The sequence below is a fragment of the Giraffa tippelskirchi genome, chromosome 7 (genome assembly GCF_054371585.1).
Source record: "Giraffa tippelskirchi isolate mGirTip1 chromosome 7, T2T-mGirTip1v1.2.pri, whole genome shotgun sequence".
Classification (NCBI taxonomy): Eukaryota; Metazoa; Chordata; class Mammalia; order Artiodactyla; family Giraffidae; genus Giraffa; species Giraffa tippelskirchi.
Genome location: NC_137281.1, coordinates 62,275,027 through 62,343,200, shown reverse-complemented (window position 1 = coordinate 62,343,200; position 68,174 = coordinate 62,275,027).

Below are 68,174 nucleotides of genomic sequence, written 5' to 3'. Positions count from 1 at the left end.
TCCTGCAGAGCTAACGTGACGGAAGAGCTGCGTGGAGGGAACCTTGATGTTCTCGGCAGTGTGGGAGCACTAGGCATACACGTGCACCCAGCGGCCATTACCCCTGAAAACAGTCTTCCCAAATAGCACTTCCAAGCCCGATGTGACTTTCAGCCAGAAGGCGGCCGGGTAGGCTCTGTTCCTTGGAGGGAGGAAAGGCAGCCCCAGAGAGAGCGTTTTCATTCCTCCTGTGCGCAGGCAACGTGGGGCTCTTGAGAGGCCCGACCCATAGGGCTGCGAGCAGGTCCTCGCTTCCCGAGTCAAGAAAGGCCTAGTCTCGCGAGCTCTCTCCTGCAGAGCAAACGTGACGGAAGAGTTGTGTGGAGGCAGCCTTGATGTTCCCGGGCAGTGAGGGAGGCCTAGCTGTAAACGTGCAGCCAGCGGCCATGGCCTCTGAAAACTGACTTCGCAACTAGCACTTCCCAGCCCAAGGTGACTGTCAGCTTGAAGGCGGCCAAGCAGGCGGTCTTCCTGGGAGGGAGGAAAGGCAGCCCCCAAAGACTGGGTTTTTAGGCCACTCTCGCAAAGCAAGTGTGGGGCTCTGCAGACGCCAGTACAAGAGGCCTGCAAACAGGTCCTCACTTCCCGAGCCAAGAAAGGCCTAGTTTCGCGATCTCTCTCCTGCAGAGCTAACGTGAAGGAAGAGCTGTGTGGAGGGAACCTTGATGTTCTGGGCAGTGTGGGAGCCCTAGGCATACACGTGCAGCCAGCGGCCATTGGCCCTGCAAACTGACTTCCCAACTAGCACTTCTCAGCCCAATGGGACTGTCAGCTTGAAGGCGGCCGAGCAGGCTGTCTTCCTTGGAGGAAGGAAAGGCAGCCCCAGAGACTGTGTTTTTAGGCCTCCCTGGCACAGCAAACGTGGGGCTCTGCAGACGCCGGTACAAGAGGCCTGCAAACAGGTCCTCACTTCCCGAGGCAGGAAAGGCCTAGTCTCGCGAGCTATCTCCTGCAGAGCTAACGTGACGGAAGAGCTGTGTGGCGGGAACCTTGATGTTCCCGGGCAGTGTGGGAAGCCTAGCTGTAAAAGTGCAGCCAGCGGCGATGGCCCCTGCAAACTGACTTCCCAGGTAGCACTTCCCAGCCCAATGTGACTGTCAGCTTCAAGGTCGCCGAGCAGGCTGTCTTCCTTGGAGGGAGGAAAGGCAGCCCCCAAAGACTGGGTTTTTAGGCCTCTCTCGCACAGCAAGTGTGGGGCTCTGCAGACGCCAGTACAAGAGGCCTGCAAACAGGTCCTCACTTCCCGAGCCAAGAAAGGCCTAGTTTCGCGATCTCTCTCCTGCAGAGCTAACGTGAAGGAAGAGCAGTGTGGAGGGAACCTTGATGTTCTGGGCAGTGTGGGAGCCCTAGGCATACACGTGCAGCCAGCGGCCATTGGCCCTGAAAACTGACTTCCCAACTAGCACTTCTCAGCCCAATGCGACTGTCAGCTTGAAGGCGGCCGAGCAGGCGGTCTTCCTTGGAGGGAGAAAAGGCAGCCCCAGAGACTGTGTTTTTAGGCCTCCCTCGCACAGCAAGTGTGGGGCTCTGCAGACGCCAGTACAAGAGGCCTGCAAACAGGTCCTCACTTCCCGAGCCAAGAAAGGCCTAGTTAAGTGAGCTCTCTCCTGCAGAGCTAACGTGACGGAAGAGCTGCGTGGAGGGAACCTTGATGTTCTCAGCAGTGTGGGAGCACTAGGCATACACGTGCACCCAGCGGCCATTGCCCCTGAAAACAGTCTTCCCAAATAGCACTTCCAAGCCCGATGTGACTTTCAGCCAGAAGGCGGCCGGGTAGGCTCTGTTCCTTGGAGGGAGGAAAGGCAGCCCCAGAGAGAGCGTTTTCATGCCTCCTGTGCGCAGGCAACGTGGGGCTCTTGAGAGGCCCGACCCATAGGGCTGCGAGCAGGTCCTCGCTTCCCGAGTCAAGAAAGGCCTAGTCTCGCGAGCTCTCTCCTGCAGAGCAAACGTGACGGAAGAGTTGTGTGGAGGCAGCCTTGATGTTCCCGGGCAGTGAGGGAGGCCTAGCTGTAAACGTGCAGCCAGCGGCCATGGCCTCTGAAAACTGACTTCGCAACTAGCACTTCCCAGCCCAAGGTGACTGTCAGCTTGAAGGCGGCCAAGCAGGCGGTCTTCCTGGGAGGGAGGAAAGGCAGCCCCCAAAGACTGGGTTTTTAGGCCTCTCTCGCACAGCAAGTGTGGGGCTCTGCAGACGCCAGTACAAGAGGCCTGCAAACAGGTCCTCACTTCCCGAGCCAAGAAAGGCCTAGTTTCGCGATCTCTCCTGCAGAGCTAACGTGAAGGAAGAGCTGTGTGGAGGGAACCTTGATGTTCTGGGCAGTGTGGGAGCCCTAGGCATACACGTGCAGCCAGCGGCCATTGGCCCTGCAAACTGACTTCCCAACTAGCACTTCTCAGACCAATGCGACTGTCAGCTTGAAGGCGGCCGAGCAGGCGGTCTTCCTTGGAGGGAGAAAAGGCAGCCCCAGAGACTGTGTTTTTAGGCCTCCCTCGCACAGCGAGTGTGGGGCTCTGCAGACGCCAGTACAAGAGGCCTGCAAACAGGTCCTCACTTCCCGAGCCAAGAAAGGCCTAGTTACGTGAGCTCTCTCCTGCAGAGCTAACGTGACGGAAGAGCTGCGTGGAGGGAACCTTGATGTTCTCGGCAGTGTGGGAGCACTAGGCATACACGTGCACCCAGCGGCCATTGCCCCTGAAAACAGTCTTCCCAAATAGCACTTCCAAGCCCGATGTGACTTTCAGCCAGAAGGCGGCCGCGTAGGCTCTGTTCCTTGGAGGGAGGAAAGGCAGCCCCAGAGAGAGCGTTTTCATGCCTCCTGTGCGCAGGCAACGTGGGGCTCTTGAGAGGCCCGACCCATAGGGCTGCGAGCAGGTCCTCGCTTCCCGAGTCAAGAAAGGCCTAGTCTCGCGAGCTCTCTCCTGCAGAGCAAACGTGACGGAAGAGTTGTGTGGAGGCAGCCTTGATGTTCCCGGGCAGTGTGGGAAGCCTAGCTGTAAACGTGCAGCCAGCGGCCATGGCCTCTGAAAACTGACTTCGCAACTAGCACTTCCCAGCCCAAGGTGACTGTCAGCTTGAAGGCGGCCAAGCAGGCGGTCTTCCTGGGAGGGAGGAAAGGCAGCCCCAGAGGTTGGGTTTTTAGGCCTCACTCGCACAGCAAGTGTGGGGCTCTGCAGACGCCAGATCAAGAGGCCTGCAAACAGGTCCTCACATCCCGAGCCAGGAAAGGCCTAGTTTCGCGATCTCTCTCCTGCAGAGCTAACGTCAAGGAAGAGCAGTGTGGAGGGAACCTTGATGTTCTGGGCAGTGTGGGAGCCCTAGGCATACACGTGCAGCCAGCGGCCATTGGCCCTGAAAACTGACTTCCCAACTAGCACTTCTCAGCCCAATGCGACTGTCAGCTTGAAGGCGGCCGAGCAGGCTGTCTTCCTTGGAGGGAGGAAAGGCAGCCCCAGAGACTGTGTTTTTAGGCCTCCCTCGCACAGCAAACGTGGGGCTCTGCAGCCGCCGGTAGAAGAGGCCTGCAAACAGGTCCTCACTTCCCGAGGCAGGAAAGGCCTAGTCTCGCGAGCTCTCTCCTGCAGAGCTAACGTGACGGAAGAGCTGTGTGGAGGGAACCTTGATGTTCCCGGGCAGTGTGGGAAGCCTAGCTGTAAAAGTGCAGCCAGCGGCGATGGCCCCTGCAAACTGACTTCCCAACTAGCACTTCCCAGCCCAATGTGACTGTCAGCTTGAAGGTCGCCGAGCAGGCTGTCTTCCTTGGAGGGAGGAAAGGCAGCCCCCAAAGACTGGGTTTTTAGGCCTCTCTCGCACAGCAAGTGTGGGGCTCTGCAGACGCCAGTACAAGAGGCCTGCAAACAGGTCCTCACTTCCCGAGCCAAGAAAGGCCTAGTTTCGCGATCTCTCTCCTGCAGAGCTAACGTGAAGGAAGAACTGTGTGGAGGGAACCTTGATGTTCTGGGCAGTGTGGGAGCCCTAGGCATACATGTGCACCCAGCGGCCATTGACCCTGAAAACTGACTTCCCAACTAGCACTTCTCAGACCAATGCGACTGTCAGCTTGAAGGCGGCCGAGCAGGCGGTCTTCCTTGGAGGGAGAAAAGGCAGCCCCAGAGACTGTGTTTTTAGGCCTCCCTCGCACAGCGAGTGTGGGGCTCTGCAGACGCCAGTACAAGAGGCCTGCAAACAGGTCCTCACTTCCCGAGCCAAGAAAGGCCTAGTTACGTGAGCTCTCTCCTGCAGAGCTAACGTGACGGAAGAGCTGCGTGGAGGGAACCTTGATGTTCTCGGCAGTGTGGGAGCACTAGGCATACACGTGCACCCAGCGGCCATTGCCCCTGAAAACAGTCTTCCCAAATAGCACTTCCAAGCCCGATGTGACTTTCAGCCAGAAGGCGGCCGGGTAGGCTCTGTTCCTTGGAGGGAGGAAAGGCAGCCCCAGAGAGAGCGTTTTCATGCCTCCTGTGCGCAGGCAACGTGGGGCTCTTGAGAGGCCCGACCCATAGGGCTGCGAGCAGGTCCTCGCTTCCCGAGTCAAGAAAGGCCTAGTCTCGCGAGCTCTCTCCTGCAGAGCAAACGTGACGGAAGAGTTGTGTGGAGGCAGCCTTGATGTTCCCGGGCAGTGAGGGAGGCCTAGCTGTAAACGTGCAGCCAGCGGCCATGGCCTCTGAAAACTGACTTCGCAACTAGCACTTCCCAGCCCAAGGTGACTGTCAGCTTGAAGGCGGCCAAGCAGGCGGTCTTCCTGGGAGGGAGGAAAGGCAGCCCCCAAAGACTGGGTTTTTAGGCCTCTCTCGCACAGCAAGTGTGGGGCTCTGCAGACGCCAGTACAAGAGGCCTGCAAACAGGTACTCACTTCCCGAGCCAAGAAAGGCCTAGTTTCGCGATCTCTCTCCTGCAGAGCTAACGTGAAGGAAGAGCTGTGTGGAGGGAACCTTGATGTTCTGGGCAGTGTGGGAGCCCTAGGCATACACGTGCAGCCAGCGGCCATTGGCCCTGCAAACTGACTTCCCAACTAGCACTTCTCAGCCCAATGGGACTGTCAGCTTGAAGGCGGCCGAGCAGGCTGTCTTCCTTGGAGGAAGGAAAGGCAGCCCCAGAGACTGTGTTTTTAGGCCTCCCTCGCACAGCAAACGTGGGGCTCTGCAGACGCCGGTACAAGAGGCCTGCAAACAGGTCCTCACTTCCCGAGGCAGGAAAGGCCTAGTCTCGCGAGCTATCTCCTGCAGAGCTAACGTGACGGAAGAGCTGTGTGGCGGGAACCTTGATGTTCCCGGGCAGTGTGGGAAGCCTAGCTGTAAAAGTGCAGCCAGCGGCGATGGCCCCTGCAAACTGACTTCCCAGGTAGCACTTCCCAGCCCAATGTGACTGTCAGCTTGAAGGTCGCCGAGCAGGCTGTCTTCCTTGGAGGGAGGAAAGGCAGCCCCCAAAGACTGGGTTTTTAGGCCTCTCTCGGACAGCAAGTGTGGGGCTCTGCAGACGCCAGTACAAGAGGCCTGCAAACAGGTCCTCACTTCCCGAGCCAAGAAAGGCCTAGTTTCGCGATCTCTCTCCTGCAGAGCTAACGTGAAGGAAGAGCTGTGTGGAGGGAACCTTGATGTTCTGGGCAGTGTGGGAGCCCTAGGCATACATGTGCACCCAGCGGCCATTGGCCCTGAAAACTGACTTCCCAACTAGCACTTCTCAGACCAATGTGACTGTCAGCTTGAAGGCGGCCGAGCAGGCGGTCTTCCTTGGAGGGAGAAAAGGCAGCCCCAGAGACTGTGTTTTTAGGCCTCCCTCGCACAGCAAACGTGGGGCTCTGCAGACGCCGGTACAAGAGGCCTGCAAACAGGTCCTCACTTCCCGAGGCAGGAAAGGCCTAGTCTCGCGAGCTCTCTCCTGCAGAGCTAACGTGACGGAAGAGCTGTGTGGAGGGAACCTTGATGTTCCCGGGCAGTGTGGGAAGCCTAGCTGTAAAAGTGCAGCCAGCGGCGATGGCCCCTGCAAACTGACTTCCCAACTAGCACTTCTCAGCCCAATGCGACTGTCAGCTTGAAGGCGGCCGAGCAGGCGGTCTTCCTTGGAGGGAGAAAAGGCAGCCCCAGAGACTGTGTTTTTAGGCCTCCCTCGCACAGCAAGTGTGGGGCTCTGCAGACGCCAGTACAAGAGGCCTGCAAACAGGTCCTCACTTCCCGAGCCAAGAAAGGCCTAGTTAAGTGAGCTCTCTCCTGCAGAGCTAACGTGACGGAAGAGCTGCGTGGAGGGAACCTTGATGTTCTCGGCAGTGTGGGAGCACTAGGCATACACGTGCACCCAGCGGCCATTACCCCTGAAAACAGTCTTCCCAAATAGCACTTCCAAGCCCGATGTGACTTTCAGCCAGAAGGCGGCCGGGTAGGCTCTGTTCCTTGGAGGGAGGAAAGGCAGCCCCAGAGAGAGCGTTTTCATTCCTCCTGTGCGCAGGCAACGTGGGGCTCTTGAGAGGCCCGACCCATAGGGCTGCGAGCAGGTCCTCGCTTCCCGAGTCAAGAAAGGCCTAGTCTCGCGAGCTCTCTCCTGCAGAGCAAACGTGACGGAAGAGTTGTGTGGAGGCAGCCTTGATGTTCCCGGGCAGTGAGGGAGGCCTAGCTGTAAACGTGCAGCCAGCGGCCATGGCCTCTGAAAACTGACTTCGCAACTAGCACTTCCCAGCCCAAGGTGACTGTCAGCTTGAAGGCGGCCAAGCAGGCGGTCTTCCTGGGAGGGAGGAAAGGCAGCCCCCAAAGACTGGGTTTTTAGGCCTCTCTCGCACAGCAAGTGTGGGGCTCTGCAGACGCCAGTACAAGAGGCCTGCAAACAGGTCCTCACTTCCCGAGCCAAGAAAGGCCTAGTTTCGCGATCTCTCTCCTGCAGAGCTAACGTGAAGGAAGAGCTGTGTGGAGGGAACCTTGATGTTCTGGGCAGTGTGGGAGCCCTAGGCATACACGTGCAGCCAGCGGCCATTGGCCCTGCAAACTGACTTCCCAACTAGCACTTCTCAGCCCAATGGGACTGTCAGCTTGAAGGCGGCCGAGCAGGCTGTCTTCCTTGGAGGAAGGAAAGGCAGCCCCAGAGACTGTGTTTTTAGGCCTCCCTGGCACAGCAAACGTGGGGCTCTGCAGACGCCGGTACAAGAGGCCTGCAAACAGGTCCTCACTTCCCGAGGCAGGAAAGGCCTAGTCTCGCGAGCTATCTCCTGCAGAGCTAACGTGACGGAAGAGCTGTGTGGCGGGAACCTTGATGTTCCCGGGCAGTGTGGGAAGCCTAGCTGTAAAAGTGCAGCCAGCGGCGATGGCCCCTGCAAACTGACTTCCCAGGTAGCACTTCCCAGCCCAATGTGACTGTCAGCTTCAAGGTCGCCGAGCAGGCTGTCTTCCTTGGAGGGAGGAAAGGCAGCCCCCAAAGACTGGGTTTTTAGGCCTCTCTCGCACAGCAAGTGTGGGGCTCTGCAGACGCCAGTACAAGAGGCCTGCAAACAGGTCCTCACTTCCCGAGCCAAGAAAGGCCTAGTTTCGCGATCTCTCTCCTGCAGAGCTAACGTGAAGGAAGAGCTGTGTGGAGGGAACCTTGATGTTCTGGGCAGTGTGGGAGCCCTAGGCATACATGTGCACCCAGCGGCCATTGGCCCTGAAAACTGACTTCCCAACTAGCACTTCTCAGACCAATGTGACTGTCAGCTTGAAGGCGGCCGAGCAGGCGGTCTTCCTTGGAGGGAGAAAAGGCAGACCCAGAGACTGTGTTTTTAGGCCTCCCTCGCACAGCGAGTGTGGGGCTCTGCAGACGCCAGTACAAGAGGCCTGCAAACAGGTCCACACTTCCCGAGCGAAGAAAGGCCTAGTTTCGCGATCTCTCTTCTGCAGAGCTAACGTCAAGGAAGAGCAGTGTGGAGGGAACCTTGATGTTCTGGGCAGTGTGGGAGCCCTAGGCATACACGTGCAGCCAGCGGCCATTGGCCCTGAAAACTGACTTCCCAACTAGCACTTCTCAGCCCAATGCGACTGTCAGCTTGAAGGCGGCCGAGCAGGCGGTCTTCCTTGGAGGGAGAAAAGGCAGCCCCAGAGACTGTGTTTTTAGGCCTCCCTCGCACAGCAAGTGTGGGGCTCTGCAGACGCCAGTACAAGAGGCCTGCAAACAGGTCCTCACTTCCCGAGCCAAGAAAGGCCTAGTTAAGTGAGCTCTCTCCTGCAGAGCTAACGTGACGGAAGAGCTGCGTGGAGGGAACCTTGATGTTCTCAGCAGTGTGGGAACACTAGGCATACACGTGCACCCAGCGGCCATTGCCCCTGAAAACAGTCTTCCCAAATAGCACTTCCAAGCCCGATGTGACTTTCAGCCAGAAGGCGGCCGGGTAGGCTCTGTTCCTTGGAGGGAGGAAAGGCAGCCCCAGAGAGAGCGTTTTCATGCCTCCTGTGCGCAGGCAACGTGGGGCTCTTGAGAGGCCCGACCCATAGGGCTGCGAGCAGGTCCTCGCTTCCCGAGTCAAGAAAGGCCTAGTCTCGCGAGCTCTCTCCTGCAGAGCAAACGTGACGGAAGAGTTGTGTGGAGGCAGCCTTGATGTTCCCGGGCAGTGAGGGAGGCCTAGCTGTAAACGTGCAGCCAGCGGCCATGGCCTCTGAAAACTGACTTCGCAACTAGCACTTCCCAGCCCAAGGTGACTGTCAGCTTGAAGGCGGCCAAGCAGGCGGTCTTCCTGGGAGGGAGGAAAGGCAGCCCCAGAGGTTGGGTTTTTAGGCCTCGCTCGCACAGCAAGTGTGGGGCTCTGCAGACGCCAGATCAAGAGGCCTGCAAACAGGTCCTCACTTCCCGAGCCAGGAAAGGCCTAGTTTCGCGATCTCTCTCCTGCAGAGCTAACGTCAAGGAAGAGCAGTGTGGAGGGAACCTTGATGTTCTGGGCAGTGTGGGAGCCCTAGGCATACACGTGCAGCCAGCGGCCATTGGCCCTGAAAACTGACTTCCCAACTAGCACTTCTCAGCCCAATGCGACTGTCAGCTTGAAGGCGGCCGAGCAGGCTGTCTTCCTTGGAGGGAGGAAAGGCAGCCCCAGAGACTGTGTTTTTAGGCCTCCCTCGCACAGCAAACGTGGGGCTCTGCAGCCGCCGGTAGAAGAGGCCTGCAAACAGGTCCTCACTTCCCGAGGCAGGAAAGGCCTAGTCTCGCGAGCTCTCTCCTGCAGAGCTAACGTGACGGAAGAGCTGTGTGGAGGGAACCTTGATGTTCCCGGGCAGTGTGGGAAGCCTAGCTGTAAAAGTGCAGCCAGCGGCGATGGCCCCTGCAAACTGACTTCCCAACTAGCACTTCCCAGCCCAATGTGACTGTCAGCTTGAAGGTCGCCGAGCAGGCTGTCTTCCTTGGAGGGAGGAAAGGCAGCCCCCAAAGACTGGGTTTTTAGGCCTCTCTCGCACAGCAAGTGTGGGGCTCTGCAGACGCCAGTACAAGAGGCCTGCAAACAGGTCCTCACTTCCCGAGCCAAGAAAGGCCTAGTTTCGCGATCTCTCTCCTGCAGAGCTAACGTGAAGGAAGAGCTGTGTGGAGGGAACCTTGATGTTCTGGGCAGTGTGGGAGCCCTAGGCATACATGTGCACCCAGCGGCCATTGGCCCTGAAAACTGACTTCCCAACTAGCACTTCTCAGACCAATGCGACTGTCAGCTTGAAGGCGGCCGAGCAGGCGGTCTTCCTTGGAGGGAGAAAAGGCAGCCCCAGAGACTGTGTTTTTAGGCCTCCCTCGCACAGCGAGTGTGGGGCTCTGCAGACGCCAGTACAAGAGGCCTGCAAACAGGTCCTCACTTCCCGAGCCAAGAAAGGCCTAGTTACGTGAGCTCTCTCCTGCAGAGCTAACGTGACGGAAGAGCTGCGTGGAGGGAACCTTGATGTTCTCGGCAGTGTGGGAGCACTAGGCATACACGTGCACCCAGCGGCCATTGCCCCTGAAAACAGTCTTCCCAAATAGCACTTCCAAGCCCGATGTGACTTTCAGCCAGAAGGCGGCCGGGTAGGCTCTGTTCCTTGGAGGGAGGAAAGGCAGCCCCAGAGAGAGCGTTTTCATGCCTCCTGTGCGCAGGCAACGTGGGGCTCTTGAGAGGCCCGACCCATAGGGCTGCGAGCAGGTCCTCGCTTCCCGAGTCAAGAAAGGCCTAGTCTCGCGAGCTCTCTCCTGCAGAGCAAACGTGACGGAAGAGTTGTGTGGAGGCAGCCTTGATGTTCCCGGGCAGTGAGGGAGGCCTAGCTGTAAACGTGCAGCCAGCGGCCATGGCCTCTGAAAACTGACTTCGCAACTAGCACTTCCCAGCCCAAGGTGACTGTCAGCTTGAAGGCGGCCAAGCAGGCGGTCTTCCTGGGAGGGAGGAAAGGCAGCCCCCAAAGACTGGGTTTTTAGGCCTCTCTCGCACAGCAAGTGTGGGGCTCTGCAGACGCCAGTACAAGAGGCCTGCAAACAGGTCCTCACTTCCCGAGCCAAGAAAGGCCTAGTTTCGCGATCTCTCTCCTGCAGAGCTAACGTGAAGGAAGAGCTGTGTGGAGGGAACCTTGATGTTCTGGGCAGTGTGGGAGCCCTAGGCATACACGTGCAGCCAGCGGCCATTGGCCCTGCAAACTGACTTCCCAACTAGCACTTCTCAGCCCAATGGGACTGTCAGCTTGAAGGCGGCCGAGCAGGCTGTCTTCCTTGGAGGAAGGAAAGGCAGCCCCAGAGACTGTGTTTTTAGGCCTCCCTCGCACAGCAAACGTGGGGCTCTGCAGACGCCGGTACAAGAGGCCTGCAAACAGGTCCTCACTTCCCGAGGCAGGAAAGGCCTAGTCTCGCGAGCTATCTCCTGCAGAGCTAACGTGACGGAAGAGCTGTGTGGCGGGAACCTTGATGTTCCCGGGCAGTGTGGGAAGCCTAGCTGTAAAAGTGCAGCCAGCGGCGATGGCCCCTGCAAACTGACTTCCCAGGTAGCACTTCCCAGCCCAATGTGACTGTCAGCTTGAAGGTCGCCGAGCAGGCTGTCTTCCTTGGAGGGAGGAAAGGCAGCCCCCAAAGACTGGGTTTTTAGGCCTCTCTCGGACAGCAAGTGTGGGGCTCTGCAGACGCCAGTACAAGAGGCCTGCAAACAGGTCCTCACTTCCCGAGCCAAGAAAGGCCTAGTTTCGCGATCTCTCTCCTGCAGAGCTAACGTGAAGGAAGAGCTGTGTGGAGGGAACCTTGATGTTCTGGGCAGTGTGGGAGCCCTAGGCATACATGTGCACCCAGCGGCCATTGGCCCTGAAAACTGACTTCCCAACTAGCACTTCTCAGACCAATGTGACTGTCAGCTTGAAGGCGGCCGAGCAGGCGGTCTTCCTTGGAGGGAGAAAAGGCAGCCCCAGAGACTGTGTTTTTAGGCCTCCCTCGCACAGCAAACGTGGGGCTCTGCAGACGCCGGTACAAGAGGCCTGCAAACAGGTCCTCACTTCCCGAGGCAGGAAAGGCCTAGTCTCGCGAGCTCTCTCCTGCAGAGCTAACGTGACGGAAGAGCTGTGTGGAGGGAACCTTGATGTTCCCGGGCAGTGTGGGAAGCCTAGCTGTAAAAGTGCAGCCAGCGGCGATGGCCCCTGCAAACTGACTTCCCAACTAGCACTTCTCAGACCAATGCGACTGTCAGCTTGAAGGCGGCCGAGCAGGCGGTCTTCCTTGGAGGGAGAAAAGGCAGCCCCAGAGACTGTGTTTTTAGGCCTCCCTCGCACAGCGAGTGTGGGGCTCTGCAGACGCCAGTACAAGAGGCCTGCAAACAGGTCCTCACTTCCCGAGCCAAGAAAGGCCTAGTTACGTGAGCTCTCTCCTGCAGAGCTAACGTGACGGAAGAGCTGCGTGGAGGGAACCTTGATGTTCTCGGCAGTGTGGGAGCACTAGGCATACACGTGCACCCAGCGGCCATTGCCCCTGAAAACAGTCTTCCCAAATAGCACTTCCAAGCCCGATGTGACTTTCAGCCAGAAGGCGGCCGGGTAGGCTCTGTTCCTTGGAGGGAGGAAAGGCAGCCCCAGAGAGAGCGTTTTCATGCCTCCTGTGCGCAGGCAACGTGGGGCTCTTGAGAGGCCCGACCCATAGGGCTGCGAGCAGGTCCTCGCTTCCCGAGTCAAGAAAGGCCTAGTCTCGCGAGCACTCTCCTGCAGAGCAAACGTGACGGAAGAGTTGTGTGGAGGCAGCCTTGATGTTCCCGGGCAGTGAGGGAGGCCTAGCTGTAAACGTGCAGCCAGCGGCCATGGCCTCTGAAAACTGACTTCGCAACTAGCACTTCCCAGCCCAAGGTGACTGTCAGCTTGAAGGCGGCCAAGCAGGCGGTCTTCCTGGGAGGGAGGAAAGGCAGCCCCAGAGGTTGGGTTTTTAGGCCTCGCTCGCACAGCAAGTGTGGGGCTCTGCAGACGCCAGATCAAGAGGCCTGCAAACAGGTCCTCACTTCCCGAGCCAGGAAAGGCCTAGTTTCGCGATCTCTCTCCTGCAGAGCTAACGTCAAGGAAGAGCAGTGTGGAGGGAACCTTGATGTTCTGGGCAGTGTGGGAGCCCTAGGCATACACGTGCAGCCAGCGGCCATTGGCCCTGAAAACTGACTTCCCAACTAGCACTTCTCAGCCCAATGCGACTGTCAGCTTGAAGGCGGCCGAGCAGGCTGTCTTCCTTGGAGGGAGGAAAGGCAGCCCCAGAGACTGTGTTTTTAGGCCTCCCTCGCACAGCAAACGTGGGGCTCTGCAGCCGCCGGTAGAAGAGGCCTGCAAACAGGTCCTCACTTCCCGAGGCAGGAAAGGCCTAGTCTCGCGAGCTCTCTCCTGCAGAGCTAACGTGACGGAAGAGCTGTGTGGAGGGAACCTTGATGTTCCCGGGCAGTGTGGGAAGCCTAGCTGTAAAAGTGCAGCCAGCGGCGATGGCCCCTGCAAACTGACTTCCCAACTAGCACTTCCCAGCCCAATGTGACTGTCAGCTTGAAGGTCGCCGAGCAGGCTGTCTTCCTTGGAGGGAGGAAAGGCAGCCCCCAAAGACTGGGTTTTTAGGCCTCTCTCGCACAGCAAGTGTGGGGCTCTGCAGACGCCAGTACAAGAGGCCTGCAAACAGGTCCTCACTTCCCGAGCCAAGAAAGGCCTAGTTTCGCGATCTCTCTCCTGCAGAGCTAACGTGAAGGAAGAGCTGTGTGGAGGGAACCTTGATGTTCTGGGCAGTGTGGGAGCCCTAGGCATACATGTGCACCCAGCGGCCATTGGCCCTGAAAACTGACTTCCCAACTAGCACTTCTCAGACCAATGCGACTGTCAGCTTGAAGGCGGCCGAGCAGGCGGTCTTCCTTGGAGGGAGAAAAGGCAGCCCCAGAGACTGTGTTTTTAGGCCTCCCTCGCACAGCGAGTGTGGGGCTCTGCAGACGCCAGTACAAGAGGCCTGCAAACAGGTCCTCACTTCCCGAGCCAAGAAAGGCCTAGTTACGTGAGCTCTCTCCTGCAGAGCTAACGTGACGGAAGAGCTGCGTGGAGGGAACCTTGATGTTCTCGGCAGTGTGGGAGCACTAGGCATACACGTGCACCCAGCGGCCATTGCCCCTGAAAACAGTCTTCCCAAATAGCACTTCCAAGCCCGATGTGACTTTCAGCCAGAAGGCGGCCGGGTAGGCTCTGTTCCTTGGAGGGAGGAAAGGCAGCCCCAGAGAGAGCGTTTTCATGCCTCCTGTGCGCAGGCAACGTGGGGCTCTTGAGAGGCCCGACCCATAGGGCTGCGAGCAGATCCTCGCTTCCCGAGTCAAGAAAGGCCTAGTCTCGCGAGCTCTCTCCTGCAGAGCAAACGTGACGGAAGAGTTGTGTGGAGGCAGCCTTGATGTTCCCGGGCAGTGAGGGAGGCCTAGCTGTAAACGTGCAGCCAGCGGCCATGGCCTCTGAAAACTGACTTCGCAACTAGCACTTCCCAGCCCAAGGTGACTGTCAGCTTGAAGGCGGCCAAGCAGGCGGTCTTCCTGGGAGGGAGGAAAGGCAGCCCCCAAAGACTGGGTTTTTAGGCCTCTCTCGCACAGCAAGTGTGGGGCTCTGCAGACGCCAGTACAAGAGGCCTGCAAACAGGTCCTCACTTCCCGAGCCAAGAAAGGCCTAGTTTCGCGATCTCTCTCCTGCAGAGCTAACGTGAAGGAAGAGCTGTGTGGAGGGAACCTTGATGTTCTGGGCAGTGTGGGAGCCCTAGGCATACACGTGCAGCCAGCGGCCATTGGCCTTGCAAACTGACTTCCCAACTAGCACTTCTCAGCCCAATGGGACTGTCAGCTTGAAGGCGGCCGAGCAGGCTGTCTTCCTTGGAGGAAGGAAAGGCAGCCCCAGAGACTGTGTTTTTAGGCCTCCCTCGCACAGCAAACGTGGGGCTCTGCAGACGCCGGTACAAGAGGCCTGCAAACAGGTCCTCACTTCCCGAGGCAGGAAAGGCCTAGTCTCGCGAGCTATCTCCTGCAGAGCTAACGTGACGGACGATCTGTGTGGAGGGAACCTTGATGTTCCCGGGCAGTGTGGGAAGCCTAGCTGTAAAACTGCAGCCAGCGGCGATGGCCCCTGCAAACTGACTTCCCAGGTAGCACTTCCCAGCCCAATGTGACTGTCAGCTTGAAGGTCGCCGAGCAGGCTGTCTTCCTTGGAGGGAGGAAAGGCAGCCCCCAAAGACTGGGTTTTTAGGCCTCTCTCGGACAGCAAGTGTGGGGCTCTGCAGACGCCAGTACAAGAGGCCTGCAAACAGGTCCTCACTTCCCGAGCCAAGAAAGGCCTAGTTTCGCGATCTCTCTCCTGCAGAGCTAACGTGAAGGAAGAGCTGTGTGGAGGGAACCTTGATGTTCTGGGCAGTGTGGGAGCCCTAGGCATACATGTGCACCCAGCGGCCATTGGCCCTGAAAACTGACTTCCCAACTAGCACTTCTCAGACCAATGTGACTGTCAGCTTGAAGGCGGCCGAGCAGGCGGTCTTCCTTGGAGGGAGAAAAGGCAGCCCCAGAGACTGTGTTTTTAGGCCTCCCTCGCACAGCAAACGTGGGGCTCTGCAGACGCCGGTACAAGAGGCCTGCAAACAGGTCCTCACTTCCCGAGGCAGGAAAGGCCTAGTCTCGCGAGCTCTCTCCTGCAGAGCTAACGTGACGGAAGAGCTGTGTGGAGGGAACCTTGATGTTCCCGGGCAGTGTGGGAAGCCTAGCTGTAAAAGTGCAGCCAGCGGCGATGGCCCCTGCAAACTGACTTCCCAACTAGCACTTCTCAGCCCAATGCGACTGTCAGCTTGAAGGCGGCCGAGCAGGCGGTCTTCCTTGGAGGGAGAAAAGGCAGCCCCAGAGACTGTGTTTTTAGGCCTCCCTCGCACAGCAAGTGTGGGGCTCTGCAGACGCCAGTACAAGAGGCCTGCAAACAGGTCCTCACTTCCCGAGCCAAGAAAGGCCTAGTTAAGTGAGCTCTCTCCTGCAGAGCTAACGTGACGGAAGAGCTGCGTGGAGGGAACCTTGATGTTCTCGGCAGTGTGGGAGCACTAGGCATACACGTGCACCCAGCGGCCATTGCCCCTGAAAACAGTCTTCCCAAATAGCACTTCCAAGCCCGATGTGACTTTCAGCCAGAAGGCGGCCGGGTAGGCTCTGTTCCTTGGAGGGAGGAAAGGCAGCCCCAGAGAGAGCGTTTTCATGCCTCCTGTGCGCAGGCAACGTGGGGCTCTTGAGAGGCCCGACCCATAGGGCTGCGAGCAGGTCCTCGCTTCCCGAGTCAAGAAAGGCCTAGTCTCGCGAGCTCTCTCCTGCAGAGCAAACGTGACGGAAGAGTTGTGTGGAGGCAGCCTTGATGTTCCCGGGCAGTGAGGGAGGCCTAGCTGTAAACGTGCAGCCAGCGGCCATGGCCTCTGAAAACTGACTTCGCAACTAGCACTTCCCAGCCCAAGGTGACTGTCAGCTTGAAGGCGGCCAAGCAGGCGGTCTTCCTGGGAGGGAGGAAAGGCAGCCCCCAAAGACTGGGTTTTTAGGCCTCTCTCGCACAGCAAGTGTGGGGCTCTGCAGACGCCAGTACAAGAGGCCTGCAAACAGGTCCTCACTTCCCGAGCCAAGAAAGGCCTAGTTTCGCGATCTCTCCTGCAGAGCTAACGTGAAGGAAGAGCTGTGTGGAGGGAACCTTGATGTTCTGGGCAGTGTGGGAGCCCTAGGCATACACGTGCAGCCAGCGGCCATTGGCCCTGCAAACTGACTTCCCAACTAGCACTTCTCAGACCAATGCGACTGTCAGCTTGAAGGCGGCCGAGCAGGCGGTCTTCCTTGGAGGGAGAAAAGGCAGCCCCAGAGACTGTGTTTTTAGGCCTCCCTCGCACAGCGAGTGTGGGGCTCTGCAGACGCCAGTACAAGAGGCCTGCAAACAGGTCCTCACTTCCCGAGCCAAGAAAGGCCTAGTTACGTGAGCTCTTTCCTGCAGAGCTAACGTGACGGAAGAGCTGCGTGGAGGGAACCTTGATGTTCTCGGCAGTGTGGGAGCACTAGGCATACACGTGCACCCAGCGGCCATTGCCCCTGAAAACAGTCTTCCCAAATAGCACTTCCAAGCCCGATGTGACTTTCAGCCAGAAGGCGGCCGCGTAGGCTCTGTTCCTTGGAGGGAGGAAAGGCAGCCCCAGAGAGAGCGTTTTCATGCCTCCTGTGCGCAGGCAACGTGGGGCTCTTGAGAGGCCCGACCCATAGGGCTGCGAGCAGGTCCTCGCTTCCCGAGTCAAGAAAGGCCTAGTCTCGCGAGCTCTCTCCTGCAGAGCAAACGTGACGGAAGAGTTGTGTGGAGGCAGCCTTGATGTTCCCGGGCAGTGTGGGAAGCCTAGCTGTAAACGTGCAGCCAGCGGCCATGGCCTCTGAAAACTGACTTCGCAACTAGCACTTCCCAGCCCAAGGTGACTGTCAGCTTGAAGGCGGCCGAGCAGGCTGTCTTCCTTGGAGGGAGGAAAGGCAGCCCCAGAGACTGTGTTTTTAGGCCTCCCTCGCACAGCAAACGTGGGGCTCTGCAGCCGCCGGTAGAAGAGGCCTGCAAACAGGTCCTCACTTCCCGAGGCAGGAAAGGCCTAGTCTCGCGAGCTCTCTCCTGCAGAGCTAACGTGACGGAAGAGCTGTGTGGAGGGAACCTTGATGTTCCCGGGCAGTGTGGGAAGCCTAGCTGTAAAAGTGCAGCCAGCGGCGATGGCCCCTGCAAACTGACTTCCCAACTAGCACTTCCCAGCCCAATGTGACTGTCAGCTTGAAGGTCGCCGAGCAGGCTGTCTTCCTTGGAGGGAGGAAAGGCAGCCCCCAAAGACTGGGTTTTTAGGCCTCCCTCGCACAGCGAGTGTGGGGCTCTGCAGACGCCAGTACAAGAGGCCTGCAAACAGGTCCTCACTTCCCGAGCCAAGAAAGGCCTAGTTACGTGAGCTCTCTCCTGCAGAGCTAACGTGACGGAAGAGCTGCGTGGAGGGAACCTTGATGTTCTCGGCAGTGTGGGAGCACTAGGCATACACGTGCACCCAGCGGCCATTGCCCCTGAAAACAGTCTTCCCAAATAGCACTTCCAAGCCAGATGTGACTTTCAGCCAGAAGGCGGCCGGGTAGGCTCTGTTCCTTGGAGGGAGGAAAGGCAGCCCCAGAGAGAGCGTTTTCATGCCTCCTGTGCGCAGGCAACGTGGGGCTCTTGAGAGGCCCGACCCATAGGGCTGCGAGCAGGTCCTCGCTTCCCGAGTCAAGAAAGGCCTAGTCTCGCGAGCTCTCTCCTGCAGAGCAAACGTGACGGAAGAGTTGTGTGGAGGCAGCCTTGATGTTCCCGGGCAGTGAGGGAGGCCTAGCTGTAAACGTGCAGCCAGCGGCCATGGCCTCTGAAAACTGACTTCGCAACTAGCACTTCCCAGCCCAAGGTGACTGTCAGCTTGAAGGCGGCCAAGCAGGCGGTCTTCCTGGGAGGGAGGAAAGGCAGCCCCCAAAGACTGGGTTTTTAGGCCTCTCTCGCACAGCAAGTGTGGGGCTCTGCAGACGCCAGTACAAGAGGCCTGCAAACAGGTCCTCACTTCCCGAGCCAAGAAAGGCCTAGTTTCGCGATCTCTCTCCTGCAGAGCTAACGTGAAGGAAGAGCTGTGTGGAGGGAACCTTGATGTTCTGGGCAGTGTGGGAGCCCTAGGCATACACGTGCAGCCAGCGGCCATTGGCCCTGCAAACTGACTTCCCAACTAGCACTTCTCAGCCCAATGGGACTGTCAGCTTGAAGGCGGCCGAGCAGGCTGTCTTCCTTGGAGGAAGGAAAGGCAGCCCCAGAGACTGTGTTTTTAGGCCTCCCTCGCACAGCAAACGTGTGGCTCTGCAGACGCCGGTACAAGAGGCCTGCAAACAGGTCCTCACTTCCCGAGGCAGGAAAGGCCTAGTCTCGCGAGCTATCTCCTGCAGAGCTAACGTGACGGAAGAGCTGTGTGGCGGGAACCTTGATGTTCCCGGGCAGTGTGGGAAGCCTAGCTGTAAAAGTGCAGCCAGCGGCGATGGCCCCTGCAAACTGACTTCCCAGGTAGCACTTCCCAGCCCAATGTGACTGTCAGCTTGAAGGTCGCCGAGCAGGCTGTCTTCCTTGGAGGGAGGAAAGGCAGCCCCCAAAGACTGGGTTTTTAGGCCTCTCTCGGACAGCAAGTGTGGGGCTCTGCAGACGCCAGTACAAGAGGCCTGCAAACAGGTCCTCACTTCCCGAGCCAAGAAAGGCCTAGTTTCGCGATCTCTCTCCTGCAGAGCTAACGTGAAGGAAGAGCTGTGTGGAGGGAACCTTGATGTTCTGGGCAGTGTGGGAGCCCTAGGCATACATGTGCACCCAGCGGCCATTGGCCCTGAAAACTGACTTCCCAACTAGCACTTCTCAGACCAATGTGACTGTCAGCTTGAAGGCGGCCGAGCAGGCGGTCTTCCTTGGAGGGAGAAAAGGCAGCCCCAGAGACTGTGTTTTTAGGCCTCCCTCGCACAGCAAACGTGGGGCTCTGCAGACGCCGGTACAAGAGGCCTGCAAACAGGTCCTCACTTCCCGAGGCAGGAAAGGCCTAGTCTCGCGAGCTCTCTCCTGCAGAGCTAACGTGACGGAAGAGCTGTGTGGAGGGAACCTTGATGTTCCCGGGCAGTGTGGGAAGCCTAGCTGTAAAAGTGCAGCCAGCGGCGATGGCCCCTGCAAACTGACTTCCCAACTAGCACTTCTCAGCCCAATGCGACTGTCAGCTTGAAGGCGGCCGAGCAGGCGGTCTTCCTTGGAGGGAGAAAAGGCAGCCCCAGAGACTGTGTTTTTAGGCCTCCCTCGCACAGCGAGTGTGGGGCTCTGCAGACGCCAGTACAAGAGGCCTGCAAACAGGTCCTCACTTCCCGAGCCAAGAAAGGCCTAGTTACGTGAGCTCTCTCCTGCAGAGCAAACGTGACGGAAGAGCTGCGTGGAGGGAACCTTGATGTTCTCGGCAGTGTGGGAGCACTAGGCATACACGTGCACCCAGCGGCCATTGCCCCTGAAAACAGTCTTCCCAAATAGCACTTCCAAGCCCGATGTGACTTTCAGCCAGAAGGCGGCCGGGTAGGCTCTGTTCCTTGGAGGGAGGAAAGGCAGCCCCAGAGAGAGCGTTTTCATGCCTCCTGTGCGCAGGCAACGTGCGGCTCTTGAGAGGCCCGACCCATAGGGCTGCGAGCAGGTCCTCGCTTCCCGAGTCAAGAAAGGCCTAGTCTCGCGAGCTCTCTCCTGCAGAGCAAACGTGTCGGAAGAGTTGTGTGGAGGCAGCCTTGATGTTCCCGGGCAGTGTGGGAAGCCTAGCTGTAAACGTGCAGCCAGCGGCCATGGCCTCTGAAAACTGACTTCGCAACTAGCACTTCCCAGCCCAAGGTGACTGTCAGCTTGAAGGCGGCCAAGCAGGCGGTCTTCCTGGGAGGGAGGAAAGGCAGCCCCAGAGGTTGGGTTTTTAGGCCTCGCTCGCACAGCAAGTGTGGGGCTCTGCAGACGCCAGATCAAGAGGCCTGCAAACAGGTCCTCACTTCCCGAGCCAGGAAAGGCCTAGTTTCGCGATCTCTCTCCTGCAGAGCTAACGTCAAGGAAGAGCAGTGTGGAGGGAACCTTGATGTTCTGGGCAGTGTGGGAGCCCTAGGCATACACGTGCAGCCAGCGGCCATTGGCCCTGAAAACTGACTTCCCAACTAGCACTTCTCAGCCCAATGCGACTGTCAGCTTGAAGGCGGCCGAGCAGGCTGTCTTCCTTGGAGGGAGGAAAGGCAGCCCCAGAGACTGTGTTTTTAGGCCTCCCTCGCACAGCAAACGTGGGGCTCTGCAGCCGCCGGTACAAGAGGCCTGCAAACAGGTTCTCACTTCCCGAGGCAGGAAAGGCCTAGTCTCGCGAGCTCTCTCCGGCAGAGCTAACGTGATGGAAGAGCTGTGTGGAGGGAACCTTGATGTTCCCGGGCAGTGTGGCAAGCCTAGCTGTAAAAGTGCAGCCAGCGGCGATGGCCCCTGCAAACTGACTTCCCAACTAGCACTTCTCAGCCCAATGCGACTGTCAGCTTGAAGGCGGCCGAGCAGATTGTCTTCCTTGGAGGGAGGAAAGGCAGCCCCAGAGACTGTGTTTTTAGGCCTCCCTCGCACAGCAAACGTGGGGCTCTGCAGACGCCGGTACAAGAGGCCTGCAAACAGGTCCTCACTTCCCGAGCCAAGAAAGGCCTAGTTACGTGAGCTCTCTCCTGCAGAGCTAACGTGACGGAAGAGCTGCGTGGAGGGAACCTTGATGTTCTCGGCAGTGTGGGAGCACTAGGCATACATGTGCACCCAGCGGCCATTGCCCCTGAAAACAGTCTTCCCAAATAGCACTTCCAAGCCCGATGTGACTTTCAGCCAGAAGGCGGCCGGGTAGGCTCTGTTCCTTGGAGGGAGGAAAGGCAGCCCCAGAGAGAGCGTTTTCATGCCTCCTGTGCGCAGGCAACGTGGGGCTCTTGAGAGGCCCGACCCATACGGCTGCGAGCAGGTCCTCGCTTCCCGAGTCAAGAAAGGCCTAGTCTCGCGAGCTCTCTCCTGCAGAGCAAACGTGACGGAAGAGTTGTGTGGAGGCAGCCTTGATGTTCCCGGGCAGTGTGGGAAGCCTAGCTGTAAAAGTGCAGCCAGCGGCGATGGCCCCTGCAAACTGACTTCCCAGGTAGCACTTCCCAGCCCAATGTGACTGTCAGCTTGAAGGTCGCCGAGCAGGCTGTCTTCCTTGGAGGGAGGAAAGGCAGCCCCCAAAGACTGGGTTTTTAGGCCTCTCTCGGACAGCAAGTGTGGGGCTCTGCAGACGCCAGTACAAGAGGCCTGCAAACAGGTCCTCACTTCCCGAGCCAAGAAAGGCCTAGTTTCGCGATCTCTCTCCTGCAGAGCTAACGTGAAGGAAGAGCTGTGTGGAGGGAACCTTGATGTTCCCGGGCAGTGTGGGAGCCCTAGGCATACATGTGCACCCAGCGGCCATTGGCCCTGAAAACTGACTTCCCAACTAGCACTTCTCAGACCAATGCGACTGTCAGCTTGAAGGCGGCCGAGCAGGCGGTCTTCCTTGGAGTGAGAAAAGGAAGCCTCAGAGACTGTGTTTTTAGGCCTCCCTCGCACAGCAAGTGTGGGGCTCTGCAGACGCCAGTACAAGAAGCCTGCAAACAGGTCCTCACTTCCCGAGCCAAGAAAGGCCTAGTTACGTGAGCTCTCTCCTGCAGAGCTAACGTGACGGAAGAGCTGCGTGGAGGGAACCTTGATGTTCTCAGCAGTGTGGGAGCACTAGGCATACACGTGCACCCAGCGGCCATTACCCCTGAAAACAGTCTTCCCAAATAGCACTTCCAAGCCCGATGTGACTTTCAGCCAGAAGGCGGCCGGGTAGGCTCTGTTCCTTGGAGGGAGGAAAGGCAGCCCCAGAGAGAGCGTTTTCATGCCTCCTGTGCGCAGGCAACGTGGGGCTCTTGAGAGGCCCGACCCATAGGGCTGCGAGCAGGTCCTCGCTTCCCGAGTCAAGAAAGGCCTAGTCTCGCGAGCTCTCTCCTGCAGAGCAAACGTGACGGAAGAGTTGTGTGGAGGCAGCCTTGATGTTCCCGGGCAGTGAGGGAGGCCTAGCTGTAAACGTGCAGCCAGCGGCCATGGCCTCTGAAAACTGACTTCGCAACTAGCACTTCCCAGCCCAAGGTGACTGTCAGCTTGAAGGCGGCCAAGCAGGCGGTCTTCCTGGGAGGGAGGAAAGGCAGCCCCAGAGGTTGGGTTTTTAGGCCTCGCTCGCACAGCAAGTGTGGGGCTCTGCAGACGCCAGTTCAAGAGGCCTGCAAACAGGTCCTCACTTCCCGAGCCAGGAAAGGCCTAGTTTCGCGATCTCTCTCCTGCAGAGCTAACGTCAAGGAAGAGCAGTGTGGAGGGAACCTTGATGTTCTGGGCAGTGTGGGAGCCCTAGGCATACACGTGCAGCCAGCGGCCATTGGCCCTGCAAACTGACTTCCCAACTAGCACTTCTCAGCCCAATGCGACTGTCAGCTTGAAGGCGGCCGAGCAGGTTGTCTTCCTTGAAGGGAGGAAAGGCAGCCCCAGAGACTGTGTTTTTAGGCCTCCCTCGCACAGCAAACGTGGGGCTCTGCAGACGCCGGTACAAGAGGCCTGCAAACAGGTCCTCACTTCCCGAGGCAGGAAAGGCCTAGTCTCGCGAGCTCTCTCCTGCAGAGCTAACGTGACGGAAGAGCTGTGTGGAGGGAACCTTGATGTTCCCGGGCAGTGTGGGAAGCCTAGCTGTAAAAGTGCAGCCAGCGGCGATGGCCCCTGCAAACTGACTTCCCAGGTAGCACTTCCCAGCCCAATGTGACTGTCAGCTTGAAGGTCGCCGAGCAGGCTGTCTTCCTTGGAGGGAGGAAAGGCAGCCCCCAAAGACTGGGTTTTTAGGCCTCCCTCGCACAGCAAGTGTGGGGCTCTGCAGACGCCAGTACAAGAGGCCTGCAAACAGGTCCTCACTTCCCGAGCCAAGAAAGGCCTAGTTACGTGAGCTCTCTCCTGCAGAGCTAACGTGACGGAAGAGCTGCGTGGAGGGAACCTTGATGTTCTCGGCAGTGTGGGAGCACTAGGCATACACGTGCACCCAGCGGCCATTGCCCCTGAAAACAGTCTTCCCAAATAGCACTTCCAAGCCCGATGTGACTTTCAGCCAGAAGGCGGCCGGGTAGGCTCTGTTCCTTGGAGGGAGGAAAGGCAGCCCCAGAGAGAGCGTTTTCATGCCTCCTGTGCGCAGGCAACGTGGGGCTCTTGAGAGGCCCGACCCATAGGGCTGCGAGCAGGTCCTCGCTTCCCGAGTCAAGAAAGGCCTAGTCTCGCGAGCTCTCTCCTGCAGAGCAAACGTGACGGAAGAGTTGTGTGGAGGCAGCCTTGATGTTCCCGGGCAGTGAGGGAGGCCTAGCTGTAAACGTGCAGCCAGCGGCCATGGCCTCTGAAAACTGACTTCGCAACTAGCACTTCCCAGCCCAAGGTGACTGTCAGCTTGAAGGCGGCCAAGCAGGCGGTCTTCCTGGGAGGGAGGAAAGGCAGCCCCAGAGGTTGGGTTTTTAGGCCTCGCTCGCACAGCAAGTGTGGGGTTCTGCAGACGCCAGTTCAAGAGGCCTGCAAACAGGTCCTCACTTCCCGAGCCAGGAAAGGCCTAGTTTCGCGATCTCTCTCCTGCAGAGCTAACGTCAAGGAAGAGCAGTGTGGAGGGAACCTTGATGTTCTGGGCAGTGTGGGAGCCCTAGGCATACACGTGCAGCCAGCGGCCATTGGCCCTGCAAACTGACTTCCCAACTAGCACTTCTCAGCCCAATGCGACTGTCAGCTTGAAGGCGGCCGAGCAGGCTGTCTTCCTTGGAGGAAGGAAAGGCAGCTCCAGAGACTGTGTTTTTAGGCCTCCCTCGCACAGCAAACGTGGGGCTCTGCAGACGCCGGTACAAGAGGCCTGCAAACAGGTCCTCACTTCCCGAGGCAGGAAAGGCCTAGTCTCGCGAGCTCTCTCCTGCAGAGCTAACGTGACGGAAGAGCTGTGTGGAGGGAACCTTGATGTTCCCGGGCAGTGTGGGAAGCCTAGGTGTAAAAGTACAGCCAGCGGCGATGGCCCCTGCAAACTGACTTCCCAGGTAGCACTTCCCAGCCCAATGTGACTGTCAGCTTGAAGGTCGCCGAGCAGGCTGTCTTCCTTGGAGGGAGGAAAGGCAGCCCCCAAAGACTGGGTTTTTAGGCCTCCCTCGCACAGCAAGTGTGGGGCTCTGCAGACGCCAGTACAAGAGGCCTGCAAACAGGTCCTCACTTCCCGAGGCAGGAAAGGCCTAGTCTCGCGAGCTGTCTCCTGCAGAGCTAACGTGACGGAAGAGCTGCGTGGAGGGAACCTTGATGTTCTCGGCAGTGTGGGAGCACTAGGCATACACGTGCACCCAGCGGCCATTGCCCCTGAAAACAGTCTTCCCAAATAGCACTTCTAAGCCCGCTGTGACTTTCAGCCAGAAGGCGGCCGGGTAGGCTCTGTTCCTTGGAGGGAGGAAAGGCAGCCCCAGAGAGAGCGTTTTCATGCCTCCTGCGCGCAGGCAACGTGGGGCTCTTGAGAGGCCCGACCCATAGGGCTGCGAGCAGGTCCTCGCTTCCCGAGTCAAGAAAGGCCTAGTCTCGCGAGCTCTCTCCTGCAGAGCAAACGTGACGGAAGAGTTGTGTGGAGGGAGCCTTGATGTTCCCGGCAGTGAGGGAGGCCTAGCTGTAAACGTGCAGCCAGCGGCCATGGCCTCTGAAAACTGACTTCGCAACTAGCACTTCCCAGCCCAAGGTGACTGTCAGCTTGAAGGCGGCCAAGCAGGCGGTCTTCCTGGGAGGGAGGAAAGGCAGCCCCAGAGGTTGGGTTTTTAGGCCTCGCTCGCACAGCAAGTGTGGGGCTCTGCAGACGCCAGATCAAGAGGCCTGCAAACAGGTCCTCACTTCCCGAGCCAGGAAAGGCCTAGTTTCGCGATCTCTCTCCTGCAGAGCTAACGTCAAGGAAGAGCAGTGTGGAGGGAACCTTGATGTTCTGGGCAGTGTGGGAGCCCTAGGCATACACGTGCAGCCAGCGGCCATTGGCCCTGAAAACTGACTTCCCAACTAGCACTTCTCAGCCCAATGCGACTGTCAGCTTGAAGGCGGCCGAGCAGGCTGTCTTCCTTGGAGGGAGGAAAGGCAGCCCCAGAGACTGTGTTTTTAGGCCTCCCTCGCACAGCAAACGTGGGGCTCTGCAGCCGCCGGTACAAGAGGCCTGCAAACAGGTCCTCACTTCCCGAGGCAGGAAAGGCCTAGTCTCGCGAGCTCTCTCCTGCAGAGCTAACGTGACGGAAGACCTGTGTGGAGGGAACCTTGATGTTCCCGGGCAGTGTGGGAAGCCTAGCTGTAAAAGTGCAGCCAGCGGCGATGGCCCCTGCAAACTGACTTCCCAACTAGCACTTCCCAGCCCAATGTGACTGTCAGCTTGAAGGTCGCCGAGCAGGCTGTCTTCCTTGGAGGGAGGAAAGGCAGCCCCCAAAGACTGGGTTTTTAGGCCTCTCTCGCACAGCAAGTGTGGGGCTCTGCAGACGCCAGTACAAGAGGCCTGCAAACAGGTCCTCACTTCCCGAGCCAAGAAAGGCCTAGTTTCGCGATCTCTCTCCTGCAGAGCTAACGTGAAGGAAGAGCTGTGTGGAGGGAACCTTGATGTTCTGGGCAGTGTGGGAGCCCTAGGCATACATGTGCACCCAGCGGCCATTGGCCCTGAAAACTGACTTCCCAAATAGCACTTCCAAGCCCGATGAGACTTTCAGCCAGAAGGCGGCCGGGTAGGCTCTGTTCCTTGGAGGGAGGAAATGCAGCCCCAGAGAGAGCGTTTTCATGCCTCCTGTGCGCAGGCAACGTGGGGCTCTTGAGAGGCCCGACCCATAGGGCTGCGAGCAGGTCCTCGCTTCCCGAGTCAAGAAAGGCCTAGTCTCGCGAGCTCTCTCCTGCAGAGCAAACGTGACGGAAGAGTTGTTTGGAGGCAGCCTTGATGTTCCCGGGCAGTGTGGGAAGCCTAGCTGTAAACGTGCAGCCAGCGGCCATGGCCTCTGAAAACTGACTTCGCAACTAGCACTTCCCAGCCCAAGGTGACTGTCAGCTTGAAGGCGGCCAAGCAGGCGGTCTTCCTGGGAGGGAGGAAAGGCAGCCCCAGAGGTTGGGTTTTTAGGCCTCGCTCGCACAGCAAGTGTGGGGCTCTGCAGACGCCAGCTCAAGAGGCCTGCAAACAGGTCCTCACTTCCCGAGCCAGGAAAGGCCTAGTTTCGCGATCTCTCTCCTGCAGAGCTAACGTCAAGGAAGAGCAGTGTGGAGGGAACCTTGATGTTCTGGGCAGTGTGGGAGCCCTAGGCATACACGTGCAGCCAGCGGCCATTGGCCCTGAAAACTGACTTCCCAACTAGCACTTCTCAGCCCAATGCGACTGTCAGCTTGAAGGCGGCCGAGCAGGCTGTCTTCCTTGGAGGGAGGAAAGGCAGCCCCAGAGACTGTGTTTTTAGGCCTCCCTCGCACAGCAAACGTGGGGCTCTGCAGCCGCCGGTACAAGAGGCCTGCAAACAGGACCTCACTTCCCGAGGCAGGAAAGGCCTAGTCTCGCGAGCTCTCTCCGGCAGAGCTAACGTGATGGAAGAGCTGTGTGGAGGGAACCTTGATGTTCCCGGGCAGTGTGGGAAGCCTAGCTGTAAAAGTGCAGCCAGCGGCGATGGCCCCTGCAAACTGACTTCCCAACTAGCACTTCTCAGCCCAATGCGACTGTCAGCTTGAAGGCGGCCGAGCAGGTTGTCTTCCTTGGAGGGAGGAAAGGCAGCCCCAGAGACTGTGTTTTTAGGCCTCCCTCGCACAGCAAACGTGGGGCTCTGCAGACGCCGGTACAAGAGGCCTGCAAACAGGTCCTCACTTCCCGAGGCAGGAAAGGCCTAGTCTCGCGAGCTCTCTCCTGCAGAGCTAACGTGACGGAAGAGCTGTGTGGAGGGAACCTTGATGTTCCCGGGCAGTGTGGGAAGCCTAGCTGTAAAAGTGCAGCCAGCGGCGATGGCCCCTGCAAACTGACTTCCCAACTAGCACTTCCCAGCCCAATGTGACTGTCAGCTTGAAGGTCGCCGAGCAGGCTGTCTTCCTTGGAGGGAGGAAAGGCAGCCCCCAAAGACTGGGTTTTTAGGCCTCTCTCGCACAGCAAGTGTGGGGCTCTGCAGACGCCAGTACAAGAGGCCTGCAAACAGGTCCTCACTTCCCGAGCCAAGAAAGGCCTAGTTTCGCGATCTCTCTCCTGCAGAGCTAACGTGAAGGAAGAGCTGTGTGGAGGGAACCTTGATGTTCTGGGCAGTGTGGGAGCCCTAGGCATACATGTGCACCCAGCGGCCATTGGCCCTGAAAACTGACTTCCCAACTAGCACTTCTCAGACCAATGCGACTGTCAGCTTGAAGGCGGCCGAGCAGGCGGTCTTCCTTGGAGGGAGAAAAGGCAGCCCCAGAGACTGTGTTTTTAGGCCTCCCTCGCACAGCGAGTGTGGGGCTCTGCAGACGCCAGTACAAGAGGCCTGCAAACAGGTCCTCACTTCCCGAGCCAAGAAAGGCCTAGTTACGTGAGCTCTCTCCTGCAGAGCTAACGTGACGGAAGAGCTGCGTGGAGGGAACCTTGATGTTCTCGGCAGTGTGGGAGCACTAGGCATACACGTGCACCCAGCGGCCATTGCCCCTGAAAACAGTCTTCCCAAATAGCACTTCCAAGCCCGATGTGACTTTCAGCCAGAAGGCGGCCGGGTAGGCTCTGTTCCTTGGAGGGAGGAAAGGCAGCCCCAGAGAGAGCGTTTTCATGCCTCCTGTGCGCAGGCAACGTGGGGCTCTTGAGAGGCCCGACCCATAGGGCTGCGAGCAGGTCCTCGCTTCCCGAGTCAAGAAAGGCCTAGTCTCGCGAGCTCTCTCCTGCAGAGCAAACGTGACGGAAGAGTTGTGTGGAGGCAGCCTTGATGTTCCCGGGCAGTGAGGGAGGCCTAGCTGTAAACGTGCAGCCAGCGGCCATGGCCTCTGAAAACTGACTTCGCAACTAGCACTTCCCAGCCCAAGGTGACTGTCAGCTTGAAGGCGGCCAAGCAGGCGGTCTTCCTGGGAGGGAGGAAAGGCAGCCCCAGAGGTTGGGTTTTTAGGCCTCGCTCGCACAGCAGGTGTGGGGCTCTGCAGACGCCAGTTCAAGAGGCCTGCAAACAGGTCCTCACTTCCCGAGCCAGGAAAGGCCTAGTTTCGCGATCTCTCTCCTGCAGAGCTAACGTCAAGGAAGAGCAGTGTGGAGGGAACCTTGATGTTCTGGGCAGTGTGGGAGCCCTAGGCATACACGTGCAGCCAGCGGCCATTGGCCCTGCAAACTGACTTCCCAACTAGCACTTCTCAGCCCAATGCGACTGTCAGCTTGAAGGCGGCCGAGCAGGTTGTCTTCCTTGAAGGGAGGAAAGGCAGCCCCAGAGACTGTGTTTTTAGGCCTCCCTCGCACAGCAAACGTGGGGCTCTGCAGACGCCGGTACAAGAGGCCTGCAAACAGGTCCTCACTTCCCGAGGCAGGAAAGGCCTAGTCTCGCGAGCTCTCTCCTGCAGAGCTAACGTGACGGAAGAGCTGTGTGGAGGGAACCTTGATGTTCCCGGGCAGTGTGGGAAGCCTAGCTGTAAAAGTGCAGCCAGCGGCGATGGCCCCTGCAAACTGACTTCCCAGGTAGCACTTCCCAGCCCAATGTGACTGTCAGCTTGAAGGTCGCCGAGCAGGCTGTCTTCCTTGGAGGGAGGAAAGGCAGCCCCCAAAGACTGGGTTTTTAGGCCTCCCTCGCACAGCAAGTGTGGGGCTCTGCAGACGCCAGTACAAGAGGCCTGCAAACAGGTCCTCACTTCCCGAGCCAAGAAAGGCCTAGTTACGTGAGCTCTCTCCTGCAGAGCTAACGTGACGGAAGAGCTGCGTGGAGGGAACCTTGATGTTCTCGGCAGTGTGGGAGCACTAGGCATACACGTGCACCCAGCGGCCATTGCCCCTGAAAACAGTCTTCCCAAATAGCACTTCCAAGCCCGATGTGACTTTCAGCCAGAAGGCGGCCGGGTAGGCTCTGTTCCTTGGAGGGAGGAAAGGCAGCCCCAGAGAGAGCGTTTTCATGCCTCCTGTGTGCAGGCAACGTGGGGCTCTTGAGAGGCCCGACCCATAGGGCTGCGAGCAGGTCCTCGCTTCCCGAGTCAAGAAAGGCCTAGTCTCGCGAGCTCTCTCCTGCAGAGCAAACGTGACGGAAGAGTTGTGTGGAGGCAGCCTTGATGTTCCCGGGCAGTGAGGGAGGCCTAGCTGTAAACGTGCAGCCAGCGGCCATGGCCTCTGAAAACTGACTTCGCAACTAGCACTTCCCAGCCCAAGGTGACTGTCAGCTTGAAGGCGGCCAAGCAGGCGGTCTTCCTGGGAGGGAGGAAAGGCAGCCCCAGAGGTTGGGTTTTTAGGCCTCGCTCGCACAGCAAGTGTGGGGTTCTGCAGACGCCAGTTCAAGAGGCCTGCAAACAGGTCCTCACTTCCCGAGCCAGGAAAGGCCTAGTTTCGCGATCTCTCTCCTGCAGAGCTAACGTCAAGGAAGAGCAGTGTGGAGGGAACCTTGATGTTCTGGGCAGTGTGGGAGCCCTAGGCATACACGTGCAGCCAGCGGCCATTGGCCCTGCAAACTGACTTCCCAACTAGCACTTCTCAGCCCAATGCGACTGTCAGCTTGAAGGCGGCCGAGCAGGCTGTCTTCCTTGGAGGAAGGAAAGGCAGCTCCAGAGACTGTGTTTTTAGGCCTCCCTCGCACAGCAAACGTGGGGCTCTGCAGACGCCGGTACAAGAGGCCTGCAAACAGGTCCTCACTTCCCGAGGCAGGAAAGGCCTAGTCTCGCGAGCTCTCTCCTGCAGAGCTAACGTGACGGAAGAGCTGTGTGGAGGGAACCTTGATGTTCCCGGGCAGTGTGGGAAGCCTAGGTGTAAAAGTACAGCCAGCGGCGATGGCCCCTGCAAACTGACTTCCCAGGTAGCACTTCCCAGCCCAATGTGACTGTCAGCTTGAAGGTCGCCGAGCAGGCTGTCTTCCTTGGAGGGAGGAAAGGCAGCCCCCAAAGACTGGGTTTTTAGGCCTCCCTCGCACAGCAAGTGTGGGGCTCTGCAGACGCCAGTACAAGAGGCCTGCAAACAGGTCCTCACTTCCCGAGGCAGGAAAGGCCTAGTCTCGCGAGCTGTCTCCTGCAGAGCTAACGTGACGGAAGAGCTGCGTGGAGGGAACCTTGATGTTCTCGGCAGTGTGGGAGCACTAGGCATACACGTGCACCCAGCGGCCATTGCCCCTGAAAACAGTCTTCCCAAATAGCACTTCTAAGCCCGCTGTGACTTTCAGCCAGAAGGCGGCCGGGTAGGCTCTGTTCCTTGGAGGGAGGAAAGGCAGCCCCAGAGAGAGCGTTTTCATGCCTCCTGCGCGCAGGCAACGTGGGGCTCTTGAGAGGCCCGACCCATAGGGCTGCGAGCAGGTCCTCGCTTCCCGAGTCAAGAAAGGCCTAGTCTCGCGAGCTCTCTCCTGCAGAGCAAACGTGACGGAAGAGTTGTGTGGAGGGAGCCTTGATGTTCCCGGCAGTGAGGGAGGCCTAGCTGTAAACGTGCAGCCAGCGGCCATGGCCTCTGAAAACTGACTTCGCAACTAGCACTTCCCAGCCCAAGGTGACTGTCAGCTTGAAGGCGGCCAAGCAGGCGGTCTTCCTGGGAGGGAGGAAAGGCAGCCCCAGAGGTTGGGTTTTTAGGCCTCGCTCGCACAGCAAGTGTGGGGCTCTGCAGACGCCAGATCAAGAGGCCTGCAAACAGGTCCTCACTTCCCGAGCCAGGAAAGGCCTAGTTTCGCGATCTCTCTCCTGCAGAGCTAACGTCAAGGAAGAGCAGTGTGGAGGGAACCTTGATGTTCTGGGCAGTGTGGGAGCCCTAGGCATACACGTGCAGCCAGCGGCCATTGGCCCTGAAAACTGACTTCCCAACTAGCACTTCTCAGCCCAATGCGACTGTCAGCTTGAAGGCGGCCGAGCAGGCTGTCTTCCTTGGAGGGAGGAAAGGCAGCCCCAGAGACTGTGTTTTTAGGCCTCCCTCGCACAGCAAACGTGGGGCTCTGCAGCCGCCGGTACAAGAGGCCTGCAAACAGGTCCTCACTTCCCGAGGCAGGAAAGGCCTAGTCTCGCGAGCTCTCTCCTGCAGAGCTAACGTGACGGAAGACCTGTGTGGAGGGAACCTTGATGTTCCCGGGCAGTGTGGGAAGCCTAGCTGTAAAAGTGCAGCCAGCGGCGATGGCCCCTGCAAACTGACTTCCCAACTAGCACTTCCCAGCCCAATGTGACTGTCAGCTTGAAGGTCGCCGAGCAGGCTGTCTTCCTTGGAGGGAGGAAAGGCAGCCCCCAAAGACTGGGTTTTTAGGCCTCTCTCGCACAGCAAGTGTGGGGCTCTGCAGACGCCAGTACAAGAGGCCTGCAAACAGGTCCTCACTTCCCGAGCCAAGAAAGGCCTAGTTTCGCGATCTCTCTCCTGCAGAGCTAACGTGAAGGAAGAGCTGTGTGGAGGGAACCTTGATGTTCTGGGCAGTGTGGGAGCCCTAGGCATACATGTGCACCCAGCGGCCATTGGCCCTGAAAACTGACTTCCCAAATAGCACTTCCAAGCCCGATGAGACTTTCAGCCAGAAGGCGGCCGGGTAGGCTCTGTTCCTTGGAGGGAGGAAATGCAGCCCCAGAGAGAGCGTTTTCATGCCTCCTGTGCGCAGGCAACGTGGGGCTCTTGAGAGGCCCGACCCATAGGGCTGCGAGCAGGTCCTCGCTTCCCGAGTCAAGAAAGGCCTAGTCTCGCGAGCTCTCTCCTGCAGAGCAAACGTGACGGAAGAGTTGTTTGGAGGCAGCCTTGATGTTCCCGGGCAGTGTGGGAAGCCTAGCTGTAAACGTGCAGCCAGCGGCCATGGCCTCTGAAAACTGACTTCGCAACTAGCACTTCCCAGCCCAAGGTGACTGTCAGCTTGAAGGCGGCCAAGCAGGCGGTCTTCCTGGGAGGGAGGAAAGGCAGCCCCAGAGGTTGGGTTTTTAGGCCTCGCTCGCACAGCAAGTGTGGGGCTCTGCAGACGCCAGCTCAAGAGGCCTGCAAACAGGTCCTCACTTCCCGAGCCAGGAAAGGCCTAGTTTCGCGATCTCTCTCCTGCAGAGCTAACGTCAAGGAAGAGCAGTGTGGAGGGAACCTTGAAGTTCTGGGCAGTGTGGGAGCCCTAGGCATACACGTGCAGCCAGCGGCCATTGGCCCTGAAAACTGACTTCCCAACTAGCACTTCTCAGCCCAATGCGACTGTCAGCTTGAAGGCGGCCGAGCAGGCTGTCTTCCTTGGAGGGAGGAAAGGCAGCCCCAGAGACTGTGTTTTTAGGCCTCCCTCGCACAGCAAACGTGGGGCTCTGCAGCCGCCGGTACAAGAGGCCTGCAAACAGGACCTCACTTCCCGAGGCAGGAAAGGCCTAGTCTCGCGAGCTCTCTCCGGCAGAGCTAACGTGATGGAAGAGCTGTGTGGAGGGAACCTTGATGTTCCCGGGCAGTGTGGGAAGCCTAGCTGTAAAAGTGCAGCCAGCGGCGATGGCCCCTGCAAACTGACTTCCCAACTAGCACTTCTCAGCCCAATGCGACTGTCAGCTTGAAGGCGGCCGAGCAGGTTGTCTTCCTTGGAGGGAGGAAAGGCAGCCCCAGAGACTGTGTTTTTAGGCCTCCCTCGCACAGCAAACGTGGGGCTCTGCAGACGCCGGTACAAGAGGCCTGCAAACAGGTCCTCACTTCCCGAGGCAGGAAAGGCCTAGTCTCGCGAGCTCTCTCCTGCAGAGCTAACGTGACGGAAGAGCTGTGTGGAGGGAACCTTGATGTTCCCGGGCAGTGTGGGAAGCCTAGCTGTAAAAGTGCAGCCAGCGGCGATGGCCCCTGCAAACTGACTTCCCAACTAGCACTTCCCAGCCCAATGTGACTGTCAGCTTGAAGGTCGCCGAGCAGGCTGTCTTCCTTGGAGGGAGGAAAGGCAGCCCCCAAAGACTGGGTTTTTAGGCCTCTCTCGCACAGCAAGTGTGGGGCTCTGCAGACGCCAGTACAAGAGGCCTGCAAACAGGTCCTCACTTCCCGAGCCAAGAAAGGCCTAGTTTCGCGATCTCTCTCCTGCAGAGCTAACGTGAAGGAAGAGCTGTGTGGAGGGAACCTTGATGTTCTGGGCAGTGTGGGAGCCCTAGGCATACATGTGCACCCAGCGGCCATTGGCCCTGAAAACTGACTTCCCAACTAGCACTTCTCAGACCAATGCGACTGTCAGCTTGAAGGCGGCCGAGCAGGCGGTCTTCCTTGGAGGGAGAAAAGGCAGCCCCAGAGACTGTGTTTTTAGGCCTCCCTCGCACAGCGAGTGTGGGGCTCTGCAGACGCCAGTACAAGAGGCCTGCAAACAGGTCCTCACTTCCCGAGCCAAGAAAGGCCTAGTTACGTGAGCTCTCTCCTGCAGAGCTAACGTGACGGAAGAGCTGCGTGGAGGGAACCTTGATGTTCTCGGCAGTGTGGGAGCACTAGGCATACACGTGCACCCAGCGGCCATTGCCCCTGAAAACAGTCTTCCCAAATAGCACTTCCAAGCCCGATGTGACTTTCAGCCAGAAGGCGGCCGGGTAGGCTCTGTTCCTTGGAGGGAGGAAAGGCAGCCCCAGAGAGAGCGTTTTCATGCCTCCTGTGCGCAGGCAACGTGGGGCTCTTGAGAGGCCCGACCCATAGGGCTGCGAGCAGGTCCTCGCTTCCCGAGTCAAGAAAGGCCTAGTCTCGCGAGCTCTCTCCTGCAGAGCAAACGTGACGGAAGAGTTGTGTGGAGGCAGCCTTGATGTTCCCGGGCAGTGAGGGAGGCCTAGCTGTAAACGTGCAGCCAGCGGCCATGGCCTCTGAAAACTGACTTCGCAACTAGCACTTCCCAGCCCAAGGTGACTGTCAGCTTGAAGGCGGCCAAGCAGGCGGTCTTCCTGGGAGGGAGGAAAGGCAGCCCCAGAGGTTGGGTTTTTAGGCCTCGCTCGCACAGCAGGTGTGGGGCTCTGCAGACGCCAGTTCAAGAGGCCTGCAAACAGGTCCTCACTTCCCGAGCCAGGAAAGGCCTAGTTTCGCGATCTCTCTCCTGCAGAGCTAACGTCAAGGAAGAGCAGTGTGGAGGGAACCTTGATGTTCTGGGCAGTGTGGGAGCCCTAGGCATACACGTGCAGCCAGCGGCCATTGGCCCTGCAAACTGACTTCCCAACTAGCACTTCTCAGCCCAATGCGACTGTCAGCTTGAAGGCGGCCGAGCAGGCTGTCTTCCTTGGAGGAAGGAAAGGCAGCTCCAGAGACTGTGTTTTTAGGCCTCCCTCGCACAGCAAACGTGGGGCTCTGCAGACGCCGGTACAAGAGGCCTGCAAACAGGTCCTCACTTCCCGAGGCAGGAAAGGCCTAGTCTCGCGAGCTCTCTCCTGCAGAGCTAACGTGACGGAAGAGCTGTGTGGAGGGAACCTTGATGTTCCCGGGCAGTGTGGGAAGCCTAGCTGTAAAAGTGCAGCCAGCGGCGATGGCCCCTGCAAACTGACTTCCCAGGTAGCACTTCCCAGCCCAATGTGACTGTCAGCTTGAAGGTCGCCGAGCAGGCTGTCTTCCTTGGAGGGAGGAAAGGCAGCCCCCAAAGACTGGGTTTTTAGGCCTCTCTCGCACAGCAAGTGTGGGGCTCTGCAGACGCCAGTACAAGAGGCCTGCAAACAGGTCCTCACTTCCCGAGGCAGGAAAGGCCTAGTCTCGCGAGCTGTCTCCTGCAGAGCTAACGTGACGGAAGAGCTGCGTGGAGGGAACCTTGATGTTCTCGGCAGTGTGGGAGCACTAGGCATACACGTGCACCCAGCGGCCATTGCCCCTGAAAACAGTCTTCCCAAATAGCACTTCCAAGCCCGCTGTGACTTTCAGCCAGAAGGCGGCCGGGTAGGCTCTGTTCCTTGGAGGGAGGAAAGGCAGCCCCAGAGAGAGCGTTTTCATGCCTCCTGCGCGCAGGCAACGTGGGGCTCTTGAGAGGCCCGACCCATAGGGCTGCGAGCAGGTCCTCGCTTCCCGAGTCAAGAAAGGCCTAGTCTCGCGAGCTCTCTCCTGCAGAGCAAACGTGACGGAAGAGTTGTGTGGAGGGAGCCTTGATGTTCCCGGCAGTGAGGGAGGCCTAGCTGTAAACGTGCAGCCAGCGGCCATGGCCTCTGAAAACTGACTTCGCAACTAGCACTTCCCAGCCCAAGGTGACTGTCAGCTTGAAGGCGGCCAAGCAGGCGGTCTTCCTGGGAGGGAGGAAAGGCAGCCCCAGAGGTTGGGTTTTTAGGCCTCGCTCGCACAGCAAGTGTGGGGCTCTGCAGACGCCAGTTCAAGAGGCCTGCAAACAGGTCCTCACTTCCCGAGCCAAGAAAGGCCTAGTTTCGCGATCTCTCTCCTGCAGAGCTAACGTGAAGGAAGAGCTGTGTGGAGGGAACCTTGATGTTCTGGGCAGTGTGGGAGCCCTAGGCATACATGTGCACCCAGCGGCCATTGGCCCTGAAAACTGACTTCCCAACTAGCACTTCTCAGACCAATGTGACTGTCAGCTTGAAGGCGGCCGAGCAGGCGGTCTTCCTTGGAGGGAGAAAAGGCAGCCCCAGAGACTGTGTTTTTAGGCCTCCCTCGCACAGCGAGTGTGGGGCTCTGCAGACGCCAGTACAAGAGGCCTGCAAACAGGTCCTCACTTCCCGAGCCAAGAAAGGCCTAGTTTCGCGATCTCTCTCCTGCAGAGCTAACGTCAAGGAAGAGCAGTGTGGAGGGAACCTTGATGTTCTGGGCAGTGTGGGAGCCCTAGGCATACCCGTGCAGCCAGCGGCCATTGGCCCTGAAAACTAACTTCCCAACTAGCACTTCTCAGCCCAATGCGACTGTCAGCTTGAAGGCGGCCGAGCAGGCTGTCTTCCTTGGAGGGAGGAAAGGCAGCCCCAGAGACTGTGTTTTTAGGCCTCCCTCGCACAGCAAACGTGGGGCTCTGCAGACGCCGGTACAAGAGGCCTGCAAACAGGTCCTCACTTCCCGAGGCAGGAAAGGCCTAGTCTCGCGAGCTCCCTCCTGCAGAGCTAACGTGACGGAAGAGCTGTGTGGAGGGAACCTTGATGTTCCCGGGCAGTGTGGGAAGCCTAGCTGTAAAAGTGCAGCCAGCGGCGATGGCCCCTGCAAACTGACTTCCCAACTAGCACTTCTCAGCCCAATGCGACTGTCAGCTTGAAGGCGGCCGAGCAGGCGGTCTTCCTTGGAGGGAGAAAAGGCAGCCCCAGAGACTGTGTTTTTAGGCCTCCCTCGCACAGCGAGTGTGGGGCTCTGCAGACGCCAGTACAAGAGGCCTGCAAACAGGTCCTCACTTCCCGAGCCAAGAAAGGCCTAGTTTCGCGATCTCTCTCCTGCAGAGCTAACGTGAAGGAAGAGCTGTGTGGAGGGAACCTTGATGTTCTGGGCAGTGTGGGAGCACTAGGCATACACGTGCACCCAGCGGCCATTGCCCCTGAAAACAGTCTTCCCAAATAGCACTTCCAAGCCCGATGTGACTTTCAGCCAGAAGGCGGCCGGGTAGGCTCTGTTCCTTGGAGGGAGGAAAGGCAGCCCCAGAGAGAGCGTTTTCATGCCTCCTGTGCGCAGGCAACGTGGGGCTCTTGAGAGGCCCGACCCATAGGGCTGCGAGCAGGTCCTCGCTTCCCGAGTCAAGAAAGGCCTAGTCTCGCGAGCTCTCTCCTGCAGAGCAAACGTGACGGAAGAGTTATGTCGAGGGAGCCTTGATGTTCCCGGGCAGTGTGGGAAGCCTAGCTGTAAAAGTGCAGCCAGCGGCGATGGCCCCTGCAAACTGACTTCCCAACTAGCACTTCCCAGCCCAATGTGACTGTCAGCTTGAAGGTCGCCGAGCAGGCTGTCTTCCTTGGAGGGAGGAAAGGCAGCCCCCAAAAACTGGGTTTTTAGGCCTCTCTCGCACAGCAAGTGTGGGGCTCTGCAGACGCCAGTACAAGAGGCCTGCAAACAGGTCCTCACTTCCCGAGCCAAGAAAGGCCTAGTTTCTCGATCTCTCTCCTGCAGAGCTAACGTCAAGGAAGAGCAGTGTGGAGGGAACCTTGATGTTCTGGGCAGTGTGGGAGCCCTAGGCATACACGTGCAGCCAGCGGCCATTGGCCCTGCAAACTGACTTCCCAACTAGCACTTCTCAGACCAATGCGACTGTCAGCTTGAAGGCGGCCGAGCAGGCGGTCTTCCTTGGAGAGAGAAAAGGCAGCCCCAGAGACTGTGTTTTTAGGCCTCCCTCGCACAGCGAGTGTGGGGCTCTGCAGACGCCAGTACAAGAGGCCTGCAAACAGGTCCTCACTTCCCGAGCCAAGAAAGGCCTAGTTACGTGAGCTCTCTCCTGCAGAGCTAACGTGACGGAAGAGCTGCGTGGAGGGAACCTTGATGTTCTCGGCAGTGTGGGAGCACTAGGCATACACGTGCACCCAGCGGCCATTGCCCCTGAAAACTGTCTTCCCAAATAGCACTTCCAAGCCCGATGTGACTTTCAGCCAGAAGGCGGCCGGGTAGGCTCTGTTCCTTGGAGGGATGAAAGGCAGCCCCAGAGAGAGCGTTTTCATGCCTCCTGTGCGCAGGCAACGTGGGGCTCTTGAGAGGCCCGACCCATAGGGCTGCGAGCAGGTCCTCGCTTCCCGAGTCAAGAAAGGCCTAGTCTCGCGAGCTCTCTCCTGCAGAGCAAACGTGACGGAAGAGTTGTGTGGAGGCAGCCTTGATGTTCCCGGGCAGTGTGGGAAGCCTAGCTGTAAACGTGCAGCCAGCGGCCATGGCCTCTGAAAACTGACTTCGCAACTAGCACTTCCCAGCCCAAGGTGACTGTCAGCTTGAAGGCGGCCAAGCAGGCGGTCTTCCTGGGAGGGAAGAAAGGCAGCCCCAGAGGTTGGGTTTTTAGGCCTCGCTCGCACAGCAAGTGTGGGGCTCTGCAGACGCCAGATCAAGAGGCCTGCAAACAGGTCCTCACTTCCCGAGCCAGGAAAGGCCTAGTTTCGCGATCTCTCTCCTGCAGAGCTAACGTCAAGGAAGAGCAGTGTGGAGGGAACCTTGATGTTCTGGGCAGTGTGGGAGCCCTAGGCATACACGTGCAGCCAGCGGCCATTGGCCCTGAAAACTGACTTCCCAACTAGCACTTCTCAGCCCAATGCGACTGTCAGCTTGAAGGCGGCCGAGCAGGCTGTCTTCCTTGGAGGGAGGAAAGGCAGCCCCAGAGACTGTGTTTTTAGGCCTCCCTCGCACAGCAAACGTGGGGCTCTGCAGCCGCCGGTACAAGAGGCCTGCAAACAGGTCCTCACTTCCCGAGGCAGGAAAGGCCTAGTCTCGCGAGCTCTCTCCTGCAGAGCTAACGTGACGGAAGAGCTGTGTGGAGGGAACCTTGATGTTCCCGGGCAGTGTGGGAAGCCTAGCTGTAAAAGTGCAGCCAGCGGCGATGGCCCCTGCAAACTGACTTCCCAACTAGCACGTCCCAGCCCAATGTGACTGTCAGCTTGAAGGTCGCCGAGCAGGCTGTCTTCCTTGGAGGGAGGAAAGGCAGCCCCCAAAGACTGGGTTTTTAGGCCTCTCTCGCACAGCAAGTGTGGGGCTCTGCAGACGCCAGTACAAGAGGCCTGCAAACAGGTCCTCACTTCCCGAGCCAAGAAAGGCCTAGTTTCGCGATCTCTCTCCTGCAGAGCTAACGTGAAGGAAGAGCTGTGTGGAGGGAACCTTGATGTTCTGGGCAGTGTGGGAGCCCTAGGCATACATGTGCACCCAGCGGCCATTGGCCCTGAAAACTGACTTCCCAACTAGCACTTCTCAGCCCAATGCGACTGTCAGCTTGAAGGCGGCCGAGCAGGCGGTCTTCCTTGGAGGGAGAAAAGGCAGCCCCAGAGACTGTGTTTTTAGGCCTCCCTCGCACAGCGAGTGTGGGGCTCTGCAGACGCCAGTACAAGAGGCCTGCAAACAGGTCCTCACTTCCCGAGCCAAGAAAGGCCTAGTTACGTGAGCTCTCTCCTGCAGAGCTAACGTGACGGAAGAGCTGCGTGGAGGGAACCTTGATGTTCTCGGCAGTGTGGGAGCACTAGGCATACACGTGCACCCAGCGGCCATTGCCCCTGAAAACAGTCTTCCCAAATAGCACTTCCAAGCCCGATGTGACTTTCAGCCAGAAGGCGGCCGGGTAGGCTCTGTTCCTTGGAGGGAGGAAAGGCAGCCCCAGAGAGAGCGTTTTCATGCCTCCTGTGCGCAGGCAACGTGGGGCTCTTGAGAGGCCCGACCCATAGGGCTGCGAGCAGGTCCTCGCTTCCCGAGTCAAGAAAGGCCTAGTCTCGCGAGCTCTCTCCTGCAGAGCAAACGTGACGGAAGAGTTGTGTGGAGGCAGCCTTGATGTTCCCGGGCAGTGAGGGAGGCCTAGCTGTAAACGTGCAGCCAGCGGCCATGGCCTCTGAAAACTGACTTCGCAACTAGCACTTCCCAGCCCAAGGTGACTGTCAGCTTGAAGGCGGCCAAGCAGGCGGTCTTCCTGGGAGGGAGGAAAGGCAGCCCCCAAAGACTGGGTTTTTAGGCCTCTCTCGCACAGCAAGTGTGGGGCTCTGCAGACGCCAGTACAAGAGGCCTGCAAACAGGTCCTCACTTCCCGAGCCAAGAAAGGCCTAGTTTCTCGATCTCTCTCCTGCAGAGCTAACGTCAAGGAAGAGCAGTGTGGAGGGAACCTTGATGTTCTGGGCAGTGTGGGAGCCCTAGGCATACACGTGCAGCCAGCGGCCATTGGCCCTGCAAACTGACTTCCCAACTAGCACTTCTCAGACCAATGCGACTGTCAGCTTGAAGGCGGCCGAGCAGGCGGTCTTCCTTGGAGGGAGAAAAGGCAGCCCCAGAGAGTGTGTTTTTAGGCCTCCCTCGCACAGCGAGTGTGGGGCTCTGCAGACGCCAGTACAAGAGGCCTGCAAACAGGTCCTCACTTCCCGAGCCAAGAAAGGCCTAGTTACGTGAGCTCTCTCCTGCAGAGCTAACGTGACGGAAGAGCTGCGTGGAGGGAACCTTGATGTTCTCGGCAGTGTGGGAGCACTAGGCATACACGTGCACCCAGCGGCCATTGCCCCTGAAAACAGTCTTCCCAAATAGCACTTCCAAGCCCGATGTGACTTTCAGCCAGAAGGCGGCCGGGTAGGCTCTGTTCCTTGGAGGGAGGAAAGGCAGCCCCAGAGAGAGCGTTTTCATGCCTCCTGTGCGCAGGCAACGTGGGGCTCTTGAGAGGCCCGACCCATACGGCTGCGAGCAGGTCCTCGCTTCCCGAGTCAAGAAAGGCCTAGTCTCGCGAGCTCTCTCCTGCAGAGCAAACGTGACGGAAGAGTTGTGTGGAGGGAGCCTTGATGTTCCCGGGCAGTGTGGGAAGCCTAGCTGTAAAAGTGCAGCCAGCGGCGATGGCCCCTGCAAACTGACTTCCCAACTAGCACTTCCCAGCCCAATGTGACTGTCAGCTTGAAGGTCGCCGAGCAGGCTGTCTTCCTTGGAGGGAGGAAAGGCAGCCCCCAAAAACTGGGTTTTTAGGCCTCTCTCGCACAGCAAGTGTGGGGCTCTGCAGACTCCAGTACAAGAGGCCTGCAAACAGGTCCTCACTTCCCGAGCCAAGAAAGGCCTAGTTTCTCGATCTCTCTCCTGCAGAGCTAACGTCAAGGAAGAGCAGTGTGGAGGGAACCTTGATGTTCTGGGCAGTGTGGGAGCCCTAGGCATACACGTGCAGCCAGCGGCCATTGGCCCTGCAAACTGACTTCCCAACTAGCACTTCTCAGACCAATGCGACTGTCAGCTTGAAGGCGGCCGAGCAGGCTGTCTTCCTTGGAGGGAGGAAAGGCAGCCCCAGAGACTGTGTTTTTAGGCCTCCCTCGCACAGCAAACGTGGGGCTCTGCAGCCGCCGGTACAAGAGGCCTGCAAACAGGTCCTCACTTCCCGAGGCAGGAAAGGCCTAGTCTCGCGAGCTCTCTCCTGCAGAGCTAACGTGACGGAAGAGCTGTGTGGAGGGAACCTTGATGTTCCCGGGCAGTGTGGGAAGCCTAGCTGTAAAAGTGCAGCCAGCGGCGATGGCCCCTGCAAACTGACTTCCCAACTAGCACTTCCCAGCCCAATGTGACTGTCAGCTTGAAGGTCGCCGAGCAGGCTGTCTTCCTTGGAGGGAGGAAAGGCAGCCCCCAAAGACTGGGTTTTTAGGCCTCTCTCGCACAGCAAGTGTGGGGCTCTGCAGACGCCAGTACAAGAGGCCTGCAAACAGGTCCTCACTTCCCGAGCCAAGAAAGGCCTAGTTTCGCGATCTCTCTCCTGCAGAGCTAACGTGAAGGAAGAGCTGTGTGGAGGGAACCTTGATGTTCTGGGCAGTGTGGGAGCCCTAGGCATACATGTGCACCCAGCGGCCATTGGCCCTGAAAACTGACTTCCCAACTAGCACTTCTCAGACCAATGCGACTGTCAGCTTGAAGGCGGCCGAGCAGGCGGTCTTCCTTGGAGGGAGAAAAGGCAGCCTCAGAGACTGTGTTTTTAGGCCTCCCTCGCACAGCGAGTGTGGGGCTCTGCAGACGCCAGTACAAGAGGCCTGCAAACAGGTCCTCACTTCCCGAGCCAAGAAAGGCCTAGTTACGTGAGCTCTCTCCTGCAGAGCTAACGTGACGGAAGAGCTGCGTGGAGGGAACCTTGATGTTCTCGGCAGTGTGGGAGCACTAGGCATACACGTGCACCCAGCGGCCATTGCCCCTGAAAACAGTCTTCCCAAATAGCACTTCCAAGCCCGATGTGACTTTCAGCCAGAAGGCGGCCGGGTAGGCTCTGTTCCTTGGAGGGAGGAAAGGCAGCCCCAGAGAGAGCGTTTTCATGCCTCCTGTGCGCAGGCAACGTGGGGCTCTTGAGAGGCCCGACCCATAGGGCTGCGAGCAGGTCCTCGCTTCCCGAGTCAAGAAAGGCCTAGTCTCGCGAGCTCTCTCCTGCAGAGCAAACGTGACGGAAGAGTTGTGTGGAGGCAGCCTTGATGTTCCCGGGCAGTGAGGGAGGCCTAGCTGTAAACGTGCAGCCAGCGGCCATGGCCTCTGAAAACTGACTTCGCAACTAGCACTTCCCAGCCCAAGGTGACTGTCAGCTTGAAGGCGGCCAAGCAGGCGGTCTTCCTGGGAGGGAGGAAAGGCAGCCCCCAAAGACTGGGTTTTTAGGCCTCTCTCGCACAGCAAGTGTGGGGCTCTGCAGACGCCAGTACAAGAGGCCTACAAACAGGTCCTCACTTCCCGAGCCAAGAAAGGCCTAGTTTCGCGATCTCTCTCCTGCAGAGCTAACGTGAAGGAAGAGCTGTGTGGAGGGAACCTTGATGTTCTGGGCAGTGTGGGAGCCCTAGGCATACACGTGCAGCCAGCGGCCATTGGCCCTGCAAACTGACTTCCCAACTAGCACTTCTCAGCCCAATGGGACTGTCAGCTTGAAGGCGGCCGAGCAGGCTGTCTTCCTTGGAGGAAGGAAAGGCAGCCCCAGAGACTGTGTTTTTAGGCCTCCCTCGCACAGCAAACGTGGGGCTCTGCAGACGCCGGTACAAGAGGCCTGCAAACAGGTCCTCACTTCCCGAGGCAGGAAAGGCCTAGTCTCGCGAGCTATCTCCTGCAGAGCTAACGTGACGGAAGAGCTGTGTGGCGGGAACCTTGATGTTCCCGGGCAGTGTGGGAAGCCTAGCTGTAAAAGTGCAGCCAGCGGCGATGGCCCCTGCAAACTGACTTCCCAGGTAGCACTTCCCAGCCCAATGTGACTGTCAGCTTGAAGGTCGCCGAGCAGGCTGTCTTCCTTGGAGGGAGGAAAGGCAGCCCCCAAAGACTGGGTTTTTAGGCCTCTCTCGGACAGCAAGTGTGGGGCTCTGCAGACGCCAGTACAAGAGGCCTGCAAACAGGTCCTCACTTCACGAGCCAAGAAAGGCCTAGTTTCGCGATCTCTCTCCTGCAGAGCTAACGTGAAGGAAGAGCTGTGTGGAGGGAACCTTGATGTTCTGGGCAGTGTGGGAGCCCTAGGCATACATGTGCACCCAGCGGCCATTGGCCCTGAAAACTGACTTCCCAACTAGCACTTCTCAGACCAATGTGACTGTCAGCTTGAAGGCGGCCGAGCAGGCGGTCTTCCTTGGAGGGAGAAAATGCAGCCCCAGAGACTGTGTTTTTAGGCCTCCCTCGCACAGCAAACGTGGGGCTCTGCAGACGCCGGTACAAGAGGCCTGCAAACAGGTCCTCACTTCCCGAGGCAGGAAAGGCCTAGTCTCGCGAGCTCTCTCCTGCAGAGCTAACGTGACGGAAGAGCTGTGTGGAGGGAACCTTGATGTTCCCGGGCAGTGTGGGAAGCCTAGCTGTAAAAGTGCAGCCAGCGGCGATGGCCCCTGCAAACTGACTTCCCAACTAGCACTTCTCAGCCCAATGCGACTGTCAGCTTGAAGGCGGCCGAGCAGGCGGTCTTCCTTGGAGGGAGAAAAGGCAGCCCCAGAGACTGTGTTTTTAGGCCTCCCTCGCACAGCGAGTGTGGGGCTCTGCAGACGCCAGTACAAGAGGCCTGCAAACAGGTCCTCACTTCCCGAGCCAAGAAAGGCCTAGTTACGTGAGCTCTCTCCTGCAGAGCTAACGTGACGGAAGAGCTGCGTGGAGGGAACCTTGATGTTCTCGGCAGTGTGGGAGCACTAGGCATACACGTGCACCCAGCGGCCATTGCCCCTGAAAACAGTCTTCCCAAATAGCACTTCCAAGCCCGATGTGACTTTCAGCCAGAAGGCGGCCGGGTAGGCTCTGTTCCTTGGAGGGAGGAAAGGCAGCCCCAGAGAGAGCGTTTTCATGCCTCCTGTGCGCAGGCAACGTGGGGCTCTTGAGAGGCCCGACCCATACGGCTGCGAGCAGGTCCTCGCTTCCCGAGTCAAGAAAGGCCTAGTCTCGCGAGCTCTCTCCTGCAGAGCAAACGTGACGGAAGAGTTGTGTGGAGGGAGCCTTGATGTTCCCGGGCAGTGTGGGAAGCCTAGCTGTAAAAGTGCAGCCAGCGGCGATGGCCCCTGCAAACTGACTTCCCAACTAGCACTTCCCAGCCCAATGTGACTGTCAGCTTGAAGGTCGCCGAGCAGGCTGTCTTCCTTGGAGGGAGGAAAGGCAGCCCCCAAAAACTGGGTTTTTAGGCCTCTCTCGCACAGCAAGTGTGGGGCTCTGCAGACTCCAGTACAAGAGGCCTGCAAACAGGTCCTCACTTCCCGAGCCAAGAAAGGCCTAGTTTCTCGATCTCTCTCCTGCAGAGCTAACGTCAAGGAAGAGCAGTGTGGAGGGAACCTTGATGTTCTGGGCAGTGTGGGAGCCCTAGGCATACACGTGCAGCCAGCGGCCATTGGCCCTGCAAACTGACTTCCCAACTAGCACTTCTCAGACCAATGCGACTGTCAGCTTGAAGGCGGCCGAGCAGGCTGTCTTCCTTGGAGGGAGGAAAGGCAGCCCCAGAGACTGTGTTTTTAGGCCTCCCTCGCACAGCAAACGTGGGGCTCTGCAGCCGCCGGTACAAGAGGCCTGCAAACAGGTCCTCACTTCCCGAGGCAGGAAAGGCCTAGTCTCGCGAGCTCTCTCCTGCAGAGCTAACGTGACGGAAGAGCTGTGTGGAGGGAACCTTGATGTTCCCGGGCAGTGTGGGAAGCCTAGCTGTAAAAGTGCAGCCAGCGGCGATGGCCCCTGCAAACTGACTTCCCAACTAGCACTTCCCAGCCCAATGTGACTGTCAGCTTGAAGGTCGCCGAGCAGGCTGTCTTCCTTGGAGGGAGGAAAGGCAGCCCCCAAAGACTGGGTTTTTAGGCCTCTCTCGCACAGCAAGTGTGGGGCTCTGCAGACGCCAGTACAAGAGGCCTGCAAACAGGTCCTCACTTCCCGAGCCAAGAAAGGCCTAGTTTCGCGATCTCTCTCCTGCAGAGCTAACGTGAAGGAAGAGCTGTGTGGAGGGAACCTTGATGTTCTGGGCAGTGTGGGAGCCCTAGGCATACATGTGCACCCAGCGGCCATTGGCCCTGAAAACTGACTTCCCAACTAGCACTTCTCAGACCAATGCGACTGTCAGCTTGAAGGCGGCCGAGCAGGCGGTCTTCCTTGGAGGGAGAAAAGGCAGCCTCAGAGACTGTGTTTTTAGGCCTCCCTCGCACAGCGAGTGTGGGGCTCTGCAGACGCCAGTACAAGAGGCCTGCAAACAGGTCCTCACTTCCCGAGCCAAGAAAGGCCTAGTTACGTGAGCTCTCTCCTGCAGAGCTAACGTGACGGAAGAGCTGCGTGGAGGGAACCTTGATGTTCTCGGCAGTGTGGGAGCACTAGGCATACACGTGCACCCAGCGGCCATTGCCCCTGAAAACAGTCTTCCCAAATAGCACTTCCAAGCCCGATGTGACTTTCAGCCAGAAGGCGGCCGGGTAGGCTCTGTTCCTTGGAGGGAGGAAAGGCAGCCCCAGAGAGAGCGTTTTCATGCCTCCTGTGCGCAGGCAACGTGGGGCTCTTGAGAGGCCCGACCCATAGGGCTGCGAGCAGGTCCTCGCTTCCCGAGTCAAGAAAGGCCTAGTCTCGCGAGCTCTCTCCTGCAGAGCAAACGTGACGGAAGAGTTGTGTGGAGGCAGCCTTGATGTTCCCGGGCAGTGAGGGAGGCCTAGCTGTAAACGTGCAGCCAGCGGCCATGGCCTCTGAAAACTGACTTCGCAACTAGCACTTCCCAGCCCAAGGTGACTGTCAGCTTGAAGGCGGCCAAGCAGGCGGTCTTCCTGGGAGGGAGGAAAGGCAGCCCCCAAAGACTGGGTTTTTAGGCCTCTCTCGCACAGCAAGTGTGGGGCTCTGCAGACGCCAGTACAAGAGGCCTACAAACAGGTCCTCACTTCCCGAGCCAAGAAAGGCCTAGTTTCGCGATCTCTCTCCTGCAGAGCTAACGTGAAGGAAGAGCTGTGTGGAGGGAACCTTGATGTTCTGGGCAGTGTGGGAGCCCTAGGCATACACGTGCAGCCAGCGGCCATTGGCCCTGCAAACTGACTTCCCAACTAGCACTTCTCAGCCCAATGGGACTGTCAGCTTGAAGGCGGCCGAGCAGGCTGTCTTCCTTGGAGGAAGGAAAGGCAGCCCCAGAGACTGTGTTTTTAGGCCTCCCTCGCACAGCAAACGTGGGGCTCTGCAGACGCCGGTACAAGAGGCCTGCAAACAGGTCCTCACTTCCCGAGGCAGGAAAGGCCTAGTCTCGCGAGCTATCTCCTGCAGAGCTAACGTGACGGAAGAGCTGTGTGGCGGGAACCTTGATGTTCCCGGGCAGTGTGGGAAGCCTAGCTGTAAAAGTGCAGCCAGCGGCGATGGCCCCTGCAAACTGACTTCCCAGGTAGCACTTCCCAGCCCAATGTGACTGTCAGCTTGAAGGTCGCCGAGCAGGCTGTCTTCCTTGGAGGGAGGAAAGGCAGCCCCCAAAGACTGGGTTTTTAGGCCTCTCTCGGACAGCAAGTGTGGGGCTCTGCAGACGCCAGTACAAGAGGCCTGCAAACAGGTCCTCACTTCACGAGCCAAGAAAGGCCTAGTTTCGCGATCTCTCTCCTGCAGAGCTAACGTGAAGGAAGAGCTGTGTGGAGGGAACCTTGATGTTCTGGGCAGTGTGGGAGCCCTAGGCATACATGTGCACCCAGCGGCCATTGGCCCTGAAAACTGACTTCCCAACTAGCACTTCTCAGACCAATGTGACTGTCAGCTTGAAGGCGGCCGAGCAGGCGGTCTTCCTTGGAGGGAGAAAATGCAGCCCCAGAGACTGTGTTTTTAGGCCTCCCTCGCACAGCAAACGTGGGGCTCTGCAGACGCCGGTACAAGAGGCCTGCAAACAGGTCCTCACTTCCCGAGGCAGGAAAGGCCTAGTCTCGCGAGCTCTCTCCTGCAGAGCTAACGTGACGGAAGAGCTGTGTGGAGGGAACCTTGATGTTCCCGGGCAGTGTGGGAAGCCTAGCTGTAAAAGTGCAGCCAGCGGCGATGGCCCCTGCAAACTGACTTCCCAACTAGCACTTCTCAGCCCAATGCGACTGTCAGCTTGAAGGCGGCCGAGCAGGCGGTCTTCCTTGGAGGGAGAAAAGGCAGCCCCAGAGACTGTGTTTTTAGGCCTCCCTCGCACAGCGAGTGTGGGGCTCTGCAGACGCCAGTACAAGAGGCCTGCAAACAGGTCCTCACTTCCCGAGCCAAGAAAGGCCTAGTTACGTGAGCTCTCTCCTGCAGAGCAAACGTGACGGAAGAGCTGCGTGGAGGGAACCTTGATGTTCTCGGCAGTGTGGGTGCACTAGGCATACACGTGCACCCAGCGGCCATTGCCCCTGAAAACAGTCTTCCCAAATAGCACTTCCAAGCCCGATGTGACTTTCAGCCAGAAGGCGGCCGGGTAGGCTCTGTTCCTTGGAGGGAGGAAAGGCAGCCCCAGAGAGAGCGTTTTCATGCCTCCTGTGCGCAGGCAACGTGGGGCTCTTGAGAGGCCCGACCCATAGGGCTGCGAGCAGGTCCTCGCTTCCCGAGTCAAGAAAGGCCTAGTCTCGCGAGCTCTCTCCTGCAGAGCAAACGTGACGGAAGAGTTGTTTGGAGGCAGCCTTGATGTTCCCGGGCAGTGTGGGAAGCCTAGCTGTAAACGTGCAGCCAGCGGCCATGGCCTCTGAAAACTGACTTCGCAACTAGCACTTCCCAGCCCAAGGTGACTGTCAGCTTGAAGGCGGCCAAGCAGGCGGTCTTCCTGGGAGGGAGGAAAGGCAGCCCCAGAGGTTGGGTTTTTAGGCCTCGCTCGCACAGCAAGTGTGGGGCTCTGCAGACGCCAGCTCAAGAGGCCTGCAAACAGGTCCTCACTTCCCGAGCCAGGAAAGGCCTAGTTTCGCGATCTCTCTCCTGCAGAGCTAACGTCAAGGAAGAGCAGTGTGGAGGGAACCTTGATGTTCTGGGCAGTGTGGGAGCCCTAGGCATACACGTGCAGCCAGCGGCCATTGGCCCTGAAAACTGACTTCCCAACTAGCACTTCTCAGCCCAATGCGACTGTCAGCTTGAAGGCGGCCGAGCAGGCTGTCTTCCTTGGAGGGAGGAAAGGCAGCCCCAGAGACTGTGTTTTTAGGCCTCCCTCGCACAGCAAACGTGGGGCTCTGCAGCCGCCGGTAGAAGAGGCCTGCAAACAGGACCTCACTTCCCGAGGCAGGAAAGGCCTAGTCTCGCGAGCTCTCTCCGGCAGAGCTAACGTGATGGAAGAGCTGTGTGGAGGGAACCTTGATGTTCCCGGGCAGTGTGGGAAGCCTAGCTGTAAAAGTGCAGCCAGCGGCGATGGCCCCTGCAAACTGACTTCCCAACTAGCACTTCTCAGCCCAATGCGACTGTCAGCTTGAAGGCGGCCGATCAGGTTGTCTTCCTTGGAGGGAGGAAAGGCAGCCCCAGAGACTGTGTTTTTAGGCCTCCCTCGCACAGCAAACGTGGGGCTCTGCAGACGCCGGTACAAGAGGCCTGCAAACAGGTCCTCACTTCCCGAGGCAGGAAAGGCCTAGTCTCGCGAGCTCTCTCCTGCAGAGCTAACGTGACGGAAGAGCTGTGTGGAGGGAACCTTGATGTTCCCGGGCAGTGTGGGAAGCCTAGCTGTAAAAGTGCAGCCAGCGGCGATGGCCCCTGCAAACTGACTTCCCAACTAGCACTTCCCAGCCCAATGTGACTGTCAGCTTGAAGGTCGCCGAGCAGGCTGTCTTCCTTGGAGGGAGGAAAGGCAGCCCCCAAAGACTGGGTTTTTAGGCCTCTCTCGCACAGCAAGTGTGGGGCTCTGCAGACGCCAGTACAAGAGGCCTGCAAACAGGTCCTCACTTCCCGAGCCAAGAAAGGCCTAGTTTCGCGATCTCTCTCCTGCAGAGCTAACGTGAAGGAAGAGCTGTGTGGAGGGAACCTTGATGTTCTGGGCAGTGTGGGAGCCCTAGGCATACATGTGCACCCAGCGGCCATTGGCCCTGAAAACTGACTTCCCAACTAGCACTTCTCAGACCAATGCGACTGTCAGCTTGAAGGCGGCCGAGCAGGCGGTCTTCCTTGGAGGGAGAAAAGGCAGCCCCAGAGACTGTGTTTTTAGGCCTCCCTCGCACAGCGAGTGTGGGGCTCTGCAGACGCCAGTACAAGAGGCCTGCAAACAGGTCCTCACTTCCCGAGCCAAGAAAGGCCTAGTTACGTGAGCTCTCTCCTGCAGAGCTAACGTGACGGAAGAGCTGCGTGGAGGGAACCTTGATGTTCTCGGCAGTGTGGGAGCACTAGGCATACACGTGCACCCAGCGGCCATTGCCCCTGAAAACAGTCTTCCCAAATAGCACTTCCAAGCCCGATGTGACTTTCAGCCAGAAGGCGGCCGGGTAGGCTCTGTTCCTTGGAGGGAGGAAAGGCAGCCCCAGAGAGAGCGTTTTCATGCCTCCTGTGCGCAGGCAACGTGGGGCTCTTGAGAGGCCCGACCCATAGGGCTGCGGGCAGGTCCTCGCTTCCCGAGTCAAGAAAGGCCTAGTCTCGCGAGCTCTCTCCTGCAGAGCAAACGTGACGGAAGAGTTGTGTGGAGGCAGCCTTGATGTTCCCGGGCAGTGAGGGAGGCCTAGCTGTAAACGTGCAGCCAGCGGCCATGGCCTCTGAAAACTGACTTCGCAACTAGCACTTCCCAGCCCAAGGTGACTGTCAGCTTGAAGGCGGCCAAGCAGGCGGTCTTCCTGGGAGGGAGGAAAGGCAGCCCCAGAGGTTGGGTTTTTAGGCCTCGCTCGCACAGCAGGTGTGGGGCTCTGCAGACGCCAGTTCAAGAGGCCTGCAAACAGGTCCTCACTTCCCGAGCCAGGAAAGGCCTAGTTTCGCGATCTCTCTCCTGCAGAGCTAACGTCAAGGAAGAGCAGTGTGGAGGGAACCTTGATGTTCTGGGCAGTGTGGGAGCCCTAGGCATACACGTGCAGCCAGCGGCCATTGGCCCTGCAAACTGACTTCCCAACTAGCACTTCTCAGCCCAATGCGACTGTCAGCTTGAAGGCGGCCGAGCAGGCTGTCTTCCTTGGAGGAAGGAAAGGCAGCTCCAGAGACTGTGTTTTTAGGCCTCCCTCGCACAGCAAACGTGGGGCTCTGCAGACGCCGGTACAAGAGGCCTGCAAACAGGTCCTCACTTCCCGAGGCAGGAAAGGCCTAGTCTCGCGAGCTCTCTCCTGCAGAGCTAACGTGACGGAAGAGCTGTGTGGAGGGAACCTTGATGTTCCCGGGCAGTGTGGGAAGCCTAGCTGTAAAAGTGCAGCCAGCGGCGATGGCCCCTGCAAACTGACTTCCCAGGTAGCACTTCCCAGCCCAATGTGACTGTCAGCTTGAAGGTCGCCGAGCAGGCTGTCTTCCTTGGAGGGAGGAAAGGCAGCCCCCAAAGACTGGGTTTTTAGGCCTCTCTCGCACAGCAAGTGTGGGGCTCTGCAGACGCCAGTACAAGAGGCCTGCAAACAGGTCCTCACTTCCCGAGGCAGGAAAGGCCTAGTCTCGCGAGCTGTCTCCTGCAGAGCTAACGTGACGGAAGAGCTGCGTGGAGGGAACCTTGATGTTCTCGGCAGTGTGGGAGCACTAGGCATACACGTGCACCCAGCGGCCATTGCCCCTGAAAACAGTCTTCCCAAATAGCACTTCCAAGCCCGCTGTGACTTTCAGCCAGAAGGCGGCCGGGTAGGCTCTGTTCCTTGGAGGGAGGAAAGGCAGCCCCAGAGAGAGCGTTTTCATGCCTCCTGCGCGCAGGCAACGTGGGGCTCTTGAGAGGCCCGACCCATAGGGCTGCGAGCAGGTCCTCGCTTCCCGAGTCAAGAAAGGCCTAGTCTCGCGAGCTCTCTCCTGCAGAGCAAACGTGACGGAAGAGTTGTGTGGAGGGAGCCTTGATGTTCCCGGCAGTGAGGGAGGCCTAGCTGTAAACGTGCAGCCAGCGGCCATGGCCTCTGAAAACTGACTTCGCAACTAGCACTTCCCAGCCCAAGGTGACTGTCAGCTTGAAGGCGGCCAAGCAGGCGGTCTTCCTGGGAGGGAGGAAAGGCAGCCCCAGAGGTTGGGTTTTTAGGCCTCGCTCGCACAGCAAGTGTGGGGCTCTGCAGACGCCAGTTCAAGAGGCCTGCAAACAGGTCCTCACTTCCCGAGCCAAGAAAGGCCTAGTTTCGCGATCTCTCTCCTGCAGAGCTAACGTGAAGGAAGAGCTGTGTGGAGGGAACCTTGATGTTCTGGGCAGTGTGGGAGCCCTAGGCATACATGTGCACCCAGCGGCCATTGGCCCTGAAAACTGACTTCCCAACTAGCACTTCTCAGACCAATGTGACTGTCAGCTTGAAGGCGGCCGAGCAGGCGGTCTTCCTTGGAGGGAGAAAAGGCAGCCCCAGAGACTGTGTTTTTAGGCCTCCCTCGCACAGCGAGTGTGGGGCTCTGCAGACGCCAGTACAAGAGGCCTGCAAACAGGTCCTCACTTCCCGAGCCAAGAAAGGCCTAGTTTCGCGATCTCTCTCCTGCAGAGCTAACGTCAAGGAAGAGCAGTGTGGAGGGAACCTTGATGTTCTGGGCAGTGTGGGAGCCCTAGGCATACCCGTGCAGCCAGCGGCCATTGGCCCTGAAAACTAACTTCCCAACTAGCACTTCTCAGCCCAATGCGACTGTCAGCTTGAAGGCGGCCGAGCAGGCTGTCTTCCTTGGAGGGAGGAAAGGCAGCCCCAGAGACTGTGTTTTTAGGCCTCCCTCGCACAGCAAACGTGGGGCTCTGCAGACGCCGGTACAAGAGGCCTGCAAACAGGTCCTCACTTCCCGAGGCAGGAAAGGCCTAGTCTCGCGAGCTCCCTCCTGCAGAGCTAACGTGACGGAAGAGCTGTGTGGAGGGAACCTTGATGTTCCCGGGCAGTGTGGGAAGCCTAGCTGTAAAAGTGCAGCCAGCGGCGATGGCCCCTGCAAACTGACTTCCCAACTAGCACTTCTCAGCCCAATGCGACTGTCAGCTTGAAGGCGGCCGAGCAGGCGGTCTTCCTTGGAGGGAGAAAAGGCAGCCCCAGAGACTGTGTTTTTAGGCCTCCCTCGCACAGCGAGTGTGGGGCTCTGCAGACGCCAGTACAAGAGGCCTGCAAACAGGTCCTCACTTCCCGAGCCAAGAAAGGCCTAGTTTCGCGATCTCTCTCCTGCAGAGCTAACGTGAAGGAAGAGCTGTGTGGAGGGAACCTTGATGTTCTGGGCAGTGTGGGAGCACTAGGCATACACGTGCACCCAGCGGCCATTGCCCCTGAAAACAGTCTTCCCAAATAGCACTTCCAAGCCCGATGTGACTTTCAGCCAGAAGGCGGCCGGGTAGGCTCTGTTCCTTGGAGGGAGGAAAGGCAGCCCCAGAGAGAGCGTTTTCATGCCTCCTGTGCGCAGGCAACGTGGGGCTCTTGAGAGGCCCGACCCATAGGGCTGCGAGCAGGTCCTCGCTTCCCGAGTCAAGAAAGGCCTAGTCTCGCGAGCTCTCTCCTGCAGAGCAAACGTGACGGAAGAGTTATGTCGAGGGAGCCTTGATGTTCCCGGGCAGTGTGGGAAGCCTAGCTGTAAAAGTGCAGCCAGCGGCGATGGCCCCTGCAAACTGACTTCCCAACTAGCACTTCCCAGCCCAATGTGACTGTCAGCTTGAAGGTCGCCGAGCAGGCTGTCTTCCTTGGAGGGAGGAAAGGCAGCCCCCAAAAACTGGGTTTTTAGGCCTCTCTCGCACAGCAAGTGTGGGGCTCTGCAGACGCCAGTACAAGAGGCCTGCAAACAGGTCCTCACTTCCCGAGCCAAGAAAGGCCTAGTTTCTCGATCTCTCTCCTGCAGAGCTAACGTCAAGGAAGAGCAGTGTGGAGGGAACCTTGATGTTCTGGGCAGTGTGGGAGCCCTAGGCATACACGTGCAGCCAGCGGCCATTGGCCCTGCAAACTGACTTCCCAACTAGCACTTCTCAGACCAATGCGACTGTCAGCTTGAAGGCGGCCGAGCAGGCGGTCTTCCTTGGAGAGAGAAAAGGCAGCCCCAGAGACTGTGTTTTTAGGCCTCCCTCGCACAGCGAGTGTGGGGCTCTGCAGACGCCAGTACAAGAGGCCTGCAAACAGGTCCTCACTTCCCGAGCCAAGAAAGGCCTAGTTACGTGAGCTCTCTCCTGCAGAGCTAACGTGACGGAAGAGCTGCGTGGAGGGAACCTTGATGTTCTCGGCAGTGTGGGAGCACTAGGCATACACGTGCACCCAGCGGCCATTGCCCCTGAAAACTGTCTTCCCAAATAGCACTTCCAAGCCCGATGTGACTTTCAGCCAGAAGGCGGCCGGGTAGGCTCTGTTCCTTGGAGGGATGAAAGGCAGCCCCAGAGAGAGCGTTTTCATGCCTCCTGTGCGCAGGCAACGTGGGGCTCTTGAGAGGCCCGACCCATAGGGCTGCGAGCAGGTCCTCGCTTCCCGAGTCAAGAAAGGCCTAGTCTCGCGAGCTCTCTCCTGCAGAGCAAACGTGACGGAAGAGTTGTGTGGAGGCAGCCTTGATGTTCCCGGGCAGTGTGGGAAGCCTAGCTGTAAACGTGCAGCCAGCGGCCATGGCCTCTGAAAACTGACTTCGCAACTAGCACTTCCCAGCCCAAGGTGACTGTCAGCTTGAAGGCGGCCAAGCAGGCGGTCTTCCTGGGAGGGAAGAAAGGCAGCCCCAGAGGTTGGGTTTTTAGGCCTCGCTCGCACAGCAAGTGTGGGGCTCTGCAGACGCCAGATCAAGAGGCCTGCAAACAGGTCCTCACTTCCCGAGCCAGGAAAGGCCTAGTTTCGCGATCTCTCTCCTGCAGAGCTAACGTCAAGGAAGAGCAGTGTGGAGGGAACCTTGATGTTCTGGGCAGTGTGGGAGCCCTAGGCATACACGTGCAGCCAGCGGCCATTGGCCCTGAAAACTGACTTCCCAACTAGCACTTCTCAGCCCAATGCGACTGTCAGCTTGAAGGCGGCCGAGCAGGCTGTCTTCCTTGGAGGGAGGAAAGGCAGCCCCAGAGACTGTGTTTTTAGGCCTCCCTCGCACAGCAAACGTGGGGCTCTGCAGCCGCCGGTACAAGAGGCCTGCAAACAGGTCCTCACTTCCCGAGGCAGGAAAGGCCTAGTCTCGCGAGCTCTCTCCTGCAGAGCTAACGTGACGGAAGAGCTGTGTGGAGGGAACCTTGATGTTCCCGGGCAGTGTGGGAAGCCTAGCTGTAAAAGTGCAGCCAGCGGCGATGGCCCCTGCAAACTGACTTCCCAACTAGCACGTCCCAGCCCAATGTGACTGTCAGCTTGAAGGTCGCCGAGCAGGCTGTCTTCCTTGGAGGGAGGAAAGGCAGCCCCCAAAGACTGGGTTTTTAGGCCTCTCTCGCACAGCAAGTGTGGGGCTCTGCAGACGCCAGTACAAGAGGCCTGCAAACAGGTCCTCACTTCCCGAGCCAAGAAAGGCCTAGTTTCGCGATCTCTCTCCTGCAGAGCTAACGTGAAGGAAGAGCTGTGTGGAGGGAACCTTGATGTTCTGGGCAGTGTGGGAGCCCTAGGCATACATGTGCACCCAGCGGCCATTGGCCCTGAAAACTGACTTCCCAACTAGCACTTCTCAGCCCAATGCGACTGTCAGCTTGAAGGCGGCCGAGCAGGCGGTCTTCCTTGGAGGGAGAAAAGGCAGCCCCAGAGACTGTGTTTTTAGGCCTCCCTCGCACAGCGAGTGTGGGGCTCTGCAGACGCCAGTACAAGAGGCCTGCAAACAGGTCCTCACTTCCCGAGCCAAGAAAGGCCTAGTTACGTGAGCTCTCTCCTGCAGAGCTAACGTGACGGAAGAGCTGCGTGGAGGGAACCTTGATGTTCTCGGCAGTGTGGGAGCACTAGGCATACACGTGCACCCAGCGGCCATTGCCCCTGAAAACAGTCTTCCCAAATAGCACTTCCAAGCCCGATGTGACTTTCAGCCAGAAGGCGGCCGGGTAGGCTCTGTTCCTTGGAGGGAGGAAAGGCAGCCCCAGAGAGAGCGTTTTCATGCCTCCTGTGCGCAGGCAACGTGGGGCTCTTGAGAGGCCCGACCCATAGGGCTGCGAGCAGGTCCTCGCTTCCCGAGTCAAGAAAGGCCTAGTCTCGCGAGCTCTCTCCTGCAGAGCAAACGTGACGGAAGAGTTGTGTGGAGGCAGCCTTGATGTTCCCGGGCAGTGAGGGAGGCCTAGCTGTAAACGTGCAGCCAGCGGCCATGGCCTCTGAAAACTGACTTCGCAACTAGCACTTCCCAGCCCAAGGTGACTGTCAGCTTGAAGGCGGCCAAGCAGGCGGTCTTCCTGGGAGGGAGGAAAGGCAGCCCCCAAAGACTGGGTTTTTAGGCCTCTCTCGCACAGCAAGTGTGGGGCTCTGCAGACGCCAGTACAAGAGGCCTGCAAACAGGTCCTCACTTCCCGAGCCAAGAAAGGCCTAGTTTCTCGATCTCTCTCCTGCAGAGCTAACGTCAAGGAAGAGCAGTGTGGAGGGAACCTTGATGTTCTGGGCAGTGTGGGAGCCCTAGGCATACACGTGCAGCCAGCGGCCATTGGCCCTGCAAACTGACTTCCCAACTAGCACTTCTCAGACCAATGCGACTGTCAGCTTGAAGGCGGCCGAGCAGGCGGTCTTCCTTGGAGGGAGAAAAGGCAGCCCCAGAGAGTGTGTTTTTAGGCCTCCCTCGCACAGCGAGTGTGGGGCTCTGCAGACGCCAGTACAAGAGGCCTGCAAACAGGTCCTCACTTCCCGAGCCAAGAAAGGCCTAGTTACGTGAGCTCTCTCCTGCAGAGCTAACGTGACGGAAGAGCTGCGTGGAGGGAACCTTGATGTTCTCGGCAGTGTGGGAGCACTAGGCATACACGTGCACCCAGCGGCCATTGCCCCTGAAAACAGTCTTCCCAAATAGCACTTCCAAGCCCGATGTGACTTTCAGCCAGAAGGCGGCCGGGTAGGCTCTGTTCCTTGGAGGGAGGAAAGGCAGCCCCAGAGAGAGCGTTTTCATGCCTCCTGTGCGCAGGCAACGTGGGGCTCTTGAGAGGCCCGACCCATACGGCTGCGAGCAGGTCCTCGCTTCCCGAGTCAAGAAAGGCCTAGTCTCGCGAGCTCTCTCCTGCAGAGCAAACGTGACGGAAGAGTTGTGTGGAGGGAGCCTTGATGTTCCCGGGCAGTGTGGGAAGCCTAGCTGTAAAAGTGCAGCCAGCGGCGATGGCCCCTGCAAACTGACTTCCCAACTAGCACTTCCCAGCCCAATGTGACTGTCAGCTTGAAGGTCGCCGAGCAGGCTGTCTTCCTTGGAGGGAGGAAAGGCAGCCCCCAAAAACTGGGTTTTTAGGCCTCTCTCGCACAGCAAGTGTGGGGCTCTGCAGACTCCAGTACAAGAGGCCTGCAAACAGGTCCTCACTTCCCGAGCCAAGAAAGGCCTAGTTTCTCGATCTCTCTCCTGCAGAGCTAACGTCAAGGAAGAGCAGTGTGGAGGGAACCTTGATGTTCTGGGCAGTGTGGGAGCCCTAGGCATACACGTGCAGCCAGCGGCCATTGGCCCTGCAAACTGACTTCCCAACTAGCACTTCTCAGACCAATGCGACTGTCAGCTTGAAGGCGGCCGAGCAGGCTGTCTTCCTTGGAGGGAGGAAAGGCAGCCCCAGAGACTGTGTTTTTAGGCCTCCCTCGCACAGCAAACGTGGGGCTCTGCAGCCGCCGGTACAAGAGGCCTGCAAACAGGTCCTCACTTCCCGAGGCAGGAAAGGCCTAGTCTCGCGAGCTCTCTCCTGCAGAGCTAACGTGACGGAAGAGCTGTGTGGAGGGAACCTTGATGTTCCCGGGCAGTGTGGGAAGCCTAGCTGTAAAAGTGCAGCCAGCGGCGATGGCCCCTGCAAACTGACTTCCCAACTAGCACTTCCCAGCCCAATGTGACTGTCAGCTTGAAGGTCGCCGAGCAGGCTGTCTTCCTTGGAGGGAGGAAAGGCAGCCCCCAAAGACTGGGTTTTTAGGCCTCTCTCGCACAGCAAGTGTGGGGCTCTGCAGACGCCAGTACAAGAGGCCTGCAAACAGGTCCTCACTTCCCGAGCCAAGAAAGGCCTAGTTTCGCGATCTCTCTCCTGCAGAGCTAACGTGAAGGAAGAGCTGTGTGGAGGGAACCTTGATGTTCTGGGCAGTGTGGGAGCCCTAGGCATACATGTGCACCCAGCGGCCATTGGCCCTGAAAACTGACTTCCCAACTAGCACTTCTCAGACCAATGCGACTGTCAGCTTGAAGGCGGCCGAGCAGGCGGTCTTCCTTGGAGGGAGAAAAGGCAGCCTCAGAGACTGTGTTTTTAGGCCTCCCTCGCACAGCGAGTGTGGGGCTCTGCAGACGCCAGTACAAGAGGCCTGCAAACAGGTCCTCACTTCCCGAGCCAAGAAAGGCCTAGTTACGTGAGCTCTCTCCTGCAGAGCTAACGTGACGGAAGAGCTGCGTGGAGGGAACCTTGATGTTCTCGGCAGTGTGGGAGCACTAGGCATACACGTGCACCCAGCGGCCATTGCCCCTGAAAACAGTCTTCCCAAATAGCACTTCCAAGCCCGATGTGACTTTCAGCCAGAAGGCGGCCGGGTAGGCTCTGTTCCTTGGAGGGAGGAAAGGCAGCCCCAGAGAGAGCGTTTTCATGCCTCCTGTGCGCAGGCAACGTGGGGCTCTTGAGAGGCCCGACCCATAGGGCTGCGAGCAGGTCCTCGCTTCCCGAGTCAAGAAAGGCCTAGTCTCGCGAGCTCTCTCCTGCAGAGCAAACGTGACGGAAGAGTTGTGTGGAGGCAGCCTTGATGTTCCCGGGCAGTGAGGGAGGCCTAGCTGTAAACGTGCAGCCAGCGGCCATGGCCTCTGAAAACTGACTTCGCAACTAGCACTTCCCAGCCAAAGGTGACTGTCAGCTTGAAGGCGGCCAAGCAGGCGGTCTTCCTGGGAGGGAGGAAAGGCAGCCCCCAAAGACTGGGTTTTTAGGCCTCTCTCGCACAGCAAGTGTGGGGCTCTGCAGACGCCAGTACAAGAGGCCTACAAACAGGTCCTCACTTCCCGAGCCAAGAAAGGCCTAGTTTCGCGATCTCTCTCCTGCAGAGCTAACGTGAAGGAAGAGCTGTGTGGAGGGAACCTTGATGTTCTGGGCAGTGTGGGAGCCCTAGGCATACACGTGCAGCCAGCGGCCATTGGCCCTGCAAACTGACTTCCCAACTAGCACTTCTCAGCCCAATGGGACTGTCAGCTTGAAGGCGGCCGAGCAGGCTGTCTTCCTTGGAGGAAGGAAAGGCAGCCCCAGAGACTGTGTTTTTAGGCCTCCCTCGCACAGCAAACGTGGGGCTCTGCAGACGCCGGTACAAGAGGCCTGCAAACAGGTCCTCACTTCCCGAGGCAGGAAAGGCCTAGTCTCGCGAGCTATCTCCTGCAGAGCTAACGTGACGGAAGAGCTGTGTGGCGGGAACCTTGATGTTCCCGGGCAGTGTGGGAAGCCTAGCTGTAAAAGTGCAGCCAGCGGCGATGGCCCCTGCAAACTGACTTCCCAGGTAGCACTTCCCAGCCCAATGTGACTGTCAGCTTGAAGGTCGCCGAGCAGGCTGTCTTCCTTGGAGGGAGGAAAGGCAGCCCCCAAAGACTGGGTTTTTAGGCCTCTCTCGGACAGCAAGTGTGGGGCTCTGCAGACGCCAGTACAAGAGGCCTGCAAACAGGTCCTCACTTCACGAGCCAAGAAAGGCCTAGTTTCGCGATCTCTCTCCTGCAGAGCTAACGTGAAGGAAGAGCTGTGTGGAGGGAACCTTGATGTTCTGGGCAGTGTGGGAGCCCTAGGCATACATGTGCACCCAGCGGCCATTGGCCCTGAAAACTGACTTCCCAACTAGCACTTCTCAGACCAATGTGACTGTCAGCTTGAAGGCGGCCGAGCAGGCGGTCTTCCTTGGAGGGAGAAAATGCAGCCCCAGAGACTGTGTTTTTAGGCCTCCCTCGCACAGCAAACGTGGGGCTCTGCAGACGCCGGTACAAGAGGCCTGCAAACAGGTCCTCACTTCCCGAGGCAGGAAAGGCCTAGTCTCGCGAGCTCTCTCCTGCAGAGCTAACGTGACGGAAGAGCTGTGTGGAGGGAACCTTGATGTTCCCGGGCAGTGTGGGAAGCCTAGCTGTAAAAGTGCAGCCAGCGGCGATGGCCCCTGCAAACTGACTTCCCAACTAGCACTTCTCAGCCCAATGCGACTGTCAGCTTGAAGGCGGCCGAGCAGGCGGTCTTCCTTGGAGGGAGAAAAGGCAGCCCCAGAGACTGTGTTTTTAGGCCTCCCTCGCACAGCGAGTGTGGGGCTCTGCAGACGCCAGTACAAGAGGCCTGCAAACAGGTCCTCACTTCCCGAGCCAAGAAAGGCCTAGTTACGTGAGCTCTCTCCTGCAGAGCAAACGTGACGGAAGAGCTGCGTGGAGGGAACCTTGATGTTCTCGGCAGTGTGGGAGCACTAGGCATACACGTGCACCCAGCGGCCATTGCCCCTGAAAACAGTCTTCCCAAATAGCACTTCCAAGCCCGATGTGACTTTCAGCCAGAAGGCGGCCGGGTAGGCTCTGTTCCTTGGAGGGAGGAAAGGCAGCCCCAGAGAGAGCGTTTTCATGCCTCCTGTGCGCAGGCAACGTGCGGCTCTTGAGAGGCCCGACCCATAGGGCTGCGAGCAGGTCCTCGCTTCCCGAGTCAAGAAAGGCCTAGTCTCGCGAGCTCTCTCCTGCAGAGCAAACGTGTCGGAAGAGTTGTGTGGAGGCAGCCTTGATGTTCCCGGGCAGTGTGGGAAGCCTAGCTGTAAACGTGCAGCCAGCGGCCATGGCCTCTGAAAACTGACTTCGCAACTAGCACTTCCCAGCCCAAGGTGACTGTCAGCTTGAAGGCGGCCAAGCAGGCGGTCTTCCTGGGAGGGAGGAAAGGCAGCCCCAGAGGTTGGGTTTTTAGGCCTCGCTCGCACAGCAAGTGTGGGGCTCTGCAGACGCCAGATCAAGAGGCCTGCAAACAGGTCCTCACTTCCCGAGCCAGGAAAGGCCTAGTTTCGCGATCTCTCTCCTGCAGAGCTAACGTCAAGGAAGAGCAGTGTGGAGGGAACCTTGATGTTCTGGGCAGTGTGGGAGCCCTAGGCATACACGTGCAGCCAGCGGCCATTGGCCCTGAAAACTGACTTCCCAACTAGCACTTCTCAGCCCAATGCGACTGTCAGCTTGAAGGCGGCCGAGCAGGCTGTCTTCCTTGGAGGGAGGAAAGGCAGCCCCAGAGACTGTGTTTTTAGGCCTCCCTCGCACAGCAAACGTGGGGCTCTGCAGCCGCCGGTACAAGAGGCCTGCAAACAGGTCCTCACTTCCCGAGGCAGGAAAGGCCTAGTCTCGCGAGCTCTCTCCGGCAGAGCTAACGTGATGGAAGAGCTGTGTGGAGGGAACCTTGATGTTCCCGGGCAGTGTGGGAAGCCTAGCTGTAAAAGTGCAGCCAGCGGCGATGGCCCCTGCAAACTGACTTCCCAACTAGCACTTCTCAGCCCAATGCGACTGTCAGCTTGAAGGCGGCCGAGCAGGTTGTCTTCCTTGGAGGGAGGAAAGGCAGCCCCAGAGACTGTGTTTTTAGGCCTCCCTCGCACAGCAAACGTGGGGCTCTGCAGACGCCGGTACAAGAGGCCTGCAAACAGGTCCTCACTTCCCGAGGCAGGAAAGGCCTAGTCTCGCGAGCTCTCTCCTGCAGAGCTAACGTGACGGAAGAGCTGTGTGGAGGGAACCTTGATGTTCTCGGCAGTGTGGGAGCACTAGGCATACACGTGCACCCAGCGGCCATTGCCCCTGAAAACAGTCTTCCCAAATAGCACTTCCAAGCCCGATGTGACTTTCAGCCAGAAGGCGGCCGGGTAGGCTCTGTTCCTTGGAGGGAGGAAAGGAAGCCCCAGAGAGAGCGTTTTCATGCCTCCTGTGCGCAGGCAACGTGGGGCTCTTGAGAGGCCCGACCCATAGGGCTGCGAGCAGGTCCTAGCTTCCCGAGTCAAGAAAGGCCTAGTCTCGCGAGCTCTCTCCTACAGAGCAAACGTGACGGAAGAGTTGTGTGGAGGGAGCCTTGATGTTCCCGGGCAGTGTGGGAAGCCTAGCTGTAAAAGTGCAGCCAGCGGCGATGGCCCCTGCAAACTGACTTCCCAACTAGCACTTCCCAGCCCAATGTGACTGTCAGCTTGAAGGTCGCCGAGCAGGCTGTCTTCCTTGGAGGGAGGAAAGGCAGCCCCCAAAACTGGGTTTTTAGGCCTCTCTCGCACAGCAAGTGTGGGGCTCTGCAGACGCCAGTACAAGAGGCCTGCAAACAGGTCCTCACTTCCCGAGCCAAGAAAGGCCTAGTTTCTCGATCTCTCTCCTGCAGAGCTAACGTCAAGGAAGAGCAGTGTGGAGGGAACCTTGATGTTCTGGGCAGTGTGGGAGCCCTAGGCATACACGTGCAGCCAGCGGCCATTGGCCCTGCAAACTGACTTCCCAACTAGCACTTCTCAGACCAATGCGACTGTCAGCTTGAAGGCGGCCGAGCAGGCGGTCTTCCTTGGAGGGAGAAAAGGCAGCCCCAGAGAGTGTGTTTTTAGGCCTCCCTCGCACAGCGAGTGTGGGGCTCTGCAGACGCCAGTACAAGAGGCCTGCAAACAGGTACTCACTTCCCGAGCCAAGAAAGGCCTAGTTACGTGAGCTCTCTCCTGCAGAGCTAACGTGACGGAAGAGCTGCGTGGAGGGAACCTTGATGTTCTCGGCAGTGTGGGAGCACTAGGAATACACGTGCACCCAGCGGCCATTGCCCCTGAAAACAGTCTTCCCAAATAGCACTTCCAAGCCCGATGTGACTTTCAGCCAGAAGGCGGCCGGGTAGGCTCTGTTCCTTGGAGGGAGGAAAGGCAGCCCCAGAGAGAGCGTTTTCATGCCTCCTGTGCGCAGGCAACGTGGGGCTCTTGAGAGGCCCGACCCATACGGCTGCGAGCAGATCCTCGCTTCCCGAGTCAAGAAAGGCCTAGTCTCGCGAGCTCTCTCCTGCAGAGCAAACGTGACGGAAGAGTTGTGTGGAGGGAGCCTTGATGTTCCCGGGCAGTGTGGGAAGCCTAGCTGTAAAAGTGCAGCCAGCGGCGATGGCCCCTGCAAACTGACTTCCCAACTAGCACTTCCCAGCCCAATGTGACTGTCAGCTTGAAGGTCGCCGAGCAGGCTCTCTTCCTTGGAGGGAGGAAAGGCAGCCCCCAAAAACTGGGTTTTTAGGCCTCTCTCGCACAGCAAGTGTGGGGCTCTGCAGACTCCAGTACAAGAGGCCTGCAAACAGGTCCTCACTTCCCGAGCCAAGAAAGGCCTAGTTTCTCGATCTCTCTCCTGCAGAGCTAACGTCAAGGAAGAGCAGTGTGGAGGGAACCTTGATGTTCTGGGCAGTGTGGGAGCCCTAGGCATACACGTGCAGCCAGCGGCCATTGGCCCTGCAAACTGACTTCCCAACTAGCACTTCTCAGACCAATGCGACTGTCAGCTTGAAGGCGGCCGAGCAGGCGGTCTTCCTTGGAGAGAGAAAAGGCAGCCCCAGAGACTGTGTTTTTAGGCCTCCCTCGCACAGCGAGTGTGGGGCTCTGCAGACGCCAGTACAAGAGGCCTGCAAACAGGTCCTCACTTCCCGAGCCAAGAAAGGCCTAGTTACGTGAGCTCTCTCCTGCAGAGCTAACGTGACGGAAGAGCTGCGTGGAGGGAACCTTGATGTTCTCGACAGTGTGGGAGCACTAGGCATACACGTGCACCCAGCGGCCATTGCCCCTGAAAACAGTCTTCCGAAATAGCACTTCCAAGCCCGCTGTGACTTTCAGCCAGAAGGCGGCCGGGTAGGCTCTGTTCCTTGGAGGGAGGAAAGGCAGCCGCAGAGAGAGCGTTTTCATGCCTCCTGTGCGCAGGCAACGTGGGGCTCTTGAGAGGCCCGACACATAGGGCTGCGAGCAGGTCCTCGCTTCCCGAGTCAAGAAAGGCCTAGTCTCGCGAGCTCTCTCCTGCAGAGCAAACGTGACGGAAGAGTTGTGTGGAGGCAGCCTTGATGTTCCCGGGCAGTGTGGGAAGCCTAGCTGTAAACGTGCAGCCAGCGGCCATGGCCTCTGAAAACTGACTTCGCAACTAGCACTTCCCAGCCCAAGGTGACTGTCAGCTTGAAGGCGGCCAAGCAGGCGGTCTTCCTGGGAGGGAGGAAAGGCAGCCCCAGAGGTTGGGTTTTTAGGCCTCGCTCGCACAGCAAGTGTGGGGCTCTGCAGACGCCAGATCAAGAGGCCTGCAAACAGGTCCTCACTTCCCGAGCCAGGAAAGGCCTAGTTTCGCGATCTCTCTCCTGCAGAGCTAACGTCAAGGAAGAGCAGTGTGGAGGGAACCTTGATGTTCTGGGCAGTGTGGGAGCCCTAGGCATACACGTGCAGCCAGCGGCCATTGGCCCTGAAAACTGACTTCCCAACTAGCACTTCTCAGCCCAATGCGACTGTCAGCTTGAAGGCGGCCGAGCAGGCTGTCTTCCTTGGAGGGAGGAAAGGCAGCCCCAGAGACTGTGTTTTTAGGCCTCCCTCGCACAGCAAACGTGGGGCTCTGCAGCCGCCGGTACAAGAGGCCTGCAAACAGGTCCTCACTTCCCGAGGCAGGAAAGGCCTAGTCTCGCGAGCTCTCTCCTGCAGAGCTAACGTGACGGAAGAGCTGTGTGGAGGGAACCTTGATGTTCCCGGGCAGTGTGGGAAGCCTAGCTGTAAAAGTGCAGCCAGCGGCGATGGCCCCTGCAAACTGACTTCCCAACTAGCACTTCCCAGCCCAATGTGACTGTCAGCTTGAAGGTCGCCGAGCAGGCTGTCTTCCTTGGAGGGAGGAAAGGCAGCCCCCAAAGACTGGGTTTTTAGGCCTCTCTCGCACAGCAAGTGTGGGGCTCTGCAGACGCCAGTACAAGAGGCCTGCAAACAGGTCCTCACTTCCCGAGCCAAGAAAGGCCTAGTTTCGCGATCTCTCTCCTGCAGAGCTAACGTGAAGGAAGAGCTGTGTGGAGGGAACCTTGATGTTCTGGGCAGTGTGGGAGCCCTAGGCATACATGTGCACCCAGCGGCCATTGCCCCTGAAAACAGTCTTCCCAAATAGCACTTCCAAGCCCGATGTGACTTTCAGCCAGAAGGCGGCCGGGTAGGCTCTGTTCCTTGGAGGGAGGAAATGCAGCCCCAGAGAGAGCGTTTTCATGCCTCCTGTGCGCAGGCAACGTGGGGCTCTTGAGAGGCCCGACCCATAGGGCTGCGAGCAGGTCCTCGCTTCCCGAGTCAAGAAAGGCCTAGTCTCGCGAGCTCTCTCCTGCAGAGCAAACGTGACGGAAGAGTTGTTTGGAGGCAGCCTTGATGTTCCCGGGCAGTGTGGGAAGCCTAGCTGTAAACGTGCAGCCAGCGGCCATGGCCTCTGAAAACTGACTTCGCAACTAGCACTTCCCAGCCCAAGGTGACTGTCAGCTTGAAGGCGGCCAAGCAGGCGGTCTTCCTGGGAGGGAGGAAAGGCAGCCCCAGAGGTTGGGTTTTTAGGCCTCGCTCGCACAGCAAGTGTGGGGCTCTGCAGACGCCAGATCAAGAGGCCTGCAAACAGGTCCTCACTTCCCGAGCCAGGAAAGGCCTAGTTTCGCGATCTCTCTCCTGCAGAGCTAACGTCAAGGAAGAGCAGTGTGGAGGGAACCTTGATGTTCTGGGCAGTGTGGGAGCCCTAGGCATACACGTGCAGCCAGCGGCCATTGGCCCTGAAAACTGACTTCCCAACTAGCACTTCTCAGCCCAATGCGACTGTCAGCTTGAAGGCGGCCGAGCAGGCTGTCTTCCTTGGAGGGAGGAAAGGCAGCCCCAGAGACTGTGTTTTTAGGCCTCCCTCGCACAGCAAACGTGGGGCTCTGCAGCCGCCGGTACAAGAGGCCTGCAAACAGGACCTCACTTCCCGAGGCAGGAAAGGCCTAGTCTCGCGAGCTCTCTCCGGCAGAGCTAACGTGACGGAAGAGCTGTGTGGAGGGAACCTTGATGTTCCCGGGCAGTGTGGGAAGCCTAGCTGTAAAAGTGCAGCCAGCGGCGATGGCCCCTGCAAACTGACTTCCCAACTAGCACTTCCCAGCCCAATGTGACTGTCAGCTTGAAGGTCGCCGAGCAGGCTGTCTTCCTTGGAGGGAGGAAAGGCAGCCCCCAAAGACTGGGTTTTTAGGCCTCTCTCGCACAGCAAGTGTGGGGCTCTGCAGACGCCAGTACAAGAGGCCTGCAAACAGGTCCTCACTTCCCGAGCCAAGAAAGGCCTAGTTTCGCGATCTCTCTCCTGCAGAGCTAACGTGAAGGAAGAGCTGTGTGGAGGGAACCTTGATGTTCTGGGCAGTGTGGGAGCCCTAGGCATACATGTGCACCCAGCGGCCATTGGCCCTGAAAACTGACTTCCCAACTAGCACTTCTCAGACCAATGCGACTGTCAGCTTGAAGGCGGCCGAGCAGGCGGTCTTCCTTGGAGGGAGAAAAGGCAGCCCCAGAGACTGTGTTTTTAGGCCTCCCTCGCACAGCGAGTGTGGGGCTCTGCAGACGCCAGTACAAGAGGCCTGCAAACAGGTCCTCACTTCCCGAGCCAAGAAAGGCCTAGTTACGTGAGCTCTCTCCTGCAGAGCTAACGTGACGGAAGAGCTGCGTGGAGGGAACCTTGATGTTCTCGGCAGTGTGGGAGCACTAGGCATACACGTGCACCCAGCGGCCATTGCCCCTGAAAACAGTCTTCCCAAATAGCACTTCCAAGCCCGATGTGACTTTCAGCCAGAAGGCGGCCGGGTAGGCTCTGTTCCTTGGAGGGAGGAAAGGCAGCCCCAGAGAGAGCGTTTTCATGCCTCCTGTGCGCAGGCAACGTGGGGCTCTTGAGAGGCCCGACCCATAGGGCTGCGAGCAGGTCCTCGCTTCCCGAGTCAAGAAAGGCCTAGTCTCGCGAGCTCTCTCCTGCAGAGCAAACGTGACGGAAGAGTTGTGTGGAGGCAGCCTTGATGTTCCCGGGCAGTGAGGGAGGCCTAGCTGTAAACGTGCAGCCAGCGGCCATGGCCTCTGAAAACTGACTTCGCAACTAGCACTTCCCAGCCCAAGGTGACTGTCAGCTTGAAGGCGGCCAAGCAGGCGGTCTTCCTGGGAGGGAGGAAAGGCAGCCCCCAAAGACTGGGTTTTTAGGCCTCTCTCGCACAGCAAGTGTGGGGCTCTGCAGACGCCAGTACAAGAGGCCTGCAAACAGGTCCTCACTTCCCGAGCCAAGAAAGGCCTAGTTTCGCGATCTCTCTCCTGCAGAGCTAACGTGAAGGAAGAGCAGTGTGGAGGGAACCTTGATGTTCTGGGCAGTGTGGGAGCCCTAGGCATACACGTGCAGCCAGCGGCCATTGGCCCTGCAAACTGACTTCCCAACTAGCACTTCTCAGCCCAATGGGACTGTCAGCTTGAAGGCGGCCGAGCAGGCTGTCTTCCTTGGAGGAAGGAAAGGCAGCCCCAGAGACTGTGTTTTTAGGCCTCCCTCGCACAGCAAACGTGGGGCTCTGCAGACGCCGGTACAAGAGGCCTGCAAACAGGTCCTCACTTCCCGAGGCAGGAAAGGCCTAGTCTCGCGAGCTATCTCCTGCAGAGCTAACGTGACGGAAGAGCTGTGTGGCGGGAACCTTGATGTTCCCGGGCAGTGTGGGAAGCCTAGCTGTAAAAGGGCAGCCAGCGGCGATGGCCCCTGCAAACTGACTTCCCAGGTAGCACTTCCCAGCCCAATGTGACTGTCAGCTTGAAGGTCGCCGAGCAGGCTGTCTTCCTTGGAGGGAGGAAAGGCAGCCCCCAAAGACTGGGTTTTTAGGCCTCTCTCGCACAGCAAGTGTGGGGCTCTGCAGACGCCAGTACAAGAGGCCTGCAAACAGGTCCTCACTTCCCGAGCCAAGAAAGGCCTAGTTTCGCGATCTCTCTCCTGCAGAGCTAACGTGACGGAAGAGCTGTGTGGAGGGAACCTTGATGTTCCCGGGCAGTGTGGGAAGCCTAGCTGTAAAAGTGCAGCCAGCGGCGATGGCCCCTGCAAACTGACTTCCCAACTAGCACTTCTCAGCCCAATGCGACTGTCAGCTTGAAGGCGGCCGAGCAGGCGGTCTTCCTTGGAGGGAGAAAAGGCAGCCCCAGAGACTGTGTTTTTAGGCCTCCCTCGCACAGCGAGTGTGGGGCTCTGCAGACGCCGGTACAAGAGGCCTGCAAACAGGTCCTCACTTCCCGAGCCAAGAAAGGCCTAGTTACGTGAGCTCTCTCCTGCAGAGCAAACGTGACGGAAGAGCTGCGTGGAGGGAACCTTGATGTTCTCGGCAGTGTGGGAGCACTAGGCATACACGTGCACCCAGCGGCCATTGCCCCTGAAAACAGTCTTCCCAAATAGCACTTCCAAGCCCGATGTGACTTTCAGCCAGAAGGCGGCCGGGTAGGCTCTGTTCCTTGGAGGGAGGAAAGGCAGCCCCAGAGAGAGCGTTTTCATGCCTCCTGTGCGCAGGCAACGTGCGGCTCTTGAGAGGCCCGACCCATAGGGCTGCGAGCAGGTCCTCGCTTCCCGAGTCAAGAAAGGCCTAGTCTCGCGAGCTCTCTCCTGCAGAGCAAACGTGTCGGAAGAGTTGTGTGGAGGCAGCCTTGATGTTCCCGGGCAGTGTGGGAAGCCTAGCTGTAAACGTGCAGCCAGCGGCCATGGCCTCTGAAAACTGACTTCGCAACTAGCACTTCCCAGCCCAAGGTGACTGTCAGCTTGAAGGCGGCCAAGCAGGCGGTCTTCCTGGGAGGGAGGAAAGGCAGCCCCAGAGGTTGGGTTTTTAGGCCTCGCTCGCACAGCAAGTGTGGGGCTCTGCAGACGCCAGATCAAGAGGCCTGCAAACAGGTCCTCACTTCCCGAGCCAGGAAAGGCCTAGTTTCGCGATCTCTCTCCTGCAGAGCTAACGTCAAGGAAGAGCAGTGTGGAGGGAACCTTGATGTTCTGGGCAGTGTGGGAGCCCTAGGCATACACGTGCAGCCAGCGGCCATTGGCCCTGAAAACTGACTTCCCAACTAGCACTTCTCAGCCC